At 37.0% G+C, this 72089-nt stretch overlaps 1 long non-coding RNA gene across 2 annotated transcripts; it reads left to right on the top strand.

Moving 5' to 3' along the window:
* Positions 1-22730: 22730 nt before the first annotated feature.
* LOC130606221 (uncharacterized) lies at positions 22731-62172 on the top strand. 2 transcript variants are annotated; one of them, XR_008973917.1, is made up of 3 exons: positions 22731-22902; positions 28400-28638; positions 61205-62172. It is a non-coding gene; the product is annotated as an uncharacterized LOC130606221 (long non-coding RNA). The 2 variants fall into 2 exon arrangements; XR_008973918.1 differs by lacking the exon at positions 22731-22902 and adding an exon at positions 27102-27202.
* The last annotated feature ends 9917 nt before the right edge of the window (positions 62173-72089 follow it).

Here is a 72089-nt window from a genome sequence, read left to right as displayed (position 1 = left end):
CGATCAGCTCCTGCTATTAATTAATCTCACAAAGGGGGCTCATTTCCTGCATTCAAATTGACAAGAGAGCAGAGAACAGAAAGCCCTTTCAAAGCAGTTCCAGTTAACTGAGGGAAGAGGTATCAGAAGAAAGAGCCCCACAGTTTTTGAGGTAGAGGGCACATTTGATACTACCTATGCTTGGTACTGATTGAATGATTTTGTTAAGGAGAGCTCTTTACTAATCTTTTACCTGCAAAAAGCTCAAGAGCAAGTAAATGCAGCACAATTATTGCTAAATTGTGGCAGAGAGGCTTCACAGGCCAGGCTTTCGGTTTCGCTCTCCCAGTGCATCTTCTCCAGCATTATACTTGCTTTAAACAGAAAGTGTTCACTTTACCAACACTGAAAAGCTCTTGGAAGAAGGGGAGGGGGGGGAAAGATGAAGAGGCAAGAAAGAAGAATAGCAGACAAGAGATTAAAGCTTTTTATTCAGTATCTCTTTCGTATTCAAATTGTACTAAGGGCTCTGTGAAAGTTAGAAGCAAGCTTGTTCAGGAGGGCTTCTAAAGTGTGTACATGGATTTCATGGGAATAGAAAAGAGGCCACGGACTGGGTAATGAAAGAAAGATAAGATGTCCTATATAAAACAACTCAAGAGTGGTTCAATTACTTCAGCAAACCATCAAGCAAGCTTTGAAGATTCGAGGAAACACTGTTAAAATGTAACAAAAAACTCATGTTGCAGGTTTTGTACCACTGCATGTTTGTATACTGTGTGAATTACTTAAGCTATATTCCCCCTGTGAACACTGTTTACTTCTTTGGGGTTTTTATTATTATTTTTCTGGAAGAGCTATGTTTGTGTGGTAGAGTTACGGGAAATGAAACATTCACGTTTGATCTTTGTATCTCTGTGAAAGGGAGTGTGCCATAAAAAAAATGGCATCATTGTTTACAAAAATAAGCCTGGGAATTAAAGGTCTGTGGCTGACAGTTTCACATATTCCTCTTTGCAGTTAAAATAGCCCTCCTGACAAAAGCTAAATGGTATAAGAAATAATCGACTGTTTTCACCCAGGGAAAGGTCTGAACTGAAGAATATAACAGCTATAGAAATAAAAGTCTGCAGTTTAGAAAGTACATATTTTTAATTGCAGCTATCTCTTTCTCTTTCTGTCTCCTTCCCCTCCCCAGTTCTCTGTGTCTGAGACTTGACAAGTAACATCAAACATGGCCCAAGAGCAAAGGTAACCAGCCATGGCCTGCAGCATCCTTCAACCAGAAGTCAAGCTTAGCCATCTAATTTGCAGTGTTTCGGTTTGTACTCTTCAAGCAGAAGTCCTAAAACTCTTGCTGTATAAAGCTCCTGGTTTCTGTCCAGTAAGATTACAATGGGAATGTTGGAATGGTCTAACCCTTTTAGCAGTCATCAACCGCAGCTGCGCTGGTGCTCTGACCAGAAATGCAGAGCTGAGCCCCCTACTTCATTCCTGCTAAGCTTATTTTTTTTAATGCATTCTGAATAATACATCTGTAAGGCTCACATTTTAAAGTGCAACTCAATCCCCTTCTGTGCCAACTGTCCTGGAGCAGTGCTAGATTACCTACATAGATTATTGTTTTTTTTTAATTTAGTTGGGTCAAATAGATGGCAATGCTATATCCCATAAAGTGTAAGCCAGCAATGACTTGTTTGCTTGAATCAAAGTAAACAAAGATAGTTTACAGGTCCTTTTCTCACAAGAGAAAAAAAGAGTGTCACCAACAAAACTCATCAACTCATAGAGACAATGAAAGACAAAATAAAAAAGAAACCTAAACAACAAAGGAAATCTCCCTTTTCCTGCCCCATGATCGAGGAAAGTCATATATATTCATTAAGCATAGCATTAACATTCAAGGCATTAGCAACCAAGATTTTTTTCCAGTGGTCTGTCAAAGATCTCATGGTTCTCTAAAAACTCGGAGCGTTAACTTAAGACCTCAGATGGTCATTAAAATATGGCAGTGTTCACTTTACTCAGTATTTAACAGTCCTCTTGGCTTCACAGATGCTCAAAGGTTATATAAATTGTGTTTTGTCCTGTAGTGATTAAAATTCTTAATGCCACATGAACAAACCACCAGTAAGCAATCCCATTCTGCCTCTGAGTCTCTGAATGCCTGCCCTGACTGGGGTGCAGTGGTGTCAGTGCCTCACTAGTTGTATCCTGGGCTTTCCCTCCAAAGACTGGCTGCTGAAAGGGACAGCGATGAGAGCTAATGTATTGAGTAATCTGATAAACCAATGTGGAGAACACTTCAGTACTCAAAGGCAAGCACTGTTTATGGCTGGAACATCTTTTTAAAGCAGCTTTAAAGAAAAAAAAATTCATACAGAAATCAATATCCAAGTCTTTTCCAAACATTAAAAAATGAACCATATGATTTTTAGAAAAATGTATCTAATTTTTTTCAAAAATAACCCCCAAAAATTTATATTGAAGAAACATCTTGGTTTTTTTCACTTTAAACATATCAGAAAGCAAATCATATTTTGAATTAATTTAATTCATGAATTTAGGGCCATCAACTCTTCACTATCCCTACAGGAAGTCCTGTCAGCCGCAGGGGGACAGTGAAGAAAGTAAAAGATAATTTCTATGTTGTAAATGAAATTTCTTTGTTCCTTAATTTTTATGATGATCATTACAATATAATGGGAAAATAAGGTTTCAATGAGGACTATTCTTCTACCTGTGTTTTCTTTATTCAGTTGCCCCCATTCCCAATTAATTTTTCTTTTCTTCTTTTGTATATCACTATTTTTGCTTTTTCAATTTATTCTCCAGTAATTTAGGCCATAGTGGAATAATATCAGTTCATCCTCAATAGAAGATCAATCTATATCTTTCAAATTGTGACATTAAAATCCATCAGATTCGTGGATTTCATATACATGTGTGAGTTTGTCAATCTCTTCCTGGTGTGTTTGGAGTTCTGCCCCATTCATTACCTCCTTCAGCTAAGCAACATCTTGAGTGTACTTTCAACCTTGCAGCAAATAAGATAACTACAATAAACTTAGGCAAACTAAGACTTCACATACAGTTCCATTCCACTTGTTTCGAATATCTTAGTAATATCTGTCAATACCTCTATCGCATTCACTGAAACAGTGAGAGAAAATCTCAGATTGAATTGGATGGTCCCCTGGCTGCTATTGTCTTCCTCTGTGCTCTCTTCTTCACATTCCATTCCTTCTTTCTTTCTCTGTTCTGATCCTTTACCTGACTAATTTCACCTGCATATTTGTTGAAGCATCACTCTTGTAATTTTATGGTTTCTGCTTAGCATACATAGATAAATTCCTGTCAACTTAGATTTCTATGCATATACATAAGGGTGATGTGTAACTCCAGAATTTACTTGTCTGCTCTAAAAGGTATACAAGTCTTCAGAAATCAAAAATTGTTTGGAAACCCTAACCAGGAATGTGGCTTTCCTTGAATTCCATTTAAAGTTCATAACATGTTTTCCATTGCCATTGATAGGAGATAGATTAGGTATCAAGCATAAAGGATTTTCTTTTTTTTTTTTTTAATAAAATGAAAAAACCTATATGGAAAGATCTCCTTGGACTCTCTCATTTTAGACATGCCAAAAGGCAAATCAGCTGTCTTCTTTTTGATTTCTGAAGAAAAGACAATTTCACAGGAAATAAATAAAAAACCTCTGATTAACTGAACAACAAAGCAAAGGTCTTTCTCTCTTCCTAAAATGAGCAGTTCCCTTCTCTATCAGCTTAATAAAATTGTCTGGGGCAATTTTACTGGTTCTGAACTTGATATAAAGACAAATACCATTCTTCAGAGACTATAAAGCATACCTTTAGATCAATAGAGCATAGGAAATCCTCCAGAGATACAGTCTTGTTTATGGTCAGAGAAGCCTTTTTTGGGGGTGGAAAAGGAGAGTTTCACAGTATTCAGACTCATTAGAGTAAGTATCAGCCTAGAGGAACCCTAATTTCTTTGAGGCTGCAAAAAAGATTCAATTGAAACCTAAGCCCTTTTTCAATTGTGGTACTGGAATAATAGATTCTATGGCAAGTATCTTGGAGACGGTGGAAACGGCTGCTTGCTTTTTTATGCATAGTTCACTGATTAACATCTGCCTGATTGAACCCTTATAAACCTGGAATGGACTGAAATTTTATTGAGTAGGCTTACTGAAAGGTCTCTGAAATGCAAGTATACGATGCCTGTGGGCATATAGATAGGCAAATAGGTGGGGCTTCACCAGGCGCTAGTCCTGCTACCTGAGGAGTATACACAGAATTGACAATAAAAGCTACTCATAGTACCAAGTGGTAGGTGTCCCTCAGTTCTTTTGCTATCCATTGGACTTGGATAGCAAAACAATCTTTGGTAATTACAGAAGCAATAAACATGGGACAGTTATCACTGAAGATTTTCTGACCTTTTGCATTGGACAGATAAGGTTTTTAACTTGGAAGGTATTTATAAGTCCTTCCTGTCATAAGAAGGAGAGGGGAAATGGATGCATGAATGCAAGCTGTTAGAACAACACAGTAAACAAAACATAGTGAAAAATGAGAACTGTTTGCCATGTTCTCTTTACAGCACCTTGAAAGAAAGCTCACTAGTAGCATAGTATGGGATTCCAACGTCCTTATTCAAATTGAGTATTTACTGATTTTTGGAGGATGACCATAAACAGAGGGAGCAACCACTCTGAGTGGGTAAAGAGCTAGATTCTGCTCTACTCTTCTGCCGAGGCCTCCATGGTTCCTGATGTGAACCATGCAGGAAAACAAGAGCAGGGAGCACCAAGACTTCACTCAGGATGCTGAGTGCTCAGCAGGATGCCCAGCAGGATAAGTGGGTGCATTTTAACATTTGGAGGATCCAATTTTTTGGGGTTTGACTAAATAAAAATACTTCAGGTTTGGATCAAATTAACCACACATGATATATTTAATGAAGATAAAATGCACCCACAGAGGTCATCTGGCTCAGGAGGGATATCTCAAGTGTGGGAAAGAGAACAGAGAAGATGTCTTGTAGAAAACAAAACAATGTAGCTAGCTGAATGGGAAGTAAAATATTACGTACCTAAGAGTATCTGAGAAATGTTCTGACCTGTCTTGGTTTCTCCTGCTATAAACACTGCATCACCATCACAACGAAGAGAAGTAGACTGTGATCACTGAATATTGAGAATTTTATCAGTGCATGATAATTAGAAAACACCTGTTCAGGATATAAATGTGCTGGCATATGGAGAAAATTTTTGATGTTCGATAGCCCTTAAAATTTCTCATTTTTCATGATGATGGAGGGATCTAGGTTACTGTTATACAATGAAGTATACTGCACAAACAGAGGTGCAAACTCTGCTTTTGTTTACTCATGTAGCAAGATTTAACACTTTGTTTAACAGCATGCAATGGTATTTGTGTCTTTATTATTATTCTAATAGTTTGTATATCTCATTTAAAGAATTATAACAGCACATGAATAGATGTTGAACATGATAAAGAAGAAAATGTGCGAAGGTACTAGTGGCTTTCTCTCAAGTTATAGTCAGTATATCCCTCTAGAGATATTTGTACTGTGCCTGTAGGTTTAGAGCTGTAGTACTTGTTAGATAATATAACTAACTGATCTTAAAAAAGGGAAGTTCATGACTTATGTCTGAAACAACACTTACACCTGATATCTGGGGGGATTCTTCACAGGTCTGGACTATAAATACTGGTATTCTAGGAAAAAAAGATAAACGGGAGGAGAGAGATACCTGGGTTGCAATTATTTACCAAGCCATAGAGAAAAGTGTACTGAAACCCAGACAACTTTGAGGTTCCCTAGAGCAAAAATATTTTATTGTACCTAGTGTAGGCAACAGCTGCTGATGGCTAAGGCTGCAGAGAGTAGAAATGCTCTATGTTTATAAGAGCACATTTATTGACCAAATAATAGAAGGGTAATGAATAAATCAAAGGAGGAAATTAAAAAAAAAAACCTTTGAAATAGGAAAAAAAAAAAAAGCTCTGATCCAAAGATTAAAGATTACATTACAAAATTTTTGTTGTGATGTGTTTTGTTTTATTCCCTGGGCCTATATATTCCTAGGATTTGCTGCTAGGATTTAGTCTAGCTGTAAGGTAAAGTGTCAGCCAAAGACTGTAGTGCTGGATCTTTCTCTTGAATGTCTTGGCTTTACTCATCCCCCTGGCCTGAAACAAGGCAATAACCTGAGTAGATGTGATGATCCCACTTATCTACCGAACTCCATTAAGGAGCATAAGGAATGTGGGAGAAGTTGGTGAGAAGGTCTGTGACGTTTAATTCAACAGCAACTGTTTAAACATGTACAGTATTAAGAGTTCACTTTAGAAAAACAGATTGCCTACATAGCTGTTTAATTCTAGCCTGCTCTAATCTGGAGAATCTTTATGAGTTCAGTGATACAGTGATAGAGTAAATTTACTTGGTTTAGACCAGTGAAGATAGCAAAGCAGCATCACACATCAAACACTCAGGTCGTAGGTATGTGTAGTTCTCTTAGCTGGGAAAAATCTGCTCTGAAAAAAACCATATAAACTTCATGATTTGATTTTCCAGTCTTACGGGTACTGTTTGCATGTGGTATTCAAAAGATTGAAGAGGAAAAAAACGCAGTTTGTACCCAGCTGAGTGTATTTTTAGTACTGCTAAGGAGCCTTCAACAATGCTGAAAACCAACACTGAAATTTTACTATTCTGCCATCTCCAGAACAGTGTTTTTCTTCCCTGAAATGAGTTGCTGCTGGCTTGTGGATGTCCCAAGAATGTGGCAATCTTTGTTATCTTAAAAGACAGTACAATTTGTCAAACAGCATTAAAGTATGTAACCTCTCAGAATACTCTCAGTGAAGAGACCTAGGCTGCTCTGAGAGGCCTTTCAGAGAACATAGTAAGAATCCTGATCTGAATCTTCTGCTGGAGAAGACAGTTTCCCTCCATGGGTAAGTACATGGAAATTAGGAACATTTAAGGTTCCTGATCTCTGCCTTCAGCTTTCTGAAAGTTAGCTGCCTCCTCAGAGTTAATCACCTGGGTCCTGTCTGACATGAATACAGAAAAAGGGAGACAGGTGTCCTCCAAGTGCAATTTATCCTGCCTATCTCAGGTTATCTTGGGAGGGGATAAATTCCCCTGGGATCCTGTGTCTCCTTCCTGCAGTAATCTTGACACCTAGTTAAGATTATGTGCCTAAGTACTAGATGTGAAGTATCAGTGAGATGAATCCTTCCATTTCTTTTCTGTATTAGTTAAGCTGTATTTTGAAGGCAAGTGGGGAATGAATGCTAGCTCACAGCAGACATAGCTTGTCAGACTCCTACCTCCATTTCCTTCTAACTGAGGCTTCTTGAAGTAATAAAATAGTATTTCTTGTTTTGCAATCCATAGTCTCTGAGGTGTCATGCTGTGTACACATTGGTCACAAATAATTAGCATGCGCTATAGTAAGCAGAAGCTGAGAGGAAATTATCTTAGAAAGAAGGTGTCTTTGTATTATGCAACATTCTGATAGCCTGTTGAGGATCTGAAAACTTTTGAAATATATAGTGGTTAAGAAATTAAAAGCGAGCAACTGTTCCAATGAAAAGGTAAATCCATCTAACACTTGGTATGCCGTTCTATTTCAACCTTAGTTTTTCTAACAATGTTACATGAGAATTCAGCTGTTTGTTATGTTTAGAATGGTGAAAAGAAATATAGCAGTCTGCAATGTACACATTTCTGAGGTACAGCGAGACATGCTCCTCAGTAAGGGGTTACAACATAACATAAATCAAACTCATAAAAGCAATAACTTACATGTATTTTATTACCATAGGCACATTTATTAGGATTAAAATTTTACAATATCATAATGCCCCTACTGGCTCACCTTAAAGTATTAATGTGATAGGAAAACTATTAATAAATATATATCATACAGTATGTATTTTCTGGAAAAGTGTGACTTTAAACACTGGGTATTGTACTTGTCATGAAGAATTTTTAGCTATTGTTCAATATTCGTTCCCAAGTCATAAATGAAAATAAAGCAAATAGATAATGCTTACGTTATATATCAGTGTGCCCTCAGACGACTGAATATTTCTACCAGTTTTCCCCAGGAACACATCCTTCAGCAAAACAGAAAATCCATAAGCCTTTGGTGTTGTCTTTGCAAATGGTTATTCCAAAACATGCATGGATGTTTCAAAACGTGGATCTGAAGGAAAAAAAAAAAAAAAAAAAAGAAGGTTTTGTTATGCATAGCATACATGTTATGCATTCTTTTCAGTTACTTATTTTAAGCCTATATTTGAGTAATAAAAAATGTTATCAATATTTCAGCCATTGGGTTTTCAATAGTTCTAATAACTAAGCCTATTGTCACAAAACTTAAAACTTGCAACTTAAACAAAAGATAGCTAAGTTAGCAGGGTTTATCAACCACAGAATAAATGAAGAGTCTGGAATCTGATAGCTTTCTTTTCCTTTTTTCCCCCTCTCTCTTTTATTTTGCTATTAGCAGTTCTAGCTGGTTGAATTACATTCAACTCTATCAAACCTCTACTGAATCCTCTGTAGAACACTCCAGATGTTCTTCACCTTTATGTAATGCACATTTTCCCAGCTGTTCATTACTGGTCTTCATGACTTCATTTTGACAACAACACATAAAGTAAAGGGCACTTCAGGGGGATGTTTGATATAAAACTATAGCAGCCATCAACTTAATATGTTTTGGGATATTTCAATAGCATTTGTTTATCTAATGCATCACTGTGGGTGGGATTCATCTCACCTAACTTCAGGCATCAATAATCTCATCTAGTCATGCCATGGTCTTCAGGAGACTGATAGGCACATTTAGGGCATCAATCATTTGACAAAATTCTACTTTGGGAGGAGATGAACCATGCCCAAAAAATTCCTATCCTACCCACTCACTGATTATAAACGCTAAGGTGATTAACTCAGATACGGATGTCGGATTTGAAAACATCTACATTTCATCTCTGTGTCTAGTGGAGATATAAGAAATTCTTAAACCCCTGTGTAGATATTTTGGGATTAATGTGTCTGGAGTATGAAGTGATGCTGACATAAGGAAGAAAAAGAGCAGAACAATCTGAGCAGTGGAACTACTCAAATTTTTGGGGACACATATTTGGCCAAAAGTAATTTCAAGCATTTTCTGAAGAGCTGACATTGGATGTGAAGACTGTCTATCACATTTGCATGTGGCAGTGCAAATGCACTGCTACTTGATTGGGATATGCCATTTTGAGTGCAAGAGAGGAGTAAGCAGGCAGAGCTACAGGAACTTAGCTCTTCCTGAAAAGGTCATGCTCCTCGAAGTAAAAGGCCACTTTTCTGAACACAGGCTCAGAGGCCCAAAGAATGACGAAGTCCATTCTTTGACCTCTTTCATCTCCTGAACTGCCTTACATCATAGGACATTCTTCTTCAGGGTCTTCTTGCAAACCTGTCTGCTCTGCAAATGTGTCTTTGCAGAAGATCTGCTGGAATGGTATCATTCTGTGCTGTCGATAACATCTTTACACTGTTTAAGTCCTCTTGCCACCATCTCCCTCTTTGCTGCAGAAGAGGCCTTCCTATTGGAATGAAAATGACCACGAGGCAATTTCTGAGTGAAAATAAAATGAAAATATATGATATTGTGAGCATTACCTAGTGAGTATACAAATAAGCATTGCCATCTGTGGTAGTTTTTTCAAACGAGATTTTTAGGATCTGTTTTATTTTTTGTTTTCAGTGAAGAACAAAAACTGGAAAGTTGTAGGGAAATCTGTCCTGAAGTATTTGCCACCAGTATATGTATTTCTTCTTTACAAACAACATTCATTTATATTTCATTTGATCACTTTTCCCATACTCTTTGTCAAAGAAAAACAGTTGATTGGAGGACAAGGACACTTACTGTGAGAACAAACTGGCATGGTATTTTGCAGATCAATATTGATATTTCCTATTTGATGCATATTTTATTGTTAATTGGATGTTGGGTTATTCCTGTTTGGATATATGCAAATATTTCTGAACTTTTTACTTAGAAATAATAAGAAAACATAATTTTAAAAAATGCGTTTCAATATATGTAGAAAAACAAACCTAGTTTAGAGTTTGGACAGATGGTCTGATTTGGTGCAGCTGAAAAATAGCACAATTAAAACCTAAATATTGTATGTTTCCACACTGCATGAGTCAGAGGTCAAGCGTAGGCATTTATTTTTAATTTTGCCAGAAGATCTTGTCTAGTGCACAATATAGAGCAAAACTAAGCAAGATTAATGCTCATTCCTGACTGAGTATGATTGGAACTTTCTGCTGGCATTTATACATAGGTTTAAATTCATTAAAATACAACTATCTAATATTTGTTCTATATGACTGAATTAATTACATTTGTAAATGTTAACACTCAATGACAGGTCTACACAAATCACCTCATTAAAATACATGTACACTGTGTGCCTGAACTCTTAATTTTAACTCATTTTTAGCTAACATCAACATGTTGATGTTAAAAACATTAACCTATTGAGGAGTTTTCTTACCATTTCCTGTATATTCCTCATCACAAATAATGGAATTATTAAAGAAACAAAGAAATGGAGACAACAAACTGCCTGGACTTTGAATGGTAGCTGTCAGTAGTAGAAGAATGTGAAGATATATTTTGATAGATGATTTCCCTTGTCCTAATTCAGGAAAGAGTGAATGCAACATGCAAAAACATAAATGCTTTCAAGCTTGTAAAAGTTACAATGGAAAAAATAAACATCTTTCTCTCTGTTTGCTCTTTCTTGATCTATAAACTAAAGAAAGATAATTTCAATAAGGATTTAGTTACTATAATTTTCTGATGCTAGCACTTGATACAAGAAAGAGATACCCTCTTTCTGTACTTGCAGGTTCTTCCCTTTTTTCCACTTTAATCTCTTCCTAAACTGTGTTTCTCCTGCACAGTCTGGCATGGATAAAATATTTCCGTTTCAGTTTTTGGTTGGTTGTTTTTTTCCCTCTTTTTTCCATCAAAGTCATTCAGAAGTCCTACTTCTTTGTAAATCTCACTGATGTTTCTACCTATATCAGTTTTGATTATCCTAGAAGATTTTCAGATGAGAAACTGTGTGTTTTATCCAAGTCTGTTAGTCTTTTGTCTAGAAAAAAAATATTCATTCAATTCTAATAGTACCTTCCATGTTTTCTGACACAAGTTTGGTAAAAACATTAATAAGCCCTCTTTGGCACATGAGTAATATTTATCAGCTAGGCAGATGGTCACATGCTCTAACTAAATACGTATGCCACAGAAGACAATCTGGGTATTCAGGTTAGCAAAGGGAGAATTGTAAGACTCGGTTTCAAAATTATTAGCTGAGCCCTCCTTCTGAAAGAAAATGCCTCAGGAACTGTAAAGCCCATGAGGTACATGCAAAAATTTTCAATTGCTAAAGCCTGCTCCAAAGGCAACCACTTCTTGATTGCCTGACACTCAAAATACCTAGCTTGAAATTTTGAAATGCTAGCTTCTTTGGGACCTCACACTTTATGGTATTGTTATTTCCAACCTTATACTTAGATTTTACAAGCCAAATACTTTGCATGATGTCCTCTGCCAATACTAAGCAAATACATTGTAAATGATATGTGTGAACTGTGATGTAGAGAAAGCAGTTATAGTTTATTATTACTCTCTTACAGCTCTTCTTTAAAGCTAAATAGGTCAATGTAGACTACCCTAGACAATGTTCTAATTTACATTCTACCTGCATATCTACCAAACTGGTTGAAATTTACAGTATGTTTGCTTGCTTTATTTATAAATTTTTCCTGTCTAAGGAAATCACTTTGATCAGCTGAAAATGGAATAAAAGATAAAAAAAAAAAAAAGACTTATGAACAAAAAATTTTCAAAGAATCACTGTGTCATTAATTTACATAAAATTTCAGATTCATTTAGAAAAAAATGACAAATCATTACTGAAAACACATTCAGTTAGGCTATATATAAGCCTATTGAGATAGATGCAAAGATCAAAACTGGTGTGTTGTAATTTATAAAATTCCAGACATACTCTTAGTAGGGTAAAGATGCAAAGTTGTGCTGATATACCATTTATTTGAAACTGTAATACTTGTAATGCTTGGCATTATTATTTATATACTTCTAGCAAACTCAAAAAAAAAAAAAAAAAGAAAATTGGTTAGGTATACTTCTGTTTCTGAAGCCAAAAAAGAGAACTGGCATTTTGCAGTGGTCTGTCGAAAGCATACAAACATCTTTGATGCATATGATCCTGCAAAACTTCAACCTGTATACATGATTTTCATGAAAGAATAAAAGTGCTCAGTTTTGAAGGCCTACTGTTCCACAGTCTTAGAAACTCTGGAAATACTCAACAGATTGGTATTGTTTAGAATCTCCTCTGAATGTTTTCAAGGGTTATGTAAAATTCTGAATGCTAATTCTGTTCAGAAATGTTTGGAGAGGCAAACAAAAAAATAGCAAACAAGCCCAGACAAAACTTGTCAAATGTGTGTGGGGAAAAAAAACACCGTGCCTTTTGCCTATTGTATTGTAGGGAGCATATCCCTACTTCCTAATGATCACCACTTTCCTGATCACCTCTAAAGAGAAAGAATTCCTATAGCTTTCCTGTACTGACATGTGTTAGTTACTGTACGCTATTGCTTTTAGACCAGACTCTTTATATTAGCTTATTGGTTTTCTCAGATTACAGCCAAAGGGCTATATATGAGAAGAACAGCCTTTCATGCAGTATTGTGGCATTTTCAGTTAAGAAGTTAAAAAGACATACACAAATTTATTTTTCTATTTATGAAGAATTATTCTGATTCATTTGAAGCAGAAATACTTTGTAGCTTATATCAGTCAGTTAATTCATTCCTATTATGCTAATTTCCCCGAGTACTTATTTACATTTGAACCATTAGGGCACATAAACCAGATTTGTGATTGTTTTCCTTTAAGAAATAGTTTCTTACAGCCTTACTGCACATGTTTCATACTGAATTGACTGGAAGAAATCAAAGAAATCTGAAGAATTTGACTTGTTCGTAAGAAATGAAGAGTTGTTGACTGATATCCTAAAAAACTCTGCAGTTTTGGGGGCTTTTTTGTAATCAGCTCTATGGAGTCAAGCAATGTTTTCAAATGATGTCATGTAAGATATTTCTCTAAGTTCATGAGATTGCCCATTATTAAGGAAACCTCTAGTTTCTTTCTAAAGCACTGTAGAAACAATAAAGAATAAATTGGTTTCCTTACCACCTTGTAAGACTACTGCATTTCACTTCCCATTTTCCAAAAACAAAAGCTGAGGCACCAGTGTTGAAAAGATTGATTTTTAAAGTGACAGAGCTATCACAGAAGTGCTCACCCATTCTCAGTGTTTTCTAAAAAAGATCCTAAAAACCTCACCGCATTGTCTGGTGACAGTGCAAGTCAGTTCCAACTGGCTCCAAGATGGACCTGCAGCTAGCCAGAGCTGAGCCCATCAGTTACATTGGTAGCCTCTCTGTGATAGCATATTTAAGAAAGAGTAAAAAATGCTGTGCAACAGTAGCCAGAAAAGAGGAACATGGAAATATGAAACAACTATGGAGACACCAAGGTCAGTGAAGACGGTTGCAGAGGAGTCCTCCATGAACTGGAACAGAGATTACCCTGCAGCCCATGGAGCAGATATCCCACAGCCTGTGGAGGACCCCACATATTTCCCCTGGGTATCCCAATATTTTTCCTGTATCTAGCTCTGATTTGCAGATTGTCATAAATGTAAGCTCAGTAATAGAGTGAATCCAGCTAAGTCCTATAAAAATCTGTAATATCACTGCAGGTAGAGGATGAGATAAACCCTACTTAAACTAAGGATGCTGTATGGAACATTATCATACTGTAGAAGTGATCCACCACTGACAGTAGCAATTATTACATGTCCTAATAGTTCCACTCCGTTGTTGCTAATTCTTTTGGGCACATACTAGGAAGATGTTCTCTCCTAGAATCAGTACAGCCTGAAACCTTATTGCAACCATAAATTAATTTCTTACGTGATTGCAATCTTTACTGAGGAAAGTAGCTTAAATCAGTATCTTTTCTTTTAAGTCATGATTAACCCATACCCTTACTCTGTGAAGAGACATTCAGTCAGAAAGGAAAAAAAAAAGTAAAACGTGAATAATACATATGAACTTTATTTTACCAACATTCCTCATATTCTTTAAAAGTTCATACCTAAAATAAACACCGTGGCACCACTTTTCAGCTTGCTACTTGAAGGAGCAACCCTAATTGCAATGACAAAACACCAGATCAGAAAGCACAAGATTTGTTAAGGAAAAAACATAAATTCCCATTTTATTGCCTCTTCTGATAGCAAATCTAACAGAAGTCCTGGAGAAATTTTTAAAGCACCTAAATTTTATGTGTGCTCCAATAGCTTTTCTTTTCCCCCAGGGACAAAAAAATACCTTAGTAAGAGATAGTTGTGGGTCTTGAGATTTATTGTCTCCTCAAATATAAATCACCTCTTTTTTATATCAGACCAGAAATCAAGTTCTAGTCATTTTTACAGGCGAAGTTTTGAGCTCAATAAATGCACAAAACAGAGTTCAAGAGTATTTTATAAACTCTTACTTTAATAAGTTCAATAAATTGCTTTATACTTTTAAAACAGTGTAGAATGGCTTTTGTATCAGTTTGTGCTTTATCCCTTTTTTTTTGCCTCATCATTGTTTTCTCTCCTGAGTTATATGATTGTCTTCAGAACCACAAACACTATTCACTGGTGTACTGGAAATTAATAGTGTATTGATAGGTGTATATTTATCAATAAGAAAGCCTAATCATCTCACATTTTGTTTATTTTCTCCTGCAGCTCACAAAATGTCTGTGGCAGGCTTATCTGTACGTAATAGATTTGTTGTGAACTTATACTCAGTTAAAGGTTAGAATCATAGTATCATAGAATGATTTGGATAGGAAGAGACTTCAAAGATCATCTAGTTCCAAATCCCTTGCCGCAGGCAGGGACACCTTCCACTAGATCAGTTTGCTCAAATTCCTGTCCAACCTGGCCTTGAGCACTGCCAGGTGCTCAAGCCACAACTTTTCTGGGCAACCTGTTCAGTGCCTCACCATCCTCATAGTGAAGAATTTCTTCCAAGTATCTAATCTAAATCTACCCTCTTTCAGTTTAAAGCCATTTACCTTTGTCCTGCTTATACATGTCCTTGTAAAACGTCCCTCTCCAGATTTCTTGTAGGTCCCCTTTAGGTACTGGAAAACTGCCCTAAGGTCTCCCCAGAGCCTTCTCTCTTCCAGGCTGAACAATCCCAACTCTCTCAGCCTGTCTTCATAGGAGAGATGCTCTACCCCTCTGTTCATCTTTGTGGCCTCCTCTGGACTAGCTCAAGCAGGTCCATGCCCTTCTTATGTTGGGGACCCCAGAGTTGGATGCAGTACTGCAGGTGGGGTCATGAGAGAAGGAGAGGGACCTCCTTTGACCTGCTGGCCGCGCTCCTTTTGATGCAGCCCAGGGTACGTTTGGTTTTCCGGGCTGCGAGTACACACTGCCAGCTCATGCTGAGCTTCTTGTCAATCAACATCTCCTGGTCCTGGGATGTGTTCTTACTTATTAATGCAGATTATGTAAAACCAAACTGGAATCCACATATTCTGCTTTTTATATTCCACCTCATTTCAGGAACAGTGGAAAATATTTTGTACTTTCTGTTTTCTGAATCCTGGATCTGGATATATTTGATTTCAGTCGCTATAATGGAAGACTCAGGTACTGAATATTATTATGGTGATGGTCTCATGGCTATTGCCAGATAGTTGGAGAATCAGGCTGCTGTTGCTATGGAGGGAAGCCTAAGTCTGAGCAAAGCAGACCCAAATTTCCGCAGCTGAACAGTCCTTCCCTTCCCCCTTCTCTGCACCTCACTCTTTTCCCTCTCCCTTGCTCCTTCTCATGGTAGAGGCAATTTCACTCTGCCCCCAAACCACCTCTTTAGCCATGTGTTATCACCTTTTATCAATACTACTAGAAGCCTCAGCAGCAACTCTGTAAAACACGGCAATAGGTACTATTTATCATGAAATAAACAAGGAGAGGAGCTCAATAGGGTACCTTGTCAATGCTGTAGACACAGTGCTGTACACCCAGTGTAATGCACCCACTCAGCACAGCTCTGTGGGTAGGGTACAGTCTTACAAGGTCTGATTGCAGTAAGGCTGTGCTTGCATCTTCCAAGGTAATGAACCTTTTCTGCCAGTACTATTTTGACTCAGCCATACAGATCTGTGAAACATTTGTGGCTGGCAAGTCTCTCCTTCCTCCGTTACATAGCGCAGGTGTCACTTGCCAGAGTATTTGTAGATGACCCAGCACAGGGCAGGGATTAGACGCAAAACCCCCCAGCCTCCCACAGGGTTAGCCGGCCCACAGCAATGATCCTTTCCCTCTACAATGTACATAGCATTTTGCTGATGCTTCCTGGTACACGAGCCCCAGAATGATGCAGATGAACTAAAGGTATTCAGCAGACAGCTGGGTGGGCAAAGGGAAAACACTCTGGGAAGCTCTCCTGCTCAGGGTCCTGTGTGTTATATTTCTGAAATAGGATTGTTTAGTTTGACAGTTAGCCACAACCATGATCAGTGCTTGAATACAATCCCCTGTGTCTGGGTGTTTCCACGGTGTAATCTGACATTTCTGTGTGGGGATGTACACATATAGATGGGATAAAGACAAACAGACATGCACCTCTAGATCTCTTTTCTACCCATGTTCCTTTGTTCTCTTGAATGATGAAAACCAAGTAAAAAATAAAATAAAATAAAATATTTTTGTCCCAGATAACTCAGCTTTCTAATGCTCCTAAGTCAAGATAATATAACTACCTAAGTGTGAAGAACTTCCCCCATGCAGCTGAGAGCCTCAGCCCTGACCTGCAAAGACCACCCTCTGCAACAGCAGTTATAATTGTACTTTCATGCTATTTCAGTCACAGACTCTTCCTAAGGCTGTCACCAATGTAGAGAAGGGTTTATTTGGACATGATATTTTTATAATTTTGGCTGCTGTGTAGTTGGAAAGAAGAAATAGAAAAAAACCCAACAGTTTCTATTCAGTTTACTGGCTTGAAGGCTTGAAAAGCATCATGGTTCTAAGGTTCCCTATGAATCCTGTGTTGCCAGTAATCTTCCTTCTACACTTTTAGATACAAAATAATATACATGAATTATGCACTTAAGGTGTTTAAGCAAGTGATAAACCCTTTAAATGAAGGAGTAAAGATTTATCAGATGTGGAAAATATTGCTGCCCAAGCCAGAACTTCCAGTCACAGGTTTTAAGTCACTTGGTAAATCTGCAGCCTAAACATGCATGCAGCCGGGCCACCTTTTCTATGACCCTGTCAGATCTTATTATTTAGCAATTTGCATATCTAAAATGTAGCTACAGGTACACATCTTGGTCTTTGAATCTCTATTCTATAATTGAAGGTGTAAATAAGTAAAGCACTTACAGATTAAAGTTAATTTAATTAAATTTTACAGAGTAAATTTCTCTACAGAGGAATTAATGAAGTTACTAGATTTCAATGTATTTTTCATTTTCAAATCATTGCAAGATACATTGAACACCAACTAACTTTAGCAGTGCTGGATTAAACAGGAAGGGTATTCTGACATCAGCTGCAGTAATATATGATTATGAATCTCTCTCCAAATAATAAAAGCAATTACAAAAAAAAAATATTAGATATTAGATTTTTCTGAGTTATTTTGTTTAGAAAGAGGACTGGAAAGTTACTGGCAAGTTTTTTTGAACTTTTTTCCAACCCTTGCTACAAAAAGATTCCATACAGCTCTTTATTCAAAGCCAGATGCTCACCCAGCCACAATCTAAACGATACTGAATAGATTTACCAATAGGCTGAGCTTGTTTTTTTGCTGCTTTCATAGAAAATCTCTTTGGTGGAAGCAAATCTCTTCCACCAGGATTTTATTAAGATCTTCTAGAACTGAAAAGCACAGCTCACTGTAAAAACTGAGGTATGATCTCTAAATGCTATCTACTCCAAATCGAACAGGAGATGTGTGCATGTTAGGAGCCCATGGTGAATGGGAATAGTTTCCTAGATGACAAAACAGCTGTCAAGCAGATGAGTACAACCTAACTGACAGAGCATTTTAGAAGGTGACTGGATTTAGTCTGCACACAAACAGCTCAAACCCAACACAGGTGAGTTGGTTGGCTGAAATCCATTATTATTACTTGGCCATAATACAGCTGTTATGATACATAAAACAATTTTGGCAGCTCCAGGTTAGTTCCTAATGGAAAATGTTATATCAGGAACTATTAGTAAAGTTGCTCTGTTGACACCATGCTACGTGTTGGCAGTCACTTCAGAGGTGAAATATGGAAAAGGGAAGGTGAATTCAATATGTTTAATTTATTTTCATTTATTGATTTTTTTTAATCAAAAGGCACTTTATCCTTCTGGTCAATGCTGTGGAAAGCTGAAATGGGCATCTGGGAAATTTGATGACCTAACATCATTCATGAGCTCACCTCTGATCTGACCGTTGACTGCAGTTTTCATACTGTCCTTATAACCATTCTTGATATATATTACATACCTGCCAAATTAATGACTATTCTTGTTTTTATTCCTATCTAATTGCTGCTGCAACCTTTTCTTGTTAAAATGTAAAATGATTAGTTTTCAGTGATACCTCAGTATGCAAAGATTGTAATGATATGTATTTTAACTCATAACTTTATGCTGTGATTTCAAAATCATTGCTTTGCTTGCTATTCCTTCATAGCTCTTGTATTATTTGTCCTATTATTGTGAAAGACTGACAAGTTTCTGCTGAACATAATTATTAGCTAATACACCATATAAATGCAAACATTTAGTCCTACAGCTTCTTATACAAATAATGTGTTTTCATTGCTTCAAAAAGTATCAAATTTTTAAGCTTTAAAATGGGACCTTTATTATATATATGGGATTCAATTAGAGCCTCCTTCTGATAAGAAAGAGGTTGATGAGGGCAAAAGGTAAATAGATGAAGCAAAGAAAGAAAATCCCAAACTTTTCCACTTTAAAGCAAATCGGAAAACATAGCACACAGTACCTCATGATGCTCGAGCAGATTGGATGCACCTAAGAGTAGTACTAAGAAAAATGTGTTTGCCTATTGACTCATGTTCTGTACCATCCTTATTCAGAGCTATACCTTAAAGCCCACACTATTGCCCTTAATCTTTGACCATCAAACTCATTTGACAGAGAGAGATTAATTCCACTTTTGTATCAGCCACATGAGCTTTGAGACAAATGCAGTTACAAACATCTTGCTTTATAAGCTAGGTGGCCTGCAATATGAGTGGGAGATTTCTACTGATGCTAAAAGTTAGGATAAAATATTTTATTCTTTGCTATATTTAAGTTATTGTTGGTATGTATTTGCTTAGTACATGGTTGCTAATCTTAGTAAAAGGCAATGAGGAAAAAAATCCTCCTTAGGACAACCATATTTCTGGTCTTTTTCTTCCTTCATTTTTCTTTTTCATGCTCCTCCTCTTCTTTAACCTTCTGAGTCTCACTCTCATTCCTTTGGCATTTCCTGAACATATTTCATTTTGCCTAGATCCTAATCATTTCATCTCATTGTGAAAGCCTTACTTACATTATCAATGACAACACGGTAGGTAGGGTTCGTCTCATCTAACTTCATGCAACCTGGTGTAAATAAGTCCGTAAGAGCAAGATTTTTCATTCCACTCTGCAGACTTCCATTATTGTCAATGGTCAGAATCAGGCACTATTAGGAAATGACAGGACCAGTTCAGTTGCCTGAACATAGATGTCTGGTGCCAGACTGGTAGAAATGCTGAGACCTGTACTCATATGGAGTATAACATTAGAGCATGGCAGACAATACTTAGGCAGCTGAATTAGCCCAATTCAATCCATCCTACAGTAAACATCCAAAGTAAGGCAGGTACACTGAGTCCAAGGTATCCTACAGAAGATGTCTACACGTGAGCTAGCTATCTAAGATGCTTATAGTCCACTGAAATTTAAGTCAATCAATTCATTACAATGTGGGGAGCTAGTCAGCTCATTTTGAAGTAGGCATGTATGGTAGGTCAGCCAATTCATTCCAGAAACATTTCTGAAAGAATTAACTAGACTTCAGCCAGCTATAATCTGACTGCAGACAGCTATATTTAGGCATCTGCAATACAGAGGACTTGTCCAGCATTACATTTAATAGAATCCCACTTTTGACTTTAGGTGATTTCAGCAAGATAAGATAAATCACGCTCTACTCCACCACCAGCAGCAATGGAGTTCAGGCAGATGCATTAAAGATAGGGAAATTCACATCCTTCAGAACAATTGATTCAGTCTTGTCTAGGCCAGGAAGACAACACTGCACCAATGACATTTGATTCAATAAAGGATTATTTCTTTGAATCCCTTTTCAGTCTTCAAAATGTGATGCTTCTTTTGAAATGACAACAGATTTGACAGTATTGTAAACCAGCCTGTACATTACACACAAGGACCTTGGAGGTGACTAGTAGGAGGCAGCTTTGCCTACAGCTAGCACAATCCTTCCATTTTGTGTTTGTTTAGGTAAAACTAAAGAAGATGTTTAATCACTGAAGTTTAGAGATGGATAGAAGTTCAAGAGGTTATCCGGATCACCTTAAAGTAGGATCAAGTTTTTGTTGGACACTCCTGACTGATAATTTGTCTATCTTGTATTTAAAATCTCTAAAGGGAAGGATTACTGAAACTTCAGGCACAGCATTTTCTGGGATTTGTCACAGCAATAGGCTTATTCCTTATATCTAGACAGTTGTTTTTTTTTTATAAAAAAACTTTTTCTTTTTTTTTTTTTCTTCTTCACTCTTTTCACTCCTGGCAATGAGGAAGAAATTAGTATCATCTTTATAGCCATCTTTTACACAGTAGAGGACTGCTGTCATGTTCCATCTCAGACTCCTTCATTTTTTTTCTAGGCTAAATTCTCTCAGCCTTTACTCACAGGTCATGTCTTCTAAACCTTGTCTCATTTTTCACGTGTTCTCTGGGCTTCTCCCATTTATTTTTCTTAAAGTGTGATATTCAAAAGCATTCACAGAACTCCAGTCTCACCAGGGCGGGCTGGACAGAATTGTGTTCCGTATCTTCTGTGTGTCACCCTGCAAATTCCCCACAAAATGAGAATATTTTGGATATGAAAATTATTTGATCAATTTACATTTAGTTTGCAACTCATTATGAGCCCCATATTTGCGTTCTACTTATGCCTGGACAGCCATTCCCCACTTTCTAAGTGTCCATAAAATTTTGGATGAAAGAAATGTGCTTCAAAATCTTAAGACTTCAACTGGTTTCAGAAATCAGTGGGCAGTCTCAAGGGCTGCAAGATTTGTAAGTTTTCATCAGAAAAAAAAAAAGTTTTTCTCTTTTCAGTGAAAAGAAGAAGGAACCAAGGATCAAAAGAAATAGTTCACTTATCACAACCTATTTTTCATTATGTAATTTTTTTTGCCAGCATGCTAAACTACTTTCAGACTTATAATTAACTCTGAAAAGGAGAGATGGAACACTTGACCACCTTAGGGACAACATGTTTAAAGAATCACTGTAGAACAGCTACATAAAGACTACAAATTTTGTCTTTCAATTCATACTCTCTCATTTTTTGGATATGGATCAAAATAGCAGCATACTATTTCAGAGCTTGTCTGAGTAGGTATCTGGAGGATAAAAGGATTGGCTGATAATGGAGACAAGGAGCCCAACAACAAAAAGTAGGCAAAAGAAAAAGCACTGGGTAAGACAATACTCCAGATTATCCCATTTCACTAAAAAAATTGTGTGAGGTCGGACTATGGAGTGAAACTTCAAGACTTGTGCTATTTTTTTTAGAATTCTTCATCTCTATTAAAGAAACTTCTTAAGGTTCAGGAGATATCCTGTCTTCACTAAAGTCGATGTTTTTTTTTATTGACTCGAGTAAAGATAAGATTTTACATTCAGATCCACATCCCTGAGCCAGCACAATTTTTTTTCCATTGCAGGATACAGACTTTATTAGAATTAAAATGATCAGTACATTTCAGTCATGCTGACAGTTTCCTAAACCTTGTGATACCCTCTCCCTTCTTGCTCCTTCTCTCTCCTTCTCAGCATTGTTTCTCTTCCCAATAGTCAGCATCTCATTATGGAAAGGCAGGGTCATAAATAATTTAAAAAGATGAGAAAAACTGGGGAAAGAGGGTGGGGATGAGGTAGGCCTTTTCTTGTGTTAACACCACACCCTTAAAGTACACCATGCAGTCAATAAGTATATGTATAGGGCTTTGATTCTGAAGCCCCTGCCCTGTGAGACATCTAGATCAACTTAAATCAACAAAAGATTGTTTTGAAACAGTGGAATTCTCCTATCCCAGGAAGAAGGAAAAGAAAGTCAGGCAGGACTTTGTACCGATTATGTACTGGCATTTTACAATTGTATGTGGCTTATTTTCCAATACTTGAACACTATGAATTTCTCTTAACTTGTGGATTTAGCTTGCTTACGCAAAATGCAGAGGACAAAGCCACAGTGCAAGAGCATGGACTGTTCAAGGCATGGCTGGGGCAGAATTAGTATGGGAAGAGTGGTGGGAAGAGCAGCACAGATCTCTCATCTCTCAAAGTTACTCCTCTGTTTTTAACCAGAAGGACCATTCTCATGCCAGTACTCCAAAGACACTGCCAGAATTAGCAGGTATGCTGCCTCTTTTCCTGAATAGTCCCCAACACTAGCATCTATTAAAAGAAATATGGAAATTAGCAGTTAAAGTCAACGAAGTTGATAGCTCCTACTTACCAAATTGGTGCCTCAGTGATCAGCTCTAACAAGGAAAAACTGTACCCCGCTCCTTATCAACAGCTTCAGACTTGGCAGAGTTGGATTTTGAAGTGACACCAAAAATCATGAGAAAAGTGACACATAGTTTAGTATGATTTTACTTGTACTTTAACCTAAATAGGGCTGAATAGAAGTGGATGATTCAATCATACTGAAGTTCTGTTGTCTCTTTGCAAAAGTTGCTTTTCAGTATAAAACACTTGCAGGCTAGAACCTAATACCAAGTTGCTTTAAAACACTGATTCGTCGTGCGTGTGTTTGTGCATGAGGCTTCACATGAATTTGTTGTCATTCCATCATTCACAGTGACAGGCATTGTAGCTTGCTGTCATCCTATGGCACCTTACAATGATGTGAACTTTATTTTTTTATTAGGATAGTAAATTACATTCAGTTAAAGATAAATGTATGAGCTTAGTCTGAAATTGAATATTGGTTGGGATGCCTGCAGTACTAAAAGGTTAGAATGGTTGACAATAGTCTTTTGGGATAGTTCTCCATTGTCACTTATATGGTTCAACTGGTGGAAATTCTCATGTCCCACTTCCTGTCACTTACTCTAAAATTAAGTGATATTAAGGCAAGAATTAAGAAAATACCCCTTAAGTGGGAATTCCTCATAAGTAGGAATTCATCCCAGATTAAGACAGATGTATCAGATATAGGTATCGAAGTCTACTTTAGTCATGCTTGTCTCTCTTTTATATAGTGCTGCTGGATTATTATTGAATATTGTATTATAATAATGCATAATAATTCCAGTGTACAATGCATTCAGTACACTGTACATTGGAAGTACTTATTTTTCTCTGTTAAGTACAGAAAGGCACCAATGTTGAACCAGTTCAGTCTTAAATGCCTAACTTTTAGAAAGGTAAGTAGCTGAGTGTGATTTTACATGTTTTAATAGAAGATTGCTCATTTTTAAAAAGTTTTTCTCTATGTCTCAAGCCCTTGGAAAAAATCTGTAGCCCTTTACATTCTACTAAATAGAAGATCAAGGGTGGGAAATAGATCCTTGGACCCCAGAGACACCCCACAGAAAACCATTTTCACAAACATTCATTCACTCATTTTTTATTACTGCTTCTTTTTCATCTATTTAAAAACATGTGGGTTTCTCTATGTCCATTGTCCTTAAACTTAAATTAGAAATAGGGTCTTTAGATATCTCTTTAAAAGTGGTCCCAATAAAAAATGCTAAGTAGGGGGTTCCTAACAGGAATGCAAACTCAGCATTACAAATGACACCAGTAGTAAATGTAAGCATGCGGAGCAGGGCAGAAAAAAAAAAAATGAAAAAAAACCCACCAAAACAAACAAGAAAAAACCAACTCCCTTTGCTATAAATCAAACTCAGATTCAATATGAATCAATCATCAAATTTAATATTGCCATGATCAGTATTCATGGAAAATAAATGATGCCAAATATGCTTTAAGAAAAAAGAAATCTGTTTAAATGGTATTAATGGTAAGGCATACTACAGCAAGGTGAACAACACTGATAATATTAAATTAACCCAAGAGGCTCCCTAATCAGGATCCCTATGCAGAAATCTGCTTGCCAACTGTCGTTCTTTTTCCCATTGGTTTAGTTAAGGGTTGAAGTTCTTCTTGAAGTTTCTTTTTTAATCATTAGATCCCGACCTTACAGTTTTCTCTGACTACTTTCCTTCAGGCTGTCTTTGCTCCTGTCAATTTAGGATTTCCAGGGAATTATTCTTCTTTGAAATGCATATTCCAGGCTTGAAATACTGGCATATGTACACTGTAGAGTAATTGTGGAGGCCAAATGTTTAATTACACATGACAGCTGGAGCTGTAGGAGTCCGAGGCATGCTTGAAAACAACTTATGCCCTATGCAGTCTTAACGAAAAGGAACAAAATAATATATATTTAGGTTTTGTGCCACATGGTAGCCGCTGTTCTCTCTCTTTTCACAACTGAGGGTGGTTTGCAAGAAGTTCAGCTGCTTTCACTTCTGTGTACTGTCTCTCTGAATATATACTTTTTTCTCTCCATACAGTCTAGGCACAAACTTTTAGACCATACAATCCTGCAAGAAATGATCAGGTTTTTTTGTTTCATATTTTCCTGAGTGACAGAGAAAAGGTTTTCAGTAGCTCCTTTAATACAGTGTTCTTGATACAAAGTTATAAAATTATGTATTACTAGAAATGCAGGAATCAAGTGCTTTTAATTATGGATGGTATGAGCAATGTTCATATTTTACCCTAATACATGTGATGTGCTCAGAAATAAAGCAAATGAAATAACCTGACTTCTAAGTTTTCAGAAAATGTTTATTTCAATCAGCAAAAATGTCCACATTTATAGACAGAATGATTTTCAGACTTATGAAAACACATATTTAATTCTGCTTACAGAAATACGCTGCTCTTGGTAAAACAGAGGTAAAAAGTTATTTCCTATTATCAATATATCTGTTGTCAATGTTCGGCTCTTCATTTGAAATAAATTCATATAGTTTCACTGACAAAATCCGTGTGTTGGTCTAAAGCATTTGGGGGGTCTGACTCAATATCTGATGCAGCTTTTCTATATATACACATATTACACACACACATTTTAAATTATTATTTCATTTAATTATTATTATACTTACTATGCAAAAGGAGCTAAAAATTTATATTGAATTTTTGCCAAATGAGATTTTCTTTCTACATTATGTTACCTAAGCACATCTTCATTAAAATATACCATAATACGAAAGGGATTTCTTTTTTTATTCTTTTTCTTTCTATATTCTTACTTTATATGGGATTGATGCAACATTTAATTTAGTCATGATGCATTCGTGTTTGTCAGGAAAATAGCAAGCATTTCTTTACCCCTTGATTGTTCAGTTCCCTAGCGAGAAAAAAATATCATTGCTGCCCAAGTGAAAAAGATATTTCACTACTTCCAAGGAGTAGTTTATTACTATCTGTGGCACTTAGATGTACAAACAAGCAAATAAAGAACATTATTATATTTTCCTGATGACTTTTCTTTCATGTAAAGTTAGCAAAGATAAGATTGCTTTGACAAATTAACTTTAAAACAATATTGTTTGGTGGTGTTGGGAATGAACTGCTTTGTACAGTAGGTTAAGGATGAAGAATGTTGTAACTGAGGAAGTTAGAATAAAACTAACCAGCAAACAATTTGAGCACTTGACATCATTTCCATGAATCTGCAAGGAAACCAAACCTCTGTTAAAAGCATGAAGCAAAATTTCAGTTTTAAATATTTTGTATTTCATGAATGAAAAAGACTTCCTTTGAAATGAGCCTTCTTGCTAAAGATGTGAACCATTAAGCATTACTTTTCTTTCTTTTCCTTTTTTTTTTTTTTCCCCTGCAGATTCTGTGCCTTTATTATGAGAATTTGAAGGTAAACAATTTTTTTCAAATTCTGTCAATTCAGGCTTTTGTGGATTCTGATTACCTCTGAATTTAAAAAATAAGGTGGCGGACATGACTCTGAAATCCTCAACTCGATAAGGAGAAAATTAGAAAGGCAGCCAACAAACACTGTCATCTACCACTTCAAAGCCCCCAAATGAGATAGATACATTATAGTTGGACTCTAAATTCTAACAGTTGCTTGTGAGAGGAAGACAGGAAAGTGGCCATGGTAAGCCAGAAAGATCATGTCGTAAAAATGGCTGCTTCCAAGACTGTTCTAATGGAGGCACAGGTATTTCCATCAGCCAGGAGTTTCCATTTGCAGGTAAAACCTCACTCAGGCTCATTTCCAGGTGACATGCATGAGTAAACATACATGTATATTTACATTCATAAATACTACACTTGCAGTTTCCTGATTCGCTCAAGGAGCTGAGGTGTACAAAAGTGCACCTCAGAAAGTAACTGTGATAACTGGTTCCTTAAAGATCTATACCAGAAACCCAGAAGACAAGTCATCTTATTCCTTGCCTCTCACTGAAACATTTCTCTATGAAACCCTTCACTCCTTGTACTGCAGAAACGCTGCCCTCGTCCTACTCACTACAGTATGATTATTTTATTTTCCTCATCTAAGAGGATGAGTTACGTGTTGGATCTGTGTCTTATATAGCTGAAGGTGTTTGATTTCAAGCAAGATCAAACAAATGTCTTTGGCATTTTCTGCCTGACTTATTAACACAGTAAGCTCACATAATACAGAATGTATAGTGTCAAACCATACTCTTTTTTCTCTTAAGAAAACTTGAATTTGAATGTAAATGATTATAATAAAAACTAATTTTAGCAAGCTTTTTGTGCTTTTAAAGTTTTCTGTTAATGTAAAATAAGCTCAAGACAGAAGGTTGTAAAGTACCGAGAACAATATTCAGTACTGAAAACAGTAGATATGGAAAGTATTACTTTACAAATTTTGACAGAGGGAAATATATTTACACCATTAGTGTTGTGGGGAGTTGCATATGATAGATGAACAGATTTGTATCAATCAGGATGACTTACAATAGATATTTTTTTAGTCTTCCCTTTATCTAACTTCATGAACAGTACTCAACCCTTTGTAACATTGCTTTTCTACCTTTGTAGAATCTGAATCTTATTTTAAGTCTCCTATTTTAGGAGTCAAGAGGCTCTTACTGGTGTAAATAAAGCTCCTTGGGAAATACATGACAACATAAAGACATTGTGAAATGCTTTACTTTTGATAGGTAACATTATCTAGAATTTGCAAGTGAGCAGCTCTAAACTGGCTTTTAATTCAAACCAGGCATGAGAGTGCACATGTTGACCTATGGGCTTTGCCAGACTCAAATAGGAACAGAGGAAGTGATACTCCGAAAGCGAGCCTGAACACCTGTACAGGTCACTGTTGGTCCATCATGCTTAACTAATTTTCCCCTGCCCTCTGACCTAGTTTTCAGCAGTGCCATCGAGATTTATATCTTTCATCCTGCAAGCCCTACAGCTGCCTTCAATTAATGAAACCAGACTTTACTTTGTTATCCCAGAAACTGAACTCGCAGTGCTACAGGAACAATTGTTTTATTATGGTATTGACAAATTATCCTATTAACGAGTGGCTACTACGAAAATCAATTAAAATCTTGGCGGAAATACATGAATATCACTGGAGAAGATACAAGGGAGAATTAACTATGGAGGCAATTAACTGTTATTCTATACAGTTCATAAATTAGGTGTGACCAGCACAAAATCTGCGATTTGTACTGATAATTAGAACACAAAATTATTGGGTGAAATATAGAGTGGCATGACATGGAATTTCATTTTTTATTTTATAGGGGATGTGTTTATGTGAGTTACTTGCAACATGTTTGCTATAGATTTCACAAGTTTCTCTTTCTCTCTATTTCTTGCAGATATTTTCATTTGTGTTGGATGGAAATGCCAGTCTCCCATACTTCAGATTTCATGAGAAGGCAGGAGTGGTCATTCATCTTGCATGACTAGGAATACCTACCTGAGTGTATTCTAAACTCAGATCAGCTCCTTACTGACCTTCTGCATGAACTGGGCTTAAACCAACCTGCCTTTCTGCAGAGATGCAAATTTTCTTTCAAAAGGAGGTCTGGAAGATCAAACTGATTTCTGAAATCAGGTGATGTGTCCAAGGACATAGTATTACTTGTCTTAAAGAGTAGAAAAATCTGACCTACAAGCTGGTTGGATTGTTAATAGTGTTACCATTACACTAGAAAATTTAGTTAATATATTTTGCAGAGATCAACACAGGCTTCTTTTGATGCAAGCAAGGACTTGCTCTCATACCCAGGGAAAAATATATAACACCTTCTATTACAAAAATAAGTAATACCCTACTGAAACAGTTTCAGTTAATAATCACTTGTACAATGTCTTGGGATTTAGTTCTGCTCTCTCACATCCTTCATAATGTGTGGTTTAAGAAAAAGCAAAGAAAATTATATATACTGCATAAAGTATACATTATACTTCAAATGATCTTAAACTATACCTTGAACTGTACTTTGGGGAAACATAATCAGAAAAGGCAACATCATAGAATGCGAGATTGCTAAAGTAAACCTTCTAAGGTAAAACTATACTTCCCTTAAGTATATTAAGTATACTTAATGGAGTTAAAAACTTCTAAAATCTTTACGAAAATCTTCAGGAAAAATGTATTTACCTTGTCATTATGCTACTGCACTTGAAGGTAGTGTAAGAAGGCATATATGTGATTTATCCGGGCGGAGGGGAAAATGGGAGACTAGCAAGAAAATCTCCTCAGGCTAATTTGGATAGCTGAGTTGTTGTTAGAGCTCATCTCTTCTGGAGGGTAGTGGAGGTCATGAAAGCTGTGATTTGCTACTATGCCACACATATACATGCTACTATACATACACATATATGGAGCGAAAAAGATATGCACATATATATTTATATGCATGTATATAAATGTGCATATATACTTTTGTATATACATAAATACACATACAGTGGTCTAAGAAAACATATACTAAATAAATTTTGTCCGGTTCTCATATCTCAGTTAAAAAACAAAGATTGTTTCCCTAGGAAAAAATGAACAAAGCAGTCCTGGCACTGGAATATCAGAAAAAGAAAATGTTGAGAGACTGAAAACAGAAAAAGGAAATTAGAGCTATTGTGCACCAGTGAGTCATTATGAGTCTCTCAGCTGCTGTTTGGCAATGGTTGCTGCAGGGAACTCTACGTGAGCATGTCTCATTCACCACCAACAGCTTATGGGGGCTAACACTACAAAGACAGTGCATAGAAGCAAGGGAGATGCCTGGATGGAAAAACCTGCTTTACTAACTATGCTCACTATATGAATGACAAACTTTTCCACCTAGAAATGACAGTAGTCCTTAATGTTGCAGGGCCACAGAGTCTGGATAACTGCAAAGTACTTTATACTCAGATGTCTACTGAAATATTATTCACAAGATGTTATAGTGTGAACTGGTTTTAGACCTTTTGTTTACTACCACTGTTGTTAGAATCATCTCTTTATAAGTGTGATAACATCTAGAAGCCCCAGTTAGAAAAACGCACCACTGTATTAGGTGGTTTCAAAATGAACAGAAGTCCTTTTTTGAAGGCCTTGGAAAATCCTGTAGGGCAAATAGCATTCCTTAGAAGTTAATGAATGTACATGTAATTCACACAAAAAACTAAAGTCTTTCTTTTTTATCAAATGCTTTTCCTAAGAAAATTATTATTTGACAGCTGATATATAAAATCTGTACTAGATTGTAATGATCTTTTCAGGAAAATGTAATCTGCATTGGCATGGAAAATTGGCATAGTAATGTGTCCTGAAAATGGGGGAATAAAAGAAACTTATTGAGCTAATACAAGGTAAGAAACATTTGAGCCTACAGAACAACATGGACAGAAAGCGAGCTGCCATAAATCATGGTAGCTGCAGTCAAATCTCTACAGTTGCAATAATCCTCTGCATAAGGTCCTTCAGTCTGATCTCAGGAGCTTAGTAAAATCTTCTGACCAAACTAGTCCAGTGCAGCTACTACTATATATATGTATTCACTGTGGTGATGAGCCATACTGATTTATAAAGAGCTGGCATTTTTTATGTTCACAACATCAGGAACAGAGTAATATTATCTTGCTGCAGAGAATTTTGTATGTCTGCATTTTGTATGTCTGCATTTCGTATGTCTGGTGTTTACTTCTGGATGTTGTTTCTGGAGCTGATTGTGCTTCCCTGCCTGCCTGCACCTTCGTTTTTGGGGGTTTTTTTTTGTACTTTTTACAAATTTGTGAGAAAGTTATTCTGCCCAGCATAGCATGGAAACTGTATACACTTTTTCCTGTAAGGTTATTGTGACCATTGAGAGGTAATAGCCATAATGAGCAGTTCAAATTGTAGAGAACAGTGTTGTATACTGAGAGCCCATCTGAAATCATCTGGAATACACACAAGCTTCCCAATCAGAAATTGGCTGAATGGTTGCTCTCAGTGTGTTGCAGTAAAAGGATTGATGTCCAAGGGGAAAACAGTGATGACTATCATTACTCAGGGCTCAGTTTTGGGACCTGTGCTGTTTAACATCTTTATCAGCAACATGGACAATGGGATTGAGTGCAACCCCAGCAAGCTTGCTGATGATACTAAGCTGTCAGGTATGGTTAATATGCTGGAGGGAAGGCATGCCATTCAGAGGGACCTTGACATGCTTGAAAGGTGGGCTGATGCCAACCTCATGAAGTTCAACCAAGACAAGTGCAAGTCCCTACACCTGGGTTGGGGCAATGCAAAGCAGAAATACAGGCTGGGTGTAGGCTGGATTGAGAGCAGCCCTGAGGAGAAGCACTAGGGGGTGTTTGTTCATGAGAAGCTTAACATGAGCCGGCTTTGGTGTGCGCTTGCTCAACCGTATCCTGAGCTTCATCAAAAGGATCATGACCAACAGGTCAAGGGAGGTGATTCTCCCCCTCTACTCTGCTCTCATGAGACCCCATGTGCAGTACTATGCTCAGCTCTAGGGCCCCAGCACAACCTAAAACCTTGGGGCTTACAGGAAAGCTGGAGAGGGACTTTTTATGGGGCCATGTAGGGGTAGAACAAGGGGGAATGGCTTTAAATTGAAAAAAGGTAGATTTATATTAGCTGTTAGGAAGAAGTTCTTCACTGTGAGGGTGGTGAGGCACTGAACAGGTTGCTCAGAAGAGTTGTGGCTGCCCTATCCTTGGAAGTGTTCAAGGCCAGGTTGGATGGAGCTTTAAGAAATCTGGTCTAATGGATTCCTGCCTGCGGCAGGGAACTTGAAACTAGACAATTTTTAAGGTCCCTTCCAACACAAACCATTCTGTGATTCTATGACTTCATGTTTATCTCTCTGACTGTAATCAACTGGCTAAGCATCTTTCAATAACATCTTTGGAAGAGGCTAAACAGTTTATTGTACCTGTCCCTATGTTTATTGTAAACGAGTTCTTCTATAGCTCTCCTTGTGCAGTCAGGGTGTACTTTATCATGTGGATGATAGAGGATGTTTTATCCTTTATTACAATGCATTCAGGTTTTCGCTGTTGGAGCCTGATCTAACCTTTAGCTTTTGAGCCTTAATGAAAAAAACTGCTTTCATCTCTTTAATCTAGCAGTAGTGTGTTGTTGTCATTGTTTAATACACAGGAAATAGCAAGGGATCTGCAGCAGAGCAGAACAGGCAATAATAATTAAAAGTAACTTCCAAATACACTTGCAAATACATGAAATGATTCTGGTTTATTTGCTGTTTCACAGTAGACATTTTACATTAGTTTCCAGGCAGCAGAAAGTTAATTCAGGAAAGACTTTACAAATCTCAAGATTCCTCCACCATGCTCTTAAGGAAATGGACCAGAAGTGCGCCATTCATTGCTTGCCACAGGCTATTAGTGTTTACCATTCATTTTTCTCTGATTCCAAAATGTCTCTCCCCCAAATATCAGAAACAATATTTGGTAACCTGCTGTATTTCCCAATCAGACACAAAGTTGAGTGAAGCGGATGACTCGTGAAACCCTCCTAGATGTTGGTGGAAGATGCAATCCACTTGTGATGGTAGCTACAGAAAGGCTTGTGTGCTGGCCTTAAACTGTTAAATATAGGTACAGCAGTTCATTTCTGGATGTAACTAGGGGATAATTAGAATAAGTTTTGTCTTCACACCTTGTATAAGCATATGCAAATACATAAAGAGAAATCCAAATTAGTTGTTAAAAAAACTCAAAGACAAAGGCTAAAAGTACTAGAAAAAGAATTTATAGCTTTAATTAAACATTCTTCCAGGCTTCCTCAACTTAGGTACATTATTATATTAGTTTTTCTTCTTGCCCAGTTTATACATGAAGAATCCACCAATGCTTATGACTATATTGGTTTCTAACCATACTTCATGTCAGATGACTTTGTCCAATGCAAAGATCCAATTGCAATTTATTATTGATGTTGCTGAGGAGAAACCTCAGAGTCTTATGGTGGCATACACAGATACAATTTCATTTTTGGCCATAAGACAGTAATAAAGAGCAATGCAAATGCTCGTCTCTTTCCATTGTGTCTTTTCACCACGTGGAAATGATCAGACCATTGGCTAAGGCTATTTGAATATTGCTGGATCCAGGGATACTACTAACTACATGCTACTAAATCTTTAGGCCTTGTTTTTAAACTCCACCTTCATATATAGCATAGGTCATAGGTTTTCTAGGTCTTTTTTTCTTTTTTTTTTTTTAACCAAATCTCTTTTCATTCTCACTGATAGTCTTTTTTGTATCATGATGTGTCTGTGTCTGCTGACCTTTTACTGCATCCATCATTTTATATACACAATTGTGAATTATATATGCATTACACAATGCATATTTAATTATTGTATAGACACCATTGGCACCATAAGTGAAATTTACGTTTCACAGCTGAAATCACCATTCCCTTTATATACGCAATATGATAAACCATGACACGAACAATGATGTACTCCATCCACAGAATAAGAAATATTGTACATTTTCTAAAACTGTGCATAATGATGAGTTCAGGGATGCACAAGCAGTAAAACTCACCAATTTTTCATAATGTTTCCCTCTATAACTCCAGCAAATTAAGTGTGATAACAAAAATGGTCAAACTTTTGAATTCCTTTGAGTTTGCATGATGGTATAACTAAACCTGCCATCCCTTTGATGGGAGTGCCTTATGTGGCTCAACTCAGCCCAGACCTCATTGACTTCTCTATTCTGAATTTTTCAGATAATATCATCTGGCATCCATACTACTTTGGCATGCCAAAGAATATCTATCATATCTAACTCAATCAATCAGTCTGTCTGTCATACTTTGCATTTATATAATGCCTTTATCCAACAAATGCAACCTGCTTTACAAACTTTAATTAATTTAGGCATCTAGCATCCCAGGGAAGCAGGGAAATACTATCTCTTTTTGTAAAGAGGAGGAAACTAAGACACAGAGAAATTATGAGTGCCTGAATTTAGCTGACTAAAAGACAGACATTTAAGCTTTGTAAAATCACCCTAGGCTCTCTTTAATGTTACAGGAAATAATTCATCCAACATCTTTTAGGCGCCGATTTTTAGAATGAGGCTAATCATCCTCTGGAGGCTTTTATTTGTAGTCATAAAAGAAGCCTAGATGCCTACCTTATACTTAAAAACCTGAGCATCTAACAAAGATGATCCCTATCCAGAATGACTTGTCCAAAGTCAGTGAGGAATACAAGATGTGTGCTGCTCAAATCAAACCAGGTTCTCAGAATATAATGCCTGAGCTTTTCTTTTTGTAAATTGAGAAGACAGAAGGATTTAGAAGCAATGTTTTTATGGTTAAGGCCATGACCTTTCTACTCTAACATAGAAAATCTAAAAGACAGTATATTTTATTTGTCAATAAAAATACGAATTCCTATTTAGGGGTCTTTCTTTTCCCTGGAAAAAAATAATCTTTACAATTGGTGAAAATTTTTTGAGAGGAAAAGAAAATATTTGAAAAGGTTATTACAGTTTTACTTGAAAATGTTACAGTAAATGTTATTTTGGAATTTTTCTGCATTTCTGAAGAATAAAATTATGTTCCAATCCCCCTCCCTCTTTTCTTCACTCTTATGTTTTTTTGTCTTTTTCAGTTTCCTACCCTTACCTTTCTTTCATGGACACACAGTCCAAAAATGAAAATATTAATAGGAAAAAAAAGCAGAAAAATCCCAAGACAAAACCAGAAACAAACAAACAAAAAATCATAAAGCCAAGAGAATTCTTTTTAAAAGTAATTTTGTAATTAAAATGCATATAATGTTCTTCACTGTTTTGTTTTCTCCCCTTGCTTTAACTCCTTTTCTGCTTTGCTTTCCTTGGAGATATTTACCCAAATTAGATCTTGCCTTAAAAATTGTTTCCAAATTTTCCATTCATTGGCACCTTGTTAAGATGTCTCTGGAAGGAAGCCCACAGCACTTTTAACTTCTCTTTTCTATACACTAACACAAGACTGAAAGAACAGTTCACTCCATCTCTTCCCATTTCTGGCAGTGTGATTGCCATCAGAGTCCAGCTTCTTTGAGGGTCATCCAGGGAGGAAAATGCTCCCTCTTCTGTGAAAAGCTGTGAAATCTTATAACTAACAGTTAAATTTCATGATGCTGTAGGGCTTTTCCATTAGTTTTGCCTAGGCATTGACCGGAGCTACCAGAGCTAGCAAGGCAGGACTGCCTTCAGTGCTCACAAGCAATCTAAAATATAAATCAGCTTTAGACAGATGCCAAATGTGGAACAGGAAATGCTGACACACACCCTGCACCATGTGTGGAAGGGAGGAGAAAGTGTAAAAGATTTTGATGAAAGGCAGAAAAAATTTTTATGCACATCAGCTCTCACCTGAAGAAAATGGCAGAGTTCATTTTAGGCAATATGTGTTTTGTAGCTCTTAACCGTAACATAATCAATAGATTTTATTTAACATAAATAAATACAATATAGAATTTGTGGTTTAAAAGAAATAAGAAAAATTAGAGACACAAGATACCTCACTGTGCATTTTAAAATCTCCAGCCACAGTTCAGTGGGAAGGGAGAACATAGGAAAGTCACCTCCTGCCCCCTGTCCCCTACTTAACACTAATTTATGTCACTGGTAGAGAGTCCAACACTAGGGATGGTCTGGATTTTGCAGAACACTGCTTTATTTCAGACATGTTTTCTTTTCAGCCTAACCAAATTGCTCCCAGCCACTTCCTTATAGATTCCAGGATATAAGTGGCATTGATACTGGATGCATAACTGCAAGCCTTCAACAGAAGGGCTCATTTGGGCAGTAAAGATCCTCTCAATCACTATGTTCCCTGTGTAGAAGATTTTTTTCTGAAGTAACTTTTTCTAAGTGCCCTTGGAGCACTTTTCCAAAGTATCCTCAATATAATAGAAGTTCAATGATCCCAAGGAAAAATATTTTTTTTCAAATATGAATTTGAAGATTTTTTTTATTTTTCCTTTTAAAACAATTCAGTGAAATGATTTAGATTTTTAGAAATGGAAAAACCTAGAGCTGTCTTTCTCAAGTAAAGAAAATGCAGAAGAAATAATAGCAGAATGTACTTTGTAACTGCATACAATGTAATATCTCCATATGCTGCAGTCATTGCAATTAAAGGAAAAGGCATTTTTATTATTATTTTAAATAGTTGTTATTCATGAAATGTTTATAGCATATGAAACAAATAATTATGACTAACACATTGTCTAATAAAGATGAAAAGGATGAAATTCCCTATGAATTTTTAATCTGAAAATAAAGAACATTAAGAATCCTTAATTATATCATCAAATATTTAAAATTACCTTCCATACTAAATTCTATTTGTATTTAACATATTTATTTTTTAGATATCTGTAACATTTTTATGAGTAGGTACAAAAAATATCATCATCTGTTACAACCAGAGACATCTTGACTTAATGTATTCAACATCTTGATAAAAATTTCCATTTTGTTTATTTTTAAGATAAATCAACAACCTTTGTACACTATATTAAAATTTATATTTTTCTCAATGCTGTTGGATACATAATTAATACTATTACTACAACAAAAAATAAATTGTGCTTGTCAGGCAAAAATCTCATGTAGGTCCAGATTTTCAGATCCCTTTTATACAAAATGCATAGTTTGCATGCTTCTAATTCATGGAATATGCTTCTCATTTTGATGTTTAGATTTCATACAATAATCCCCCTGTCATATATCACAGCTGAGTCTTCTGTTAATACACGAGGAGACCAGAGTTCTTGCAGAAAATTTGGGCACCAGGTTCCTGAAGAGAACTAATCAGGCATTGCAAATTGTGTCCAAAATCTTTCCATCAGACTCTTTAATGAAAGAAAAAAAAAAAAAAATTCAAAAGTGTGCAAGAAAATACAGAATGCTCAAGTCATATTAAAGAAATTTAATGCAATCAATCTTATCTATCTACAACTTCATATCCAGCAGGTTCTTAGAGGCAAAGCAGTCAGAAAACATTAGGCATTTGGATGCTTTGTTTTAAGGTCGTCTTAAATAGATTCGATATTCCAAAAGGGGTTGTTCAATCTTTTCTGAAATAACAGGCTTCTTTAAGGACATAAAAAAAAAAGTTTAGGTGTACAAATCTCTGTCTTTTTGTCACTTTGTAAGTTAAAGATGGCTTTACTAAATTGCATTAGAGAGCTGAATACCAATCTTTGTGGCATGATTTCCTAGGAACATGAAAAATTGCACCAATACCTTATTTCTTGCCTAGGTATAATACTAGGTTCTCTTCATGATCTTTTGCATTAAGGTGTAGTGCTTTAAGCCCAGCTAGTAACTCAGAACCATGCAGATGCTCGCTTACTCCCTCCCTTCTTCCCCCCAGCTCCCAGCAGTATGAAGATGAGAATCGAATGCATGTAAACCCCATGGGTTGAGATAAGAACAGTCCAGTAACTAAAGTATAATACAAACCCATTATTACTATTAATACTACTACTAATAATAACAATTATAAGGGAAATAACAAGGGGAGAGAATATAAAACTAAAAAAAAAGGAAGAGAAACAATTAGCACAAGTGATGCACAATATAATTGCTCACCACCTCCCGACCAACACCCGAGCCTTTCAGGGCCTTCCGGGTGACTCCCCCCAGTTTATATATTGGGCATGAAGTGCTCTGGTATGGAATACCCTTTTGGCTAGTTTGGGTCAGGTGTCCTGTCTCTGCTTCCTCTCAGCTTCTTGCCTCCCTCCTTACTGGCAGAGCATGAGACTGAAAACTCCTTGATCAGGGTAAGCATTACTTAGCAACAACTAAAACATTGGTGTGTAATCAACATTGTTCTCAGACTAAAGCTGAAACACAGCACTACATCAGATCCTAAGAAGGAGAAAAATAACTGTTACAGCTGAACCTAGGACAAGGAAAGATCTAGCATTGGACAGGTAACAGTGACTTGACTTGCCTAACTACTGCATCTGAAATCATCTCACAATCTTTTACAATGACCTCCCTTCTTGAAGATGTCAGAATAGATACCACATTCGACAGCCAAGGTGGCAATCTCCTTTTAGTACCACTGAATAATACAATGTGTGGTTGTATTGTTCTCATCTCCCGACAGACAAATGCTACTGTCTATTTAATGTTATTTTTTCATTAAAATGAAAATGTAACTTTGCAAGTATGGTAAAGCTATTCTGGGCGCAGTGCCTTCTTTGCTCTATTTATATATTTCAAATGTATTTAATTTAAAATAACTTCATCTTTCTAACTATAAGCTAAAAATAGAGAAGATGGAAATTCTCTGAAATTGGGCTGGCATGGGGGTTTAGTGTGATAACAGCTTATCTCTGAGAACTGGGTCGGAACATAACTGAAATTATACAAGTTTGATTGCTTTTTAGGCAGCTGTTTTGTTCATCTTGCTCTTGTGTCACATAGGAGTCCCAGGCACAAATTGGGATCCTGAGGAAGAGGGACCGAACAGGCAAAGAAAAGTCAGCTTCTGCCCCATGCCAGCTGTTTAAAATACAGTGAAGTGTTGTATAATCTGTTGCAGTTCAGCTCAGCTGTGTATCTGCCCCAGCACAACTTCCAAGTGGATTAATGGGGGCAGGCTCCCTCCAGTATCAGATACCTTGTCTGACAGACTTGCATGAGAAAGACGAGCTATGTCTAATCAACACTCTGTCTCGTTTTAGGCAATGTTATTACTCTCTGACTTTCATGAGCATCCCTGATAATTTATTAATTAAAAAATGGAAAACATACAATTTGTGAAATTCAGAAAAAAAGGGTATATTAAAACACTGCTCTAGGCATGTATTGCTGCATGTAAATCTGATTTGTTGACATCCTATATAATATACCAAATGAATGTACTTCAGCCCAATGTTTTCCTGTCTTCCAGCATAATTAATTTCCAAGGCTGCGCATGCATCCAAACAAGAAGCATAAAAGGAATAGAAGGAATGAACTTGTTTGAGCATATTCACACAGTATACATGAAAAAATGTAACCAGTAACCTAATGCTTCCCTACTACCAAAAGTTCATCAAGATTAGTAACTTTGGCAGAGCTTAATTAACAGCTAGGGAAAATGTAACCTGGGGTGAAGGGGAGGCAAACTGATTAACAGAAACTTTTGTCTCTTAATTATGCTTTAAATTATTCTGGTTTAGATCCTTCTCACCTACTGGTGGGCAAACTGCATGTACTTTAGTATTCACATTGTGTTCAGGTAAATCTCAGGCATTCAGAAGCTTATTCAAAAACTGCCCTGACATTCCTACTTAGGCAACGCTGCAAACTGTGTTTGAAAAAATCTGTTTCCTGACATTTTTTGCCTGGTTGGATAACTTAAGAGCAGCTTTTTTCACGCTTTTTCATGAGTCTTCTTTTGTCTGGGATAGAGTCAACAACAAAATGGAAAGATTATTAAAAGAAATACACAAACTTCTAACTGAGAAGTAAAAAACCTAACTAAGAACAAAGGTGTTTGGATGGAAACTGGGATAAATACTCACTGAAGAGTTGAGGTGACTTAGCTTGTTTAAACTATTTGAGGCTGCTTTCAGAGCTGACCTTCTGGCTTTCTGCACCCCTGGGTGGGTGGCTGTGCAAAGCCGAATGCAGCCACAAACACGGAGCTGGCAGGCATTCAGCTTTGCATTTACCAGTCATGGTTGAAAGAAAAAGCCAGGCAGACTGGCTGGTATGCAGCCAATAAACGGAGAGGGTGATAATGCTTTTCCACAGTGCGGCCAGGATTTGAACCAGCACTAGATCCTTGCAGGTGCGCTGTACTTTGCTGGACTGTCCCCAGGTGACACTGGACACTGTATTGACAACACTACCAGCAAAAGTAGAAGCTGCTGCTCCTCTCCCTGGCATCATAGGTCTAGTGAGATACTTGGAGAAGGATCTGTAAGAAAGGTACTCTCTCCCCCTTCCATTCTGCTGAACGGTGCATCTCGTAGCTTTGTTTTAGTGTAACTTTTCACTTATACTTAAATGCACTTCAGCAAAACGGTATCTCCAATTGCATAAGAAAAAAGGGGTATGTTTATGACTCTCTTCCTTTCTCTCCTTCACCATGTGTACTGAACAAAACAGGTATCTGTCAAAATCCAAAAGATTCCTGTCCCAGTTTTTCCAGGTGTGGTACACTGTGGCCTTGCTCCTGCAAAATACAAGCTTTTTTGTGAAGGAGTTTCATGACACGTTTTTTCTCATCTTTTCTAAAGTCAATCCCAGCTGCCTCCTTTAAGTACTCCAGAAGACTGAAAAGACAATAGAGAACAAAAAAGCTCAAGGCTGAAGCTGATTCACACTCAGGAAGTCTGAATAACTAACAGCCATGTGAGGAAACCTTAAATTCACTGCATAGATGTGGGGTTTTCCTGGCATTTGCTCACTAAACAATGAAACAAGGTGTGGTGGTGATTCTGTGACAGCAGTGCTTGTGGTTACTTCTGGTTAATGCAAACTACCTACATTACCTCTTTTACCCTGCAGCTTGACAGCAATATGACAATTAGAAAGCAGTCTGATACTATGGGTATGGTTTTGATTTCATTAGATGGTTATTTTTAAAGGGAAATAACTCAGATTTTTTTTTAAAGAAGCTGTTTGTTTAAATCAGGATTATATTTTGTTAGAGAAAAAAAGAAATATTTAAATATATTTAACAGCTTATCTAACTGAGGTAACCAAATAGGTTTTCCATTGAGGTAACCGAACTACTGTCCAGGAGTTATAGCTTCTTAGGAGAGTAATGGAAGCTGTCTTTGCTCTATCAACTTAATTAAATGTCGGCAATGTTTTCACAGGAGCAGGACCAGGACGGCAGCAGAAGCCGGCAGAGAATTCTGGATTAAAACCAGTTGCCACAGCTAATTAATGGGATTTGCCAAAAGCACTGAGCTCTTAGCCTCTTGCTGCAATGGAGAAGGTGCTTCTGTGATTCATGGGACTAAGAAAATAAGGGACCACCTAAACCAATATTTAAGATGTGAGAAATGTGTATTAATTATATTTTAAAAAGATCCAAACCACCACAGTTTAAACACCGCTTGATGCTGTTGTAGGTCTCTGATAGAATGATCAGGGTCTCAATTATTAACCCTCCTTTGGTGGGCTGCTTTTAACCCAGGAAGATACATTTTTAGGATCACTTGTAAATTCCCATGTGAGCCTGCAGGTGGGGATGGAAAAGAGAAACTCCTTATTAGAATTGCTGGAACTTTCCTTTTTATGCATTTATCTCTCAGCCTAGAGGAAGAAGGAGCAGTTCAAACAAACTCTTCTCTGGCTACTTTATTTCAGCACATTTGTGACCTAGATAAGATCATTATCTAACAGCTTGGAGTGAAGGTGAAGTTATAGGGTTGTTTTTAATAGGAAAAAATAGTTATAATTTAATGTAATCTATGTTTGTGAAATAGCTGTGATATATTTCTCAGACTCTGAGCCATAAGGCAGAAAGGACACTTTCAAGCAAATTATTCAACAGGTCAGATAAAATAGCTATTTTAAATTACACTGCTTGGGGAGTGGCACAGTTTTAGAAGGAACTTTATAGTCCTGGGAACTGCTTATTTCTAAAGAAGAATAATTAAACAGCTTGCTTAGGGAAGTTGTGCATTCTCTGTCACATTACGTTTTTAAAACAGGATTGGATATTTTTTCTTGAAGGCAGGCTCTAGGTCAAGCAAAAGTTATGGCATTGGTGCAAAGAGTCTCTGGTAAGAATGACGAAAAAAATTTGTAGGTTAACCTCTTTAGGTTTTGCCTTAAAATTTAATAGATCAGGAGACAATGACAACTAAAGATCAATGTGTCACAGGTACAGTTCAGGCCCCTTTGTAGTCTAAACCCCAGGAAACATCATCCCATCTGCATCCGGAAAGTACTCTTGGACATCTCACCATTTTGTCAATAAGGAAATTCTATTTTCCAAGGTCACTTCTTTTTTTTTTTTTTCATCCTGCAAAGCATCGTTCTGTTGTCAGGAAGAGGGGAGCAGCACAAAATGGATAAGCCAGCAGATCAGACTTCATTCTAGAAAGTTCGTGGAAGGTTTAACTATATCCATGTCTGCATTAACTTTCTCACAGTTCTTAATATGAACTTGGAAATCTCTCTGCATGGGAGGTGCTATGGCAGCCTTAACTGTGCCTCAGGAAAATCCTAGTGGTATGAGCTAATTTGTTTTTGAATAAAACAAAATAAAAAAAAAAAGGAATGGGTTGGGGAGAAGAAGAATGAGAAATTTGGGCAGAAATATGATCTTTCATGTTCATAACCTCCAAATGCTTGGAGTCTCACAGTCTGACCTAGTGGTGTATGCACTGGTGTTCATGTGTGTGTGAACATGGCAGGGATGAGAGAGCACCCTAAAACCCTAAACACACTAAATTCAGGGTGAAGACTTAAAGGACAGTTGAGACAGTAAATTTTCTTCTTTTTCATCCTTTTCTGCATATATTTTTTTTTTAGCCCTCAGAAGATGAAAACATGGCCCTTGAACATGACAACTAATGCACTGTCCGTTTTAGTGGACTTTTTCTGTTGCTTTGGGTTAGTTACCCTGCCCTATATGTACCACAGTTCCAAGCTCTCCTGCTGAGACCTAGTGCTGAAGCACTGAAGCTCCATATTTTGGAGTTCTTTATTTAGGATTTCTCTTCCAAAAGTGAAGGGCTGCAACTACTTGGTGCCCCCTGCTGTCTTTTGGTCTCATATATTGATTTTCCTCAGTTTGTGACCTCAGGGTCTGCTTTGACCTTTTGCCCTTTCATTTGGGAACTTCTCTACAGAAGAGGTTGCACTGGCGATATTATGGGGAGGCAAGGACAGTCACCTATTTTCTGGTAAAGCTTCTTTTTGGTGTCTGTGGCTTGACTATATTGCCTTGGATATTTGCACATTAAAAAGAATGGTGAAGGTCCATTAGGAGATACCCAGTTATCTATTGCTCCTCTGAAATGACTGGGAGTCAGAGATACCACTTTTGACGTACATGGTGATAAAAGAGAACATAATATGACCCCGTTCATTTCAGTTTCAGTTAATGGAGTGTCAGTAATCTAAAATACCAGGGGAGAGGTCCAGATGATGCCTGGTAGAAGTTTTTTATTCTTTCATACTGATTAGAGAGCAGGTCTGTGGAACATCTACGCAAGAGAGAAACTCGCATGAATATACAAGCAAATGCAGCACTGTACCAAGCCACACCCACATCTCAGACACTGTCAATTATTTTGGAGGGGACTGGGGTCTTGTTTTTTTCCACATAAACAATGCATTTGTCTTTCCATATAAATCACCTGCAGTGAAATTAAGAAAAAGGAAAAAAAGGAAAAAAATGCACCTCTAAAGCAAAGCATCATAAGCCCTATATTAGTCATCAGCCTGGCTAATTGCCACCACAGTATTTCCCAGTGATATATATATATATATGTTGAGCAACCACCAGAAATATGAGGACTTAATAAGTAGCTAGAAGAGAATTTATACAAAAAACAGACATAACAAGGCAAAGTTAATTCATCACAACTTTCACATAAGCCTTTGTTGGGCAGTTGGCCAGGCCCATCACATTATCTGTTTGACTCAGTGAGTCACTCCAGCTAATAGAATTTTGCCCCGTGTTTGTTGTTGCCATGGCAATGCAATATTATCAGGCATGTCATGTTCACAGATCAGTAGCAGCGGCGCTGCTGCAGACACACAACAGCTTTCAGCCTTTGACCATAAACAGGAATTCACTCAACAGTCAGTCTGTCAAAAAGGAAGTCGGCTGTGGTGAAGAAGCACTAGTGCCAGTACTACTAGCCTTTTCCTTTTTCCTTTGTGAGCGCATTGCCATTATCATTAAAATAACCTTGAGTTGTCATGAATTCATTCATTCACAAACATTGTCAAAGAAGGTGCAATAGTTCAAGAGAATCCAGAGGGTCAAAGAGAGGACTAGTTTTAAATCTGTGCCTATTGAACCTGGAAATGACATAGTCTGTTAGATATAATCTTATTCTTACCATAGCAAATCAAGCTGTGTTGACTGGCACCAATGTCCAAGTCAATTCAGCACCATGAAAGGTTACTAGGAGTAAAGAGGTCATATCCTTTGTGGTATTGCTTTGAGAAATAAACTTAGGCATGTGTGGGAATATTTTACAAAGAATAGCTTTTTCACCAAAAGTGAAAAACAAATCCTGTCAGGAATCTATCGAGACTGCAGGTATTTTCTGACATAGCCATATTTAGTGTTTAAACCAAAGATATAATTACTAATCTTTTTCAATATTTTAAACGTTTAATTGAGTCGTAAATATGCCACTGGATATTTTAATTGCATTCCAAAGAAAATGCTTAAATATCTTTTTGAAACTGGCTTTTGAAACTGAGAATGCACTCTGTCTTGGAGTTTATAAGGACTTTCATTTTCTTTCCAACATAGACATATCAAATAATAATACAGAATACATGATCAGAGACCCTCTGAATTTGATTTTTTTGATAGATTACAAAAGATTTGCCCCTGTGTAACCTCTTTGACATCAGCTGAGTTGTTCTGATTTACCCTGCTTTGAAAGCAGGATTAAGATTCTTGGATTTAAATTACAGGAGAAAATTTTTGCAAGGATGTACTGTTTTTTAATGCCTCTGTTTTATGGAAAGACCTGTTTAAACATTTGTTGTTACATATGTCCCCAAATGTTGTTGACAAGCTATACTGGCATTGAGAGACCCTACACAAAGTTTAGGAATGAATTTGAAAATCATTATGAGCAATAAGGGGCTGATTATGCTTTTCCTTCCGTGCGCTTTAAACTGGTACAACTCCAGGGATTTTAAATCAGTTGCTGCTGAAATGGTGGGAGAAGTGGCTCCATTCTGGTAAGTGCTGACCCCCTTTATTGCAACATTGATTCTTAAGTTACACAGCTGAGACCACCAAAGTACTCACATTTACACTGGTGTAAATGAAAACAGTGCTTGGTCACTAGTAAAATTGAACTTTGGAAACACTCTTAAGATATGCTTGATGACTACAGAGCAAAAATCCAGAGATATAAAGCTTTTGCCCATGCCTCTTTTCTGCTGAACAGAATGCCAACTTTCAGCTTGCATTACCACTGAAGTTACATTTTATCCAGTGTAGTAGGATGGCTTTGTACTTGTGAGGCATCTGCATGAATCTCCCCTTCTTAGCATCATGGCACAGATTCTTCAGTCTGGATTACCTTACAGTCTTGAAAAGGGCTGTATCTCTCCAGACATAATGCTCAAAGAAAAAGCAATATCTAGTTTGACTGACTGAGTGGTGTACAAACCCAAGAGAAGTACAGTATTCCAATACCAGGATCCATTAATGGCCATGTATTCAAATAACCCTACTCTTGCATTTGATACTTGAACCAGTTTCTGGCAATCAGAAAGGAGTAATGATAGAATTGGACCTTTTCTTTCAACTTCTGTCATGAAGGGGCAAGCATAGCTTGTCAAAGTCCAAAAGATTTGAAGTAATATTGCTTTTAACTGAAATCCATTTGCTTTAATGGTAGTACTCTTTTTTTTATTTCAATGAAGTAAATATCAGAATTAAGTGCAAGGAGTAAACAGGCTCCCCTTGTTTTGGGGGAAACGAACAGTAATACTTTCAAAGTCATGAAACTGGGCATGAGCAGGGAACTGACCTTTTTGTGCCTGCAGATGTGCTTTTTGGTCAGCCTGTAGCATACCCATATAAGACAGAAGAATAGGAAGGGAGGAGTAACATATATCTTTATTTATATTTTGCCTGCTTATAAAAATGTTAACATTAGGCTTATACTGATTAAAAGCTATTGCAGTAAAACTGATGCAGCTCCTGAGCCTGATCAGGTCCAGAACACTTGTCAGTCTGGCTTGCAAGGGCTCTGAATGTCTCACACAGACCCCATATTAAGTGTAGTAGAGTTTTAACCAGTGAAACGACATCCAATTCTATAACAATATAATTAAACAGGTGCAATTTTAATGTGTTGAGAAGGAATGAAATACACAGAGTCTGCTGTAGTAGAAATCATGAAATAAACCAGTTATGGTTTGGATCATTACATCTTAGAATAATGTCTGTTCTGTTTACCCCAAGGGTCAGCAGATTTCTGTCATTCAGTGGCAATCTGCAAATGCATTATAGCTAATCACGTCCAACTTGCAAAGGAAAATAAGCCATAGACATTTAAAAAATGTGGTTTTAACACATAACATTTTAAAGACTCTGTGATCTGCAGTTGAATCAAACATTCCGCTCTGTATTTGCTAGTTTTCCTCTATAAGAGTGAAATACACATTTTAATGGAACTTGACTCTACTGTAAACACCTTCAATTTTATTTCTTATATTTGAATGTCACTTTGTATTATTAGTCCAATATTTTCTAACATAACCAAAAAGAAAGAATAATTCTTTCTTTTGACTACAACAGAAAGCATTCTTTGTGAAAAAGTATGTTTAGAAGTTTTCCACATAGGAGGATACATCCATTTCATGGAGGAAATTCTTACTTGTTAAACCTTGCGAATAGCAATTTAGTGAAAAATATATGTGATATTCTATGGGTACTAGACTTTTCAATCATATCATCCAGGTGGTGTGATATATTATAAACAGTCATAACTACTTGCTTCCATTGTTGGACAAACCTAGTAGAAGCTTTTCAATTAATACACGTACTGAAAAATTAAATTTTGTGTCATCTGCCATGGTTCATAAGTTTGTCACAACTATGACAGAAGATATTGACTCTGAGGAAAGGAAAAGATTCAGCAAGTATGAAGAAATTTTTGCATAAGCCTACATATATGTTGGTCTTCCTATCTAGCATCTCTGCTTCCCTTTCATCCTGCCTTTGAAAGAAAAGGTTTTTGTAATCCCTTAAAGAAAAAATTGTAAAATAGCCTTTAATTTTGGCTGCAGCAAAGAACTTTTTAAAATTTTTTGTGCTAACAAAAGAGAAATGAGCTGAAAAAGTGGCTGTATAGAAAATGAGCATTTTGGATTTGTAGCTTAGCTCAATATTAATATTTTGTATAATTTAGTGGAATCATTTAAATATGAGGAGCTTTCTAGAACTAAAAATGAAACAAAATATTATTTATTTATAAGCTTTTCCATGGCACTTAATACTTCATGCATTTGAGTACTGATGGTAAGGTCATCTCTTACTTAACAACTTAAGTTTATAAAGGGAGAGAAAAATTCTCAGAACACTTTTAAGCAAATCCATAAATCTTGAGATCCAATTACCTTAAAAGAGAAAACAATGTGTAAAGAATATCTGGCTAAAAATAAAAGTTCACCTCTTATGCTGACTTAAATAATGAAACACTTATCTGATTAACTGTTGCTTGGAACAGTTTTCACCTTATCCCTTGTGTCAGAGGTCATTAAGAAAGCACCCTGATAGGTGTAAGAGGTGGATCTGAGGTTAAACTCCTATATTGCTATAAGTCTGACTGTGTTGAGATATTCAGATGGACAAAGTTTAACATCTGGTGTAACAGAAAATGATTAGTTGTGGTCTACATTGCGAGGATCTTGACTTAAGTCAAACTGATTATCATACCAAGTGAAATTATGGTCTTATTGGAAAGTGGCATATTTCCCATTGGCTACAGTGGTCCCACAGTTTTCATCCATGCTTTTTAAACCTTGAAAACTATGCTGATGCCACCCCCCACCTTCATCATGCATTTAAAGTCCCTTGCTTTTCTAGGTTTGGAGTTCTTATGTTGAGAACAAGCGCTGTGAGCCACCAAGAAATGGCTGAGAAGCAAAAAATAAGAGAAAGAAATTGTGCAAAAAGGTTAGAAGCAAAAGATTTTGGAAAAAGAACACAAGATTCAAAATCTTGGGAAAAAAAGATGTGATAGAAGACAATACAGAAATTTAAAAGGAGAAATGAAATGAAAATGGTAGAGGGAGGGTTGTATCCTGGAAGAAGAAGACTGTAAATGAGCCTTGAAAGCAGGAGGGATTGGAAGGATAAGAGTTAGTTGAGCATTCAGTTCTCATGTTGTGTGTAGGCTGAGCATTTAAAAATCCTAGCACTTTATCAGGTAAAGCTGCTGCACAATGATAGTAAAGTTTATGTTCAATTGTTCTGAGCTGCTTTTTAACATTCACAGTGGCACACCTAAACAAATCATCTCACTTTTAATGAAAATTGCTGTGATGTCGATCTTTGCTTTGTTTCAAATGTTCTTGTTAGTTCCTCAATCAATGTACAAGGCAACATTTTCAAGTGCATTAAAATGATGCTATTTACCACTGTTATGATAATGATGGTTCTGTAATGTCTGACAAATATTTAAGCAGTTTGTCTAAATCGGTCAACACATCTAAAAATGTTTGTGGCAATTTTAATAATAAATAGAGCCCCATGTTGAGAGCCAGCTCCTTCAGAATTTTCTCTAAGCCTAAACTGGGGCCAAACTGCTGCTCACGTTGAACTGAGGTCTCCTTTTTAGCATGTGTTGTCATTGAACAGGTTAGCCTCATTTTACATCTGAATTTCACAAGGAGACATGGTTGATTCTACAGAAATAATGAACTCCAAGGTTCACAGGACATGTAATACTCAATTTTGATAGCAGCACAGAGCAGTTTGCACTGATCACCTGAAGAATTAGTCTTATCTGTTTATTGAAAGTGAATTGAAAATGAGAGGGTTTTAGTATCAGATATGAGATACTAGAATTGGAAGGAAATATATGTATGTATAACCACTTCATAAATTTTTCATCTCCATACATTGAACCCACACATTTTGTGGTCAAGTTACCTTGTCTCGAGGAATATTTTTGAGAAATGAGTGAGGTCCAAAATAATGATCCATTCTCAGCAGAATTGCTCTATTTTTTGTAGTATCTTTCTTTCAAATGTCTTTAGAAAGGAGTCTATTAGAAAAGGAAACAAAACTGTATTTACAATGTCATCAAGTATTATGTCGGTTAAGTCAACACAATTATGGTTATGACATGGTGAACTGCCAGAAAGAAGCAGTCTACTTATTTACTACTAAATTTGTTGATTCAGTGAATGCTAAAGCTGTTCATTAATTGTTGAACATAATATTTGTTATGTACTCTGGAATGTGTCTGAGAAGTCGGAAAGAGAGCGAAAGAGAGAAAAGAAATAACAAAGCTGAACCGAAGTGCTTCTCCAAATAATTTTAATCCTAAGAATATTTTCACTGGAAACTAGGTATGTGTAAAAGTTTGTGTTCTTTACATGATTTTCTTTCACAGACATCATTCTTCGTAATTTTATTTGAGCTCAGGTGTTCCTCCATACTTTGTTATTTTTCCTACATCTTACTTTCAAAACCTCTATGGTTCCTCTACCAGTAATTTCAAATTTCTCAGCACTTCTTCCATAGCTGTCTTACTTGAAAAGGTCCACCAGTCTCTTTTCAGAAGTTAAACCATTTCTCTTTTCAAATTGTTTTACCATTCTCTGACAAAAAACAAACAAACAAACAAAATTATTTGATACTACCAGTTCCATTTCTTTCCAGAGCTGTTTTGTGATGGGAAGACATCAGTGACTGCAATAACAATTTGAATCAGGAAAGCAGTAGAATGTGCTAGCTGGGATAAAGTTTGGATTAAAGAGAGATATAGGCAGTATATGTTCTGTCCTTGATTCTGATTTCACGTGGGTTGTTCCCCGACAGTGACCTGTTCTGAGCTGAGTAAGCAAGTCAGCATTCTCCTTTAGCCTGCATTTTAGCATTGTAGCTCTGGGCTTTTTTCAAGAGCTGTATCTTAGACCAAGAGCAATAAGGAGGCTGCAGTCTGAGATAGGTGGACATACTGCTGTACCTTCCCACCAATGCATCTCAGTATTCAGAGGTGGCAGTTCTTGATTCTTCTGATCTGAGTCATTGCCTTCAGGCAAAAGCATCGCCTTCAAGTAGAGCCTGAATCACCAGCAGCTTAGTCTAGGTTGGCACTCTAGCCAAGACATCAAACCATATATTCCTTTCTTAATCCTATGAATTGGACGGTCCCCTTACCAAAGGGGAATTTAGAACAATACTTACACACCAAGGTGATTTTCTCTTTTTTTTAAACCTTCATAAATTCTCTGACCTTTCTTTATTTTGTAAAATATCCCTGAGTGTAGTTCACTGTACATTGATTTTAATAAGCATTCTCTATAGACCAATATGTATAATGTTGGAAATGGTATAATACAATTTTCCTCCACTAAAATGCTATAGAAAATTGCACATTTTATACTGACATGTGCCACATCAATAATACAGGTTTTATATCTTATTTGTAGCTATTGATCTCAACAACATAATGAAAAATTGATTGCAATGAAGTGCACTACTTCTTAAGTGTAAATTTCAATGTCAAATTATTTTTATCTATGCTTCCCAATTATAGATGAAGCTTATACATTTATATATGTTTGCTTTTACAAAACTCTCGATCAGTAAATTAGATATGACAAGAATCTGCTGGGTCAATAGAAACCTTGTTGCTCTCACTAAAATATGATTCAAAAAATTAAATACACTAGTTCCCTTTCTTCATTATAGAATGAATTAAAGTCTCCATATGTGGCATCACCTTCCTGGGCAATTTAACAATTTGAGATAGGGTCCTAAATCTTAAGGGGATATGGGCATACAAAGTATTTTATTGTACAGGAAACCACGTGAAATTCATACACTCATTCTGGAACCTACATGGTAAAATAAACAAGGAGCAGTATATTCTTTTGTTATCTCTTGAGACCTTATTATTTTTGGGGGGAAACATTTGTGTTTGGGAAAACTTTGTGTTATTAGAACTGACAAAAACATGAGAATGTTTTCAATACTTAACAAAGGGGAGGCATTGGATTTTTACTTTTTGCATTGTAAATATGGAATAACTCTATTTCTGCACCTTCTCCATAGCCTTTTGGGAAGCTCAGACTGGGAAATTCATACTATTCTTCTGATGGGTCACAAGTAGAGGTTATCTCCAGAGAAAGCTCCCTAACTCATTTTGTTTTCTAGGGACTGGAATACTTAATACAGAATTGTTTCTGCTTGTGGAACTGCAGAAAATGGCAAAAATATTGCTGATTTAATTAGACACACTGCACATTTCATCAACAAAAGATTTAGGTGTCCAGATAAGGTAGTCTGATAGGTTTTTTCTACGCAGTGAGAGGAGGCAGAAACCTCCAAGGTAGTATGATAGATCTCTTCCTAAGATGATGAGACTGAATCACCTTTTGAAAGTGTTTGTCACTTTACACTGATGTTAGAGACAATAGAGATGATTACTTCAGAGCATGTATTTTAGGGCCTGGCCTAACTGAAGGGGATAAATCCCACCTTAAGGGTTCATATAACTGTAAGTGGATGTTGGCTTGCAATAATGTCATAGCATTGTTCACCCACTATCATATACTTTGTAAATTCAATTATCTCACTGTCAGTAAGGTAGATTTTGGAAATGATTTTGGGCCTACAGGTACAGAAAGGAGATGAGTGGGTTTGAGTGGTCTTTGGATACCAGTGACTAATGTCCCAATTCTTCAGTTTCTCAATACAGAAGGAAAAGCAACTTCCCAACCCAGTTGCTGATGTTGTGCTGACAGGGGAAAGAAGAGGGAAATGACATCTAGGGCAGAATATCTGTAGTAATCTGACTTTTTTAGCACTACTAATAAAAATACCTGGCCCAATACCTGGAGATCATCTCAGTCATGATCTAGTGTTCAGGATATTTTTTTTCATGTCACTGTTACATAACATCATCTCTCTGCTTCCATATATGTTTCCCTTAAAGCAGGTATTAGTATTTGCCTTTCCCAGAATTGGGTGAGCTGGTTACATTTATTGTGACCAGCTGCTGAAAAGGAAGGAATAAAAAGCTATTTCACACATTGTGGTATGAAGAAAACCTGTTTTCCCACAAAACTGTGCCTTGTGCTTTTGCAGGCAAGATGTTCTTGACAGTTAGGACATTAAAAATGCCCTTCTCTTATAAAGAATCTTTCATTTTCATAAAGCTTGAGTTCATGCTGAAGTCTATTCTTTCATTATAGTATTTAGAAGGTCTTCTCTTTCTGTTCAGCTCTCTGTGACATTTGTGACATTAGATCCTACCTATCTCTCAAATTTGGTTGATAACTGTCATGGGTTCAAAACTGATTGTAAATCAAGTTGAAAATATGACTAAAGCATGGTACCCGTTGTTTGCAGGAAGGAACTGGATGAGTATCTGGTCTGAGATGATGAAAGATATTTTCCGCCTTCACTGCAAAAGCTAAATTTTGTTACAAGCTGGCACTGGTGAAGTGGCTACTCTCTCCCATGCCAGAGAGGTATTCACTTTGACCCTCTCCTCAGGTGAGCAGTTGGTCCAGAGATTTAAGATATGCTGACAGAAAAATGTCAAGCGCTGCTTCAATGAAGGCTGGATTTTATTGTTTCTATGTGTTTGTTTGAGGATGGAGTTTTACAACTTCACAATTCATTTCAAGACATCCTGAAGAAAATGTCCTGTGAATTTTGCATATTTCATGACTGATTTTTAAATTCAGCCCACATAGGGACTTAAAAGCTATGCAAATATTTAAAGAGAGTAAGGTGATGGTCTTACCAATTAGATAATTGTTGTTATTATAATTACTAACTAGAAATCAATCAAGACTTTACCATGAGATGGACTATGTGAAGGATGCAGTGGCATACCCATGTAGGAAGAGGACTTTTCCCTGTCTTTTAGAGTCCTGTGCTTCTTCCTTTAATACAAGGACATGAATAAGCTTTGTGCACCTAAAACTCTTCTTCCTGAGAAGTTAGTATGAGCTATACTGCCACCCACATATACATCAGTCAATGGGGAAAACTCAAAATAAATCTCAATGATCATATGAAAGCTAATTTCCACATGACTCTTTAAAACCTAAGTGTGTCACACTGAGACCAGGCTAAACAGTGTTTCCATCACCCTAATTAACTTACTGATGTTTCAAAGCAAAGAGCATGTCAACACAGCTTTATGAGGGATGATCATGCATGAGCACTTAGAAGGACTATGAAATATTAAAAACAAAGAAATCGAGGTGGAAACCAAAAAGTTCCAGAAAGAGCACAAGGAAAAGCTACTAGGCTAAACTGGGGAGGTGACATTTGCAATACTGCTCTGTTGACAAACTGAGGTCCAGAAATTATCTAAAGTAAAATAAAAACAAATTGCCAAACACTGAAATAACTGTGGAGATAACAGATATGATAAAATCATGTTTGTAAGAAGGTAATTATTTAAATGGATGTTTCCCGATTAAGCAAATTTAAAACCTGCAATAGTAGTTAGTGATTTATAATTTATAATTTGTTATTTAATGCAGTTTACCTTCAGGCTGAACTTCTCGAGAGTGCTGGCATTGGTGTCCTTTATTGCTTGGCAAGCTGATAACATCAACAAGAGATGGGCAACAAGGCTGACAACCGCAACAGCAAGGTCCGCTGAGAAGGCTGGTATCCATGGGAGGGACAGAGAAATATGAAAAGAAATATAGAAACCCCAGGTCCTACACCTGGGTCAGAGCAATCCCAGGCACAGCTACAGGTTGGGCAGAGAAGAGATTCAGAGCAGCCCTACGGAGAGGAACTTGGGCATGTTGGTTGTTGAGAAACCACATGAGCAGGCTTTAGTGTGCGCTTGCGGCCCAGAAAGCCAGTCGTATCTTGGGCTGCATCAAAAGAAGCGTGACCAGCAGGTGAAAGGAGGTGATCCTGCCCCTCTACTCTGCTCTTGTGAAACGTCACTTGGAGCATTGTGTGCAGTTCTGGTGTCCTCAACATAAGAAGAAAATGTCCAGAGGAGGGCCACGAGGTTGATCAGGGGACGGGAGCACCTCCTGTATGAAGATAGGCTGAGATTGTTGGGGCTCAACCTGGAGTAGAGAAGGCTGCGTGGAGACCTCATAGCAGCCTTCCAGTATCTGAAGGGGGCCTATAGGGATGCTGGGGAGGGACTCTTCATTAGAGACTGTAGTGACAGGACAAGGGGTAAAGGGTTTGAATTTCAACAGGGGAAGTTTAGATTAGATATAAGGAAGAAGTTCCTTACTGTGAGGGTGGTGAGGCACTGGAATGTGTTGCCCAAAGAAGTTGTGAATGCTCCATCCCTGGCAGTGCTCAAGGCCAGGCAGGACAGAGCCTTGGGCGACACGGTCTAGTGTGATATGTCCATATGTGGCAGGTGGGTTGGAACTAGATGACCTTAAGGTTCTTCTAACGCTAAGCATTCTATTATTCAGTGAAATTTGTGATGAACACTGTCAAATACAAACCAGAGGAAAGAACTGTTAACTTATTCTTCTGAGAAAAGTTCTCAATTATCCTTTTTCTGAAGCAAGACCTTTTGGTTGTTATGATACAAGCACTCATCATGTATCCCCAAACTTTCCATTGTATGCCAAAGCTAGTGACATACAATGAGCTCCTAGAAGGGGTGTGAGAATGTTACCTTACACATCATCAGATTACATGGAATTTGAGCTCACTTCTTAATGACCACAGAAAAAAATATACAGTTACTGTGAGTAACTCTTGCCCACAGAAAAATACATTGATCAGGCATACATTATCAGACACCAGAGAATTCAATTCCCTGTTCCCAGATCCTTAATGAAAAAAGATGTAACCTAATTCCTACTAGGCAAACCACAGCTGTGTTGGTGTTCTTATTCCATGAAAACAGGGAACAGCACTGAGAAGTCTACAGATTTTATTTTTTTAGCTATCAGGAAATGCAATCTAAATACTCTCAGTGTCTAACAGAGCAAGAAAGAGAAGGAGTAACTTTCTTTTAGCAACTGCAATTGAGTTCTAACTTTTGAGTTGGACATTTTGATTAGTTGCTCTTTCATCCTTTTCATGAGCCCTTTTCAGTTCCTGAGGGGCATATTTACAACAATAAATTAAGAAATAAGAGGAATTACACTAGTTAGAAAGTGAGTGACTACTAGACCCACATTTTGCATATTTAGGCTCATTTTACATTGTTATATTTCACCATTTTATGCAGACAACCACAGACCCTGGCTGAAATGTTTTATGAGCATAGTCACACTTCTTTCTGGCTTAGTGATAGAAGCAGCTAATCTATTCATGAGGTGATATAGCTGGAGCCGAGGCAGTGACCATGTAAGAAGACAAGAAAATTATATTGCACTAACTGAAGGAACTAAGTGCTCTTTACCTAGCTAAGGTAATCAGTAGTTACAGTAAAGTTTGTGTACACCAAATGTCAGCAACCTGTATGGGCAAGAGATGGAAAGTTTTAAAAATTACTTGTTTCACTGCAATTCCCCTAAAAGAAGTCTATCACTTATGCCACCAACACCAAGGGGTTTTATATTTGTGTAAAGCTCACCTGCATAACTTCACCTGTGTAAAATACAATCATCTGCTCTGGCTATTTACCCCAGACATCTTCAGCCAGTGGAGAGTGGCAAGTGCCTTGTAGAATCATCTTACCTGTTTTAATACAGGATGGATTGCCTTCAGGAGACATTGTCATATTGGTCACAAAGAGTTTCTTGATAGCTATTTGACACCAGACACCTCATTATGCTTATGCCTTACAATGTTTTACTCAAGCTTTAATATCGAGTATTAATAGCCTTGATTCAAGATCTTCATTAATTGCTGCATGGCATTTTTAGGTTGCCAAATGGAAGTAAAATGTTATTTTCCACCTTTAACATTCACTGGTGGGATCTGCACACCATGAATAGAGTTCTACCTTACTCTACGCTCTTTCAATGGTACTAAGGAAACACTTTTGTCTGTTGCAATTAGTTTGACATGATTGTTTCCCACTGGCTTAGTGAATCATTCAGCAGTTCTTTCCCAGGTTGTCTTTCCACATCAACATAAGTAGCAGGATAAATGAAACGTAGTGAGTTTCCAGATTGCGTTGCAGATGCAGGACTTATCTTGTGGAAATGATTTCTGTCCTCTCTTGCTCTGGTACACCCTTTTGGGGAGTGGTGACTGTGTGGCTTTACAGCAATGTATCCGACTGTAGAAGCATTTAGCAGTTTTACAGTTGCATATCTGATCTGATTTTACTTAAGTAAATATGAAGTCATATAATTACTTTAATTTGTAAAACAAGACTAAATTGAGTCACCTTGCTTTACAGCATGTTGTAAAAACCAATTCATATTTTACAGAACCTTTAGCCAAACTTCCTACTTTTATTTCTAGAGTTTCAGATCTCTCTTCACTTGTGTATTAACTCTCTTGTCATATATTTTGATGTAGCAAATGTCATGCAAATAAAATAAAATGGTCATTTGATTAAGGTGACTGGAAAATGTGATCTAATACTTACTGGGACAACACCTGGGAGTCTCTGAAACCTCCTGCAACACAAACCTACTCTTTCCTCCCTTTGGGAATTCTCTTTAGCACCATTTTATTTAGTTTGCATAAGTTCAAGTTTCATCAAAGTTGTATTTATTTGTGTAAAACTGTACACCAGATGTCCGCAACCATGAAGCCTATAAAGTATTTAGTTGCCAATGTGACCCTGGTGGTTTCAACAATTATGAACTGAAGCAGGTCTGTTTACATAAGGCTTTAATGTTAAACTATATGCAAACATAACTGTGTGGACTCAGAGTCTCTAAGACAGACATATCCAGTTTCACAAATATTCCAGCAAATGAAATCTTAGAACTTGTAAGACGCTAAGTATAGCACAAAGAACATGAAAATCACGATGCAGTAGTACTTAGCACTTATATATAGCACTTTACATCTTCAAAGTACTGTGCTAACAATATCTAATTAATCCTCCTCAGCTAATTAATCCTTTCCAGATCAGGAAGCTGAGACACATTAATTACAATTATTATTTATGTACTTATATAGCACCATAGGTGTGCATGCCACTTTACAGACTTATAGACCAGTCCCTCACTATTGTAAACAGCTAAAATTTGTCTTTAATACTAATAGGATAAAGTTTATGGCATGCAATATTTGGAGGGAAAACTTTTCCTTGGAGAAGTTACAGCTGTGAATCAAGATTCTGCCATCAGATTTGTCTGAAAGGACATAGTAATAGTAAAGGGGAGCTGGGTATAAGGACCTATATTGCAATTTGGGGATTTTTTTAAGAGAAAAATGCTGTTGTGTATGAAATGGTTTTTAAGAAGTTTCAGAACATGTTCAAGCCTCTCAATATATGAACTATTAACAGTAACTAACATCTATGATATTAGTAGATTTTCATAAAGAAGATCATGAAATAATGAGTGGTTCCCCTTTGTGGATAAAAGTTCTAAGTACTTGTAATATTTGCAACTCCATTTTGAAAGATGGTCACAGTTGTCTCAGATTTTGGGTTATTGTACTTGAAGCTTCGTTCTATTCATAGTGCATAATTTCCCAATGCAACACAAACCAGAGTTTATAAGAGAGATTATTACTTAATCATTACTTTAAAATTTACTTAATCTGCAATACCAGTACTTAAGTAGAAGTAAATCTAAAACTAATGATCTCCCTGTTCCCAGACCATAGCACACTCCCTTAGATGAAGTAATATTATGGGGAAAATAGAGAATATTTTAATGGTGATCAGAGTATGACCTATATCCCTGTTCGGTTTCAGTCCTATCCAGACAGTCCTCATTACTAGCAGGAAAACATGCAAAGACATTCAAGAGCTTTATCACATATAAGCTCTAGTAACCAAACATTATTCAGGATATAATTATTAGTAACTCACAAGCTAGGCCAAATTTAAGCAAATTGTTCCTTGCATGGCAAAAGGTTGCTGTAATAAACCTAGGACAAACGACCTTCAACTTATAATGGATGGTCTAGAAATGTCTTCAGAAACAGTCAGAAAAATGCATGTAAGGGAAAGTATTTCTCAGTCTGAGTATGTGTGCTGACATCATATCCTGTGACATTTGTTGCATTTTAATCTCAGACTTCAAGTCCCTATTTGATGTTGAATTATGAAATTCTTCATGTCAAGTGGATGGAATAAATCTCACTTTTTAGAATTTCTTAGTCTGAGGGGGTTATAAAGTGTATGGCTTAATCCTGAGTGAATAAATTGTAACAAAAAACCTTTTGAAAACTTTTGGGGTTTACGTTTGTGTGTTGTATACTGTAGTTCTTTCTGACAACAATTCACAAGCAGCTTGTTATTAGTACCGATAAATGAGATTCAATTTTTGATCCAGTTTGCTTAGTTGTGACTATCTATACTGCTTCTATATTATAGCTCTTGACCAAAAGTGAAGAACACATTTTAGGTGGATTTTTTTTTTTTTTTCCCCCCACAGCTGAAATGGTAAGGATTATTTAGGTAAGCAGAATGTAATTTCCTGAACTGGCATTTGTCCAGTATATGTGGTTTGACCTCCTTTTAATCGAGATCTGTTTATTTAGAGTAGCAGGGCACAATCAAAGACCAAGTGTATTTTCAGAGAAGGAGGTGAGGAAGTGAAAACAGGCAGCACCAATAAAGAATTCTAATCAGGAATGAAACACCTAAAAGTGCATTGAAACAGTGTTCTGCAGTGCTTCAATTAATGCCAGGCTGTTTTAACTTGCACAACTGGTACTTAACGAATTTACGAATAATACGAGCTGACGCCAACCAGTTTCATGTTTTCATTAGGACAGGCCATTATTACAGAGTGCTTCAGATGTATTGAGTGACAGTGAACTTTCTGCTCTCAGGGTGTGGTGGTGCAGTGCTTAGTCTTCCCATGGGCTCAGGCACTCAGACTTAAGCCTTGCTTTAGGTTTGTGCGGAACATCCACCAACCAAGTGAAGTATAAATGAGTAGCATTTCATTGAGGCTGGAGGTAAACATTGCTGCCTACTGCTTTTCTCTGTGTGCCACTGGCTAGTTAAATGGGAATACTTCAAATATCAGAGTGTGAATGGCAACCTAGAGCTGGATTGAAGTTGATCTTTTCTCTAGGCATCTGAGGCATTCAATTTGGGGAAAAAAAGCAACCATTGTATTTTCCCACCTACCACTTTAAATCCTAATGTTGCAGCAGCCACACATAAAATCTACCTTTTTCTGGTTTATGATAGACTTAACTTGAAGCTCAGCAACACTTTCACTTTCATGAACTTTCTAAATGACTGAAACAGGCAATGCTAAGGAATGCCTAAATACTCAATCCCCATCCCCTTGCCCCTGTAGCTGAATATCCAAGTGGGTTTCACCATCATTAGGAATGAAAGTCCTTACTATTCCCTTATTTGATGCTTTACATTTGCTAAGAATCATAGAATCATAGAATCGTTAGGGTTGAAAAGGACCTTTATATCATCTAGTTCCAAACCCCTGCCTTGGGCAGGGACACCTTACGCTAAATCATATCACCCAAGGCCTCGTCCAACCTGGTCTTGAGCACTGCCAGGGATGGAGCATTCACAACCTCCCTGGGCAACCCATTCCAGTGCCTCACCACCCTAACAGGAAAGAATTTCCTCCTTATATCCAACCTAAACTTCCCCTGTTTAAGTTTGAACCCATTACCCCTTGTCCTATCACTACAGTCCCTAATGAAGAGTCCATCCCCAGCATCCCTATAGGCCCCCTTCAGATACTGGAAGGCTGCTAGGAGGTCTCCACGCAGCCTTCTCTTCTCCAGGCTGAACAGCCCCAACTTCCTCAGCCTGTCTTCATACGGGAGGTGCTCCAGTCCCTTGATCATCCTCGTGGCCCTTCTCTGGACTTGTTCCAACAGTTCCATGTCCTTTTTACGTTGAGGACACCAGAACTGCACACAATACTCCAGGTGAGGTCTCACAAGAGCAGAGTAGAGGGGCAGGATCACCTCCTTTGACCTGCTGGTCACGCTCCTTTTGCAGCCCAGGATACGGTTGGCTTTCTGGGCTGCAAGCGCACACTGCCAGCTCATGTTCATGTCTGGAACTCTGTCTGGGGACAAGTGAGCAGTCCACAGAGAGTTTGTGGGTCAGCGTTAAAGGGAATATAGCTATGGGAGACATTACTGTGGGGATCTGTTACAGACCACCTGATCAAGGAGAACCTGCGGATGAAGCACTCCATAAGAGAAGTCATATTCTCTTGTGTACGCATTACTGCTATTGCACATTATTAGTGATAGCATGTGAATGTACGAATTGTCACCAGCCTAGTCATAGATCAGATAATCTAGCTGTGTACTAATTACTACTTTGTTATTTAACTCTTCTGAAAGCAACCAGCTATTCCAGAATGAGTTTCACTGCAAAAATGTGAACAGACTGAAAGAAAGCCACAAGAGGATATGTTGATTATAGATCACTAGAGGAACTAAGACACAGCTTTATTTTAGACAGGTACTGTCCAGGAATCTATCATGAATGTGGAGCTGTATGTCTAATGAAATGTGGAAAGGGAAGAATTTTATGGATCATGCCTGGTATTTTTAGGGTGTCTGGAAGACGAAAGAATGTGTAAAAATTGATATTTAACTGAGATTAAGGCCAGTGGCTGAAGGAGACAGGCACAGAAGACTGGGGGAAGGTTAGAACAGGTGACCAATTTAGAATTGTACAGAAGAGGAAAGCCATTACTGATTTATGTAATTAAAGGTGACATGGGGAACTGTCAGAGAAGGAAGAAGTCCCTAGCTATATGTTTAGGGTGATAAAAGATTGATGGAATGATAAGAAAAAGGCACAGATAAAACAGATTAACTTGTTCTTGAGACCAACCAAATATTATGTTCCAAGGTAAAATACATAAGGGTGGACCTCTTTTGCCACAGGTGAACCATCTCAATGAAGATGACTCATGCACTGCAGAGGAAGAGTTATATCTGTGTATATGGTGGAATGATGAGTGAAAAGGAGTTTCTGAGAATCTGCTTTTATTTTTTTTCAACTATCAATCATCTGTTGTATATAAGAATTTTAAGAATATATGGTCATGATGACCCTCTGAAGATTTCAAGTGGAAGATGGGTTTTAAGTTGTTCCTTTCTTCCTCTTTTCCATTCCTCCTTTTCTCCCCCTTCCTTCCACCTCCCTTCCCATCTTCGTCTTTTTTTTCTTTTCCTTTCACTACAGGCTCAAACTGTGGAGTGTTTTGAGCAGCATGGCAACATATCATCAAATGCAGCAAGCTTGGAAAAGGTGCTCAGGTCATTCTCCCAACCTGCTCAATGAAACCAACTAGCTCCTGTGCACTACTTGCTGACGGTAGCTGATTCTTTGTTGATAAAGAAGGGTCAACATATATAATCAGATTTGTGCTATTCCTTCCCATGATCAAAAAGAGGAGGTTCCCTCTTCCCTCATTTGAAATCTTTGTTGAAGTACACAGTCAGCATACCTTCCTGCTAAGTGCCTCTACAATTGTTATAGGTTTGCAGATTTTTTTCTTTCTCCTCTGCCACCCCACATAAAAACTGAAGCTGCTGGCTCCTATCAAGCCTCAGCCAGGAAAGGAGCTAAAAGGAAGAATCTCTCTGCATAATTCCAATATTGATGAATTAAGATCTAAAATATCTTTCTGTATTTCAAAAAACATTCAGAGTCCATGCTTAAAATTGAGATTAGCTCCATCAAGAAGCAGTAAATTCAGCAATAAGATTTAATCTCTGTGGCACTCAAAAGACAAGATTCAATTATATTCTGTGATCTTAATTGAATTACAAAAACCCCCTCAAAAGTAATGACATTATTTTATATTTTCCCCAAGCCCAGGTTACTTGGATTGAAAAGAATTAAATAAGCCATGGTTTCAGAAAAATATGTTTGTTTTTGTGGCCTAATAATTCACAGCTTTGAGGAGAAGCTAATATCCTTTAAGTAAAAGACTAATATCTGTGTCTGGAAGAGCTTTTTTTGACCCATCTGGTTTGTCAGAAAAGTCTCCTACCTCTGATATTTATACAATATCATGCAAATGTCAAAATCTGAATGTCATCTTCAAAGACCCTTTTATGTCAGGCAACCCCTTTATAGGGAAAAAATAAACAATTTTATGTATGCATGCTTGATGCCAGTCCAATTAATAAAAGCCTTTTTTGCTATGCTTGGCTACAAGCAAGTTTCTCTTTTGAAAATGAACAGAGGGAGAATGAGATAAAAGGTCTGTATTGTTTCCTTGCAAATTTTACAGTTTCATTTTTAATTTGTGTTTGGATGTGAGGATCTTGGTGCAGATGGTGTGATAGTCCACAGTATGTTCTGAGAACCTGAAATGATAACAAAGATATGCAAATTGAGAGGGTGCTTTGGATGAAAGCCAGGATATCCAATTTCACAATAGCTGAAAACAAATTGATGTGCCCAGCAAACTACACAGAGTAGCACTAGGAAATGTAACAGTGCCAAAACAAATTATATTAATGACCTGAGCAGTTTGTTGAATTCTATTGGCTAGCTTAATGTTGGTTACATTTTTTCTGCTTTGGCACTTCATTTACTGCACAAAACAACTTTCATAAATGAAAAAAAAAAAAGGCAAAACCCAAAACCAAACCCCACAATAAAAAAAGAGCACTTAATGAAAAAAAATCAGTTTTGGTAATTGCAAAATAAAGTTATACAAGAATTGGTTTTGCATCTGAGAAATGTGCAGCATATTTCATGTGAAACAAATTGAAAAAGTAGATACTCTTGAAATTCAGAAGTAAGAGTTGAAATTACTTCTATAAGGAAACTCTTTAATGTTTCAATCTAGATCAGCATTACATTTCATATTAACAAAAAAAGAGCAAAATTTTTATTATTTGATAGAGAAACCTGAAAAAGAGATGCTTTCAAGGGAAATATTTGGGTGTAAAGCCACTGTCTGAAGTAATTCTGAAACAGTAATGCTATTCACATCTTTGCCAGCATTAAAATGAGAACCTGAGCCCCTGGCTGTCATTTCTGTCTTCCCCTCCTCCTTTCTTTGAATGAAAGATTCCTGTCTCCAAGTCAATTGCTTTAAATAGTCTTTTAAATTTTTTTCCTCTCTTAAACTATGTTTAAGTGGATGAGAAAAAAAGTCTGCCAAGAATATTTGTAGTTTGACTATCCCCTAACAGTTCATACATTTTTACATGAATAGCTTCTTTCTATTTAGAATGAGAAAATAAAAGGCACTTCCAGTTTTCATAAAATCATACTAGCAAGTCAGTGAATCAAATGCACCTTTCACATATTTCAGTACTCTGTAGTGAGTAACATGTTTTGTACTACCAAGACACATAATCTGAATCTTTTAAAGCCTGAATTTGGATTTGATCCTAAACACATGAATTTTTTTTTTATTTACTAATACCATACCTAAATGGGCCCTAGTAATGGAAAGCATAAACTGAGTTTTGATCTTGCTACCCCAGCGGTCAATAGGCTACTTTCACAGCTAGTGTAATACCAGAGTTTCAATGGAGAGATAGCAGTCTAAGTCATTCAGATGTCAGTGAACTGCAAACATTTTTTAATTTGCAGAACCACCACTAATCCTTCGTTCATCTAAAAAACTCTGAGGGCATTTTATACAATACTAAATCAAAGTAAAAATACTGTCAGATGCACCCCCTCCCCTAGTGTACAACTATGACTTTAAAATGTTATGGTTGATATATTAAAATGTGAAGCAGTTACTTGTTGCTTTCAACTTTATTTTAATCTCTCACAAGAATGAAAACAAATAGTGGCAGAGAATTCATCAGACATTCAGTACAAAAACAATGTGGCTCAATTCTTAAATGTCACCTATTATATATACACTTGTATTTGTCCTAATGCCACAAAACTGTTCTTCTGAACAACACTTATATCCATATTTTGCACTTTTGATGACTTTAGCATTCCCAGTACAGAATCTGTAACTAAAAATTTCAAGAAAATGTCAATACACTAATTGTAGTTATTGTCATTTCATAGATAAGCATACTTGTGAAAAAAGACCCCTCCAACTCTCCACCCCATACAAACAAAAACCCCAACACACCAAAACCCTTGGTACGAGCTTTGTTTGTAACATTTTTTTTTCAGGTTCTTCTCTCAAAACTTGCATCTAGAGGAATCCTTCTTTACAGATTAATTTGCCCTGGCTGGCAGAGTCCAGTGTTTCAGCAGGGCTTACAGCATCACTCCTACACTTGTCCTGAACCTGGAGGTGTTTCCTGTTGGACATTTGGAAGAAAATTGATGTGGAGTTATGATAATTCAGAAGGGAATGAGGCATATTGGGTAAAGAGAACTGAGAAAAAGGGAGAAGGGTATGTAGTCTCTTCCTTGGTCCTGAGGGATTTACTCAGAAAACATAGGCCAGGTATACAGCTCCTGGATCCATGCTATTGGGGAGTCTGTGGTTAAAGCTGGTAGTCATAGGGTGACTGACTTTTTGTATAAATAAGCAACAGATTAAAAGACTTCATAGTCTTCCCCTCAGAAAACAACCCAATCCCTGTGACAGGATAGCAATCACATATGTCTTCAAAAAAAATGTGTGGGAACGACCCACATCCGTTCCTTAAGCCTTCTTTTCTGCTTATGGTAACAGAAGGAGATGATCTGGCTCTGTAGTTTTTAACTCATCCAGCACTGAGAATGATTCATTAAGTAAAACCAGAAGATTTAGAAGGTATGCTAAAAGTTTCTTTTCTTAGTGGCATGTCTTGCATGAAAATGTCAAAGTTTCCTTACAGCCTGTTGGATTGGGAAGATGATAACACAACTCATCCTATAGGTTTGCAGGACTGATCAGCAAAGATGGAAAAAAATTAGTTTTCTTTGGAAAAAAAACTTCAAGAAAAATGCAACTACTCTGTTCAGCATGAATTACTATTCTAAGGCCTGTGTCTCCATTTATTTTGATTTTTCTCTTATTGCACCAAGAGCTTGTGTCCTCCTGAGTGTATCTGTGCAAAGGAAGAATTGGAATAAAAGGAAACTGTGGAAACTGCGGCATTTACAAGCTTTAATAGTGTTCACCACTTTTTATGCACATTCTGCATGACTTTTATAAGAGCTTTGTGGGTTTTAGTTAAGAAAGCCTTAAGGGTAAGCCTACTTCTTGCTTCCAGAGGTGCTGGGTCTTCCCAGTAGTGGCACCAGTGCAGTGAATCCTGCTGCCCTGCTGCAGAACTGGCTTTGCAAAATGAGGCTGCACTGGAGCCATGGTATCTGCCTGGAAGGCAGGTCTGTTAGACCTCCTGGTGCAGCAGGTTACACCTAAGTGCTGCTGGGACCTGCCCTTTTTGCAGACAGTGCACATCAAAGGGCAAGTCTCTATCATCTCTGGTGGAAAAATGCCTGCTCCCCACCACGGGCATGAAATCATGTCAGGTTGAGCACCAGCAGGGACAGCTCCTGCTCTGCAGTAGTGGGTTGTAAAACCTAGACTTTCAGTGGGGAAGCTGGAAGCAGCTCTTCTTCCTGCAAGAAATGTGTAGTGCCTCTTTTTAGCTGAGCACTCTCAAGCCTGAGGTGCCTGTTCCAAATGCTCTCATCTCCTACTGACTTCATTCCTCTGTGCTACTCCTACACTCTCCTCAGTAGGTGTGCAGCACTGTGCCATTTATATGTTGCATACAATGTGTCTGAGAGTAGAAGTTTAGCTTTTCTAATTAGGCTTGGTGCTATTTTAAAACCCTTTTTTCATTGCAAGATGAAGGTGCAAGTGCGAATTTGACGCACATTTGTCAAAGGAAATAATAATAATAATAAAATCCTCACAAAGCAATTAATAGCTTTTATTAACTGATGTATCTATGTAACAGCAAAGTATAGGTTTTAGATGAGCCCGGAAAATGACCCTTGGTAAAAAGCTTGCTAAAAGGAATACCTTGGAGCTGTCCATCAGTGGCACAGACGCACACAAATCCTGAGCAGTGAGGCAATGTACTCTCTGTCTTCATGCATAATACATACAAAATAGGTGAAGTGGTATGTAAAGTGAATTTTAATTGGTTATAATTGTCATTTCATTTAGTAAAGTATTGTCTGGAGACCAGGATATCAATTAGCACTCTACGGACTCTGTTACTTATGAAAATATGCATATATAGAGATGATGTGCTCTAGCAGCAGATATACTTTAATTAAGAAAGTGGTACAGTAAATTAAAGACCTTTAAAGTATTAATTAATTGGTGTATAGATCAGTTCTGGGCTTCAACTTGGTAAAGTTAAAATCACTGTACCTGATTTAAATGAGATAAGAAATACGTATTCTGTGTTGATACTTGCTTTTTAAAGGTGTCCATTGCCAGAACCATGTTAGCTTAAAGATGAAAGGCATCCCTTCTCTATACAGCACTGAAGTTTTAGCTTAAGTTAGAACTGTTTAAAGTTCTTATTTGTTCATACATAAACATCAACCAGAAGTGTTTTGTCAGGAGTCTTTATCCAGCTCTGGTTGTATATGTCCTTCATATTCCTTGGTATTAATAAACATCACAGATTAATAAGGCATAGAGAAGTGACTGATATATTCTATATTATTATTAAAATGTTTGTAACTAAGGCAGGTTTGATTGGGGTTTTTTTCTTCTCCTTTTCCATCGGGAAAGACGGGGGACCTGTCCCTTTTTAACCACTTGCTCTGAATGACTTTTATACCCAATATAAGTGAGAATAGAGGATGAATGTCACCTCTCTTCTCTTCCTCCTCCTGCCGATGCATACTCCTTCTTTTGATTGACAGATACTAATAACCTTCCTGCCCTAAGTGCCATGGAGACACTTTATTAGGACAAACAGCCAAGGAAATCTAGGAATGAAGCCAAGCCTGCAGTGAGTTATTATCGGGCTTGTATTTATCTCAGCTTTGTAATTTTTTTCAGTGATATGCAAATCCTGAAATAGATCTTCTTCTGTTGAAGGACAGGTCCCTCTGTTAATTGATCCACTGAGATTCAGACTAACCTCTTTTAGCTATCAGCCAGGGAAACGGGCTACATAAAAGAGTCTCAGTGCTGTATACAGTTCACATAAATTCACTGTGCATTCTACAAGGAAAACTTCCGCACAGAGAATGCATTTTTAGTTCCTGAACATATTTTACATATCAGTGTTATCTGCATAACAGATCAAACTGATTTGTTTATTTGTTTATTAGATATGTATGAGGGTGTACTCTCATAATCAGATGTGATTTTAGATGGAGCTTGCTTTCTTTCTGGGATGATACACCACAAACATGTATTGTAAAAACACATTAAATGAAATTCAGACATAATGAAAATGCATTTCTTCAAAATCACCTTTTTTTAGAAAAAAAAGACGCTACATAACAGAAACACTTTATTACTGAGCAATTTGACTGGGAATTAGCAGCACAGGTGCATCTCTTACATGCCTTGAGATTCTGCAAACACTTTTTGTTTCTTCGTGGAGATTTGCAGCAAACAGGTAACACTGTTTCAAATAGATCTTTTAATAGCATATTAATAACAGCATCAAGAAGGATTTACTTCTGCTTTGTCATTCTATAGGGATAAGGCCATTTAGCAAGTAATTTATTTGACAGCAGAATTTATAACAAGGGAAATGTTCAGGGAAACACTAATAATAATAATAATAATAACAATAATATCAAAGAGTCCAGAATGAAAAAGGATCAGCATAAAAAATGTTTATTATTTTTACACTTACATAACATCTCTCTTTCATGAGAATCCCGAAGATCTTCATTAATCCCTAGTATAGTAACAACAGTAAAAGTATAGCTATAGTTGAGACTGGGAAGGTAACCCCAAGAAGGGGCAAATTTGAAGCTGAGTTCAAACTCTGCTGAAGAGTGAAGAGGGATCAATAATGCTCAGACATTGCGGACCAGCTTTCATTTTGACACTCCATCTAAACCACAGCAACATGAAGTAGCACAGGAGAAATCTATTACCAAAACCTTTCCAGTTTCTCAACCTAAGAGACAGGACGATGTGCAGTAATGAGGTGTGAGGCATGAAAGCCTGCACTCTAATCCTGGTTCTGCCCGCCAAATTATGTCATGGCCTTGAGCAAGTCATTTCACCTTTACTTCTTTAAAATGAGGATGATAAGCTTACAAGGCTCAGTCTATGATTCTTACTCAGTAAGTATTTGTAAAGTGCTTCCGTTATGTGAAATCCGTATGCAAGTACAAGTAATTTTTGTGTGCACGACCACAGTACCTGGAGTGGGAAGCTCCTGAAGGGATAGCATTATTAGTGTGGGATGCAAGGGAATCTGTATTTCAGCATAGATCAGAACCCAGACTTCAGACACTGAAAATTATCGTTTTCACAGCCAAATGTCTCCAGTAAGGTAATGGAAGAACTAGACAGGAACATCTTTACAGGTTAGGGAGCGGAGATCTAGAATCAGTGCCCACCTATAGCACTTCTGGACATGTTTGAGTATGATCATGCTGATTTTAGCAGTAATATGGCCTGTGTTTATAGCCGATGTGTTTAGGTCTGACAGGGACAGAGAACCCTGAAAATCATAATTGAACTTCTAAATTACTGGGTTATTTTGCGAATCGCAGATATATCTTTAAACTTTAACATGTTGTTGAACTCCTTTATTTTTTCCATCTGTCCTCAAAGAATTTTCTATCAATTGTTCTGTAGAAGCGAATCCACCAGGCAAAGCTGTTGTTTACAAAGCTCATATATGTGTAACTCATACCCCTGATCATGCAATAGCAGCTCCAGATAAAATGTCTGTGTTACATAGAAGGTATGGTACTACAGATTGAAAGATGTTAAATAATCATGGGTTGTGCAGATGATTACTAAATTGACATTGCTGGAGTTTATTCCTTTGTGTTTTTTTCTGGTTGAGGTCATTTCTGAGTAACAAAGATGTGAAATTAAATTATCACTCAGTTCTCTTCAGACTTCTCTTTTTCTTCTCTGAAATTTCACTCTTCCATTTCCTTTTTAGTTATTTGTACACTAGTGTGTTAATGGTTTGGAGGAAATGTCTAGCAAATGACATCAGGGTCTAGGGCTCTGTGAAGGAATAAATGTATCAACATGAGATTTTACAAGATTTTATAGAAATTGTGGAGGGATGTATTTAAGTACAAGCATCCATGTTGTATGAGTCAGTACTAGGATCTAGTAGATTGTCTTTTAAAAAAAAAGGCGTTTTGCAAATAGATTTTCAACCTAGTGTTTTTGACAGAAAAATTAGAGAAGAAAGACCACAGCACTTTTATAAAGTGCTAGTTTCACAACAAACTTTTCTTTCTGTGACTTCTGCTTTGTTTGAGTGAAATTGATCCAGCTGAAATTAGTTATGTTTTGATGCCTAAACCCAGAAATTTCTCAGGATTTTTTGGAAGGAATTCTATTTTATGCATGAAATGACAGTAAAGGCAAGCATCTCACATTCTGAGGATTTTTTAATTTAACTGAGGGTTTTTTTTGTGTGTACAGATAGATTAGGACAAGCAAATAAGATTGCAACTAGTAAAAAAATATACAAGTAGAAAGTTGGCAGCTTTCTGTATACATAGTATGCAAAGAAACCGTAGTGTATGTACTACAATAGCTCTAAAAGGCTACCATAGGAACCTATTATTTCTTATGTTAGATGCTACAAAACAAGCAATTAATTGAGTTTCCAAACCTGATTCTCTGGGGAAGGTGATTTATATATGGAACTCATGTGAGAAAGAGTTGGCTTATTCCTGTGCTTCTGGTTTTGGTATTTGATTTGTTGCAAACTAACCCAGATAATCTGTGATAGTCTTAAAGGACAGACAGTAACTTTATCTCTCTCCCTCCATTTTTCGCTCCCTTCCTCTTTGTTATGTATACAGAGTGACATTTTGCGCATACACACATGCACGTGTATTTTATTGTATGTACTTTATTTAAAGTATGTATGCATTTATATATACACACACATACATTTGTGCAGACTGTATTTGCTATCTTATTGCAAATATAAAATGAGAATCTTATAATCAGTCTTTAATAATAAGGTGAGGTTTTTTTTGGAAAAAGTTGGCAAGGCTTTCCTGAATTCCCTGGGATCACAATTAAACCAGTGTTTAGTGTTTTAGGAACAGCTTCTGAAGTGCTTAATAAGTGAAAGAAAATTATGACAAAACAGTGCTGTCTTTAGAAGTGTACTGAAAAATAAGACATGCTAATTTTGATCAATCAGGTTAGTTAGAGTACATAACAGCTTTTAGAAGAGATTAACATCTGAAAAATCACTTTTTCTGGAACTGATGAACTTCACTAAATTTACGTTCATCTTAGCATGTAGAGAGCTGGGCAGGAATACATCATAAAGCCAGCAAAGTTAGCCTTTCAGGGTAAATAATTTTCTCGGTACTGGCTTCAAACCTAAGGCAGTGCCAAGGTAAAAGACAGCTCAATTTAATCTGACCAAGGCAAAACATGATGTATTTTTTTATTGATATTGTCTTTTATTTTGTATCTAATCACAGTAATCTGAGAAAAAGGAAACTGTCAGAAAAAAAGGCTTTTTTAAAACCCAGGACATGACAGTAAGGCTAGTCAGCTTTCCTTAGTGGACAAAGTGAAAGTGAAATGTTCTGATCCTTAAAGTGTGAGGAAGTAAAGGTTTCTCAAAGTCAGGGCAATACAGCAGGTGACAGAGAGCACATAGCCTACAGGCACGTCTACAGGCCATTCCTGGTTTTCTCACACATGCTATTAAAAGGTTGTTTTATCCTGAGGCAAAGTTACACTGAAAGAGTTAAAAAACACTTTAGAACATCAGATGTCATGTCACAATGCTTCAGAAACACTGCTGAAGTGTTGCAATGCATATAATGCTTTTTCTTAGCTTCATTTATCTTACCTAGGAAATCACTTTTAAGCTTGATCTAAAGCTTGATTCAGTCCTCAGCACTTCTTTAAAAAAAAAAAAAAAAAAAAAATTTGGTTTAGCACTGACATCAATAAGCTTTAGGCTAAGCCACATAATTTTATTGACAAACATTAAAAATATTAAAATTACCTTCCAGTTTAGGAATAGATTTAGCCAGTTAGATAATCAGTTGAAGATTGGCATAAATCTACTGAAAACAATGGTACTATGCTGATTTAAATCATCAGAGTTGTTATGAAAAGATATTTGGAGAAAACGAAGAAACTAACCCTAAAAAAAGTACATAAGCTAAAATGAAAATAACTAGCATTTTCACAAAATCTAGAATATATAAAAAGACACACAAGAAAAAGATTCTCTTGATCTGAAACAGCAAGTAAATTACATTAATCTAGTTTTTGAATGCTTTAACAGATGACAGTGTTAAAATAAGAAAGTGAACAAAAAGTCTTGTTTATGACAGGGTAATATGACCCAAGACCTTTCCCTGCCCTTAGAACGCATCTCTGTACAAGCAGCTAGTCAGGAATTTGGCTGAAAGGGCTGTGAGGAAACAGGCTAGTGTTATGGATCAACCAGTATCTCTCACAAATAGGCAGGAACATGTTTCAGATATAAATTGCGATAGAATCTGTCAGGGGGAAAACAAAAAAAAAAATATTTAGTCTCCGTTTGCACTTGCATTTTACAATCTTGCACAAACTGACAAGAAATAAAGCAGTGCTCTACCTGTATGAGCCTAGGAGCTAACTAAGGGGAAGTTGCTCTTGCAAGAGCAAGGCAAACCTGGGTGCTGTCACTATTCACCACCCAAGAACAGAGGAAACTGGGTTGCTAGTCCAAGAGGACAGGCTATGGAGGGAAGAAGGCAAGACATTTCCCAGGCTGATTCCTAACCCTAGTGAATTGTATCCATGTTATCCAGAACTGACAGATATGTATAACACCCAGTTAGTCAAATCACAATGGCCAAACCAGGGTCTTTGCCCAGAGGAGTTTATCTGTTTGTTACCTTCTAGCTTATGCCAGACAGAGCTTTCAGCCAGGCTATGAGCAGGAAGGAACATCCACATGACATTTGGAGTCACAGAATCATAGAGTCACAAAATCATTCAGCTTGGAAAAGACCTCTAAGATCATCGAGTCCAACT

Source organism: Pezoporus wallicus, unplaced genomic scaffold, assembly GCF_028554395.1.
Source record: "Pezoporus wallicus isolate ANWC-B61680 ecotype Strahan unplaced genomic scaffold, APGP_CSIRO_Pwel_v1 contig_5785, whole genome shotgun sequence".
Lineage (NCBI taxonomy): Eukaryota > Metazoa > Chordata > Aves > Psittaciformes > Psittacidae > Pezoporus > Pezoporus wallicus.
The sequence above is the reverse complement of the archived record's forward strand: the minus strand, read 5'-3'. Positions and strand labels throughout refer to the sequence as shown.